Raw genomic sequence first — 72,089 nt, 5'->3', positions numbered from 1 at the left:
TACAGCTAATTTTGGTTTTGTTTTGTTTTAACTGGGATGTTTAATAATAGCTAACATTGATATAGAACCTAAAGGTTCACAAAACAGTTTATATCCATTGAATGATTTGATCCCCAGAACAACTCTGAGAGATAAATAGCATGAATATTTTTATCCCCATTTTATAGATAAGAAACCTGAGGCTTAGAAATACCTCAGGATTTAAACCCTACACTCCTTAGTCCCCTATGCTCTTCTATCTCCAAGTCCAGCAATCAATCCACTACATGAGTGATTCCCATTTAGTGCTATGAGAATCCTTTGGAGGTTCACAACATGGTTTAAGGAGTTTGTGTTGAAAATTCTCTAATGATACCTTCAGTAGTAAATAATTGTCCAATTATGTTATAAATGTTTTTCTTCTGTGACAATAAGAATGTGCATACATGAACCATTGTAGTATATTATATTATACATTATATTATTATGTTACATATTATAGTATATGTATATATATATATATATCATAATATATATATATATTGTTTCTGAGGTGATTCAAAACCATCATGGACTTTTGGAGGAAAAAGTTGTTATTATAGTTATTGTAAGCACATAATTAATGAATCTAACAGAATTTTATGAATGGTATATTAAATTTCCCTAGAAATTTACAACATATTTATTATTGTTGTTGAAAGGGGTTCACGGAACAAAAAAAAGTTGGAAACCACTACACTACACTATTTATTCCTGCTAAATTTCAGCTGGTTTGTTTCACAACCTTGCCTTTTTTTTTGAAATCTTGTTTTTGTCATCTAATACACTAACTCTCCAACATATTCACTCTCCCTGTGAGTGTGGTGTCACCTTCAGATTTAATAAATGTTCCTTACCTGTCTTCACCCAAGCTATTGATAAAAATGATCAAAGGTGCATGCCACAGACAGATCCTGCTGTTGAACAGCTAAAAATATTTAAAAGTTTAAGGACCATTCTTCTAACTCATCCATCATCATCATCATCACTAAAAACAGATTTGTCAAGTTCTTACCCATACATGGTACTCTACAAGGTGGTCCAAGGCCCTCTGGGAGTTCACAATATTTCAAACAGATAACACTGATGAAGCCACATACAAAGGACACACAATCAGTCAGCCAATAAGCATTTACTAAATACCTACTATGCACTAGGCCCTATGGACACAAATATTAAAAAATTAAATAACCCCAACTCTCAAAGAGCTTACATTCAACCAAAAGTGACATGTACATATAAAAGTAAGTATATGCAGAATATTTATAGATAAAACTAAATACAAGGTAGTTTATATGCCAGGTAGTTAGGAATGAACCCCAAGGTATGGGAATCAGGAGAAGCTTCATGTAGAAGAAAATGCATGAACGTCATTGCCAAATCATGCCACTTGCAATCCAACCTTCTTCCACCTCCCACCTAAACTCCAGCCTCTGAACCTGGGCTCCGACAGATGAGTTTTTACCTTATTTTGCCCAGGCAAGGTCAGAACACAACTTACTTCTTGGCTGTGTCTAGCCCTCCAGCCCTTCCCCTTTTCAACCCTATATGTGCTCCCACACAACTTAGCACAATGCTTGGAGTATAGAAGGCATTTAAATACATGCTTTTACATCCTTCTATTGATTATAAGAGGCTGAGGGTGAGGAGATAGAACATTCCAGGAATAGATGATATAGCCAGTACAACCACATAAAGATGAGAGATAAAGTGTCATGTGAGAGGAATAGAGAGGAGTCTAATTTGGAGGAACCATAGAGTACAGAAAGGAGCTTAAGGTGAAATGTTACTGGAAATACAGTTAAAGAAATCTGGTTATAAAAGGCTTTAAAATCCAAGCAGAAAAGGTTAGAAGGGAGGAACTTTTTGTTTGTTTGTTTGTTTGGTTGGTTGGTTGGTTGGCTGGTTGGTTGGTTGCTTGGTTTCATCCTAGAAACAATAAAGGATCTTTGGAGTTTGAGCTAGGGAGTAACATACTCATATGTGAACTTAAGAAAAATAACTTTAGTAGCTATAGAGGATGAATTGGAGTGGAGAGAGGTTTGAAACAAGAACACCAATTAGGACGCACTATCCTGTCTCCTAACAATACACAACAGTGTAAGTGAAAGGTGATGAGGACCTAAAGAAAGATAGTGGTTTGTGAATACAGAAGAGATTGAATGTGAGAGATGTTTCAAGGATAGAAATGAAAAAATTTGGCAAATGAATGAATGGAATGAAAGGGGAAGTGAGGAGTGAAAGATAACATTCAAGTTACAAGATAGGAGCCTGGAAAAATGGTAGGGCCTTTAACTGAAACAGAGAAGTTTGAAAGAAGGGTAAGTTTAGGAGAAACATGAGTTCTATTTTGGATATGATAAGTTTGAGATGCCTCTGCAGTATCTAGTTTGAAATGGCCAGTAGGCAGCTAGTGATGTGGCATTAAAGGTAATGGGAGAGATGGGGCATAAAAATATAGATCTGTGCAGCATCTGCATAGAGATAATTAAAGGAACTGGTACAGTCACCAAAAGAGTGTAGATAGAGAAGACAAAAGGATCCAAGGCAAAGCCTTGGGGGGCACCATAGTTAGGAGAAATGATATAGCTAATGAATTGGCAAAGGACACTGAGAAAGAATCAACAATACAGATAGAAAGAAATTCCTCTACACTTCCTGGAATGGGGATTAGACCCCTACCAAATACTTTCTAATGTGTAGCGATAACCAGAAGTTTGCTATACATACATATGAATAAATACATATCAAATATTATACAGTGTCACATAGAATATGATATTACTCACACTTACTTTGGTCAGAAAACAGTATTGGGAAAAATTTAGTGACACTTATTATATTCCATAAGCTTTACCAAAAATCTCTGAACATTCATTGTCTGTAGTGGATAGGGTGTTGGACCTTGAGTCAGGAAGATCAGAGTTCATATCTGACCTCAGACACCAACTAGCTATGTAACCCTGTGAAAGTCACTTGACTGCTCTCTGCCTCAGTTTCCTCAACTGCAAACCAGGAATAATAATAGCCCCAACCTTCCAGGGTATTGTGAGGATCAAATGGCATAGTATTTGTAAAGTGCTTAGCACAGTGCCTGGCACTTGATAAATGTTTGTTCATTTCGCTCTTCTTTGTCTTTATATTATACAAAACTGTGGGGGCAGCTAAGTGGCACAGTGGATAGAACACTGGCCCTGAATTTGGGAAGATCTGAGTTCAAATCTCACCTCAGACACATACTAGCTATGTGACCCTGGGCAAGTCACTTAACCCCAACTGCCTTAAAACATCTGGGGCCATCTCCAGTTAAGCTTATGTATATCTTGCCACTGGACCCAGATGGCTCTGGAAGAGAGAGTGAGGTTGGTGATTTTGCACAGCCCTTCATCATTTAAATCCAATTCACTTCAAGTCATGACATCACCTCAATGTCATGGTCCTCTTCAAGAACAAATGACAAACAACAACAATAACAGCAACAACAAAACCATGCCTGGTATTTCACCACAATGTATCACTAGAGATGCATCATGGGTCAGTGGCATGAACACCCAACTTAGAGTCCAAAGACCCATCTTTCCCTCCCAGCTCTGTCACTTTTTAAGGGCAAGACACTGGACAAGTCACTATATTTCTCTGTGCCACAGTTTGATCACATGTGAATGCTGATCAAATGAGGATAAACCAATATTTGCACTACCCACCTCACAAGTTGCTGCAAAGAACAAATTAAGTAATGAAAAGGAGATCCTTTGTTTTTTCTTTGTTTTTCATACATACATACATACATACATACATATATATATATACATATATATATATATTACTGATGGCCCTTGTCTTTATATTGCAATCATTCAATACCCTTCCCCTGAAACAAAGAAAAATAATTCTATTGCATTACAAAAAAAAATAACCACATTGGATAATGTCTACCATATTTCACCCTAGCAATCCTGACTTCTCTGATATGAGGATGGAGTTATAGTTGATTACCTGTTCTCCAGGACCTCCCCTGGTTTGTCAAGTTTCTCAGAATTCAACTTCTCTCTAGTGATCATTTCACTCACCTTGTTTTAGTGATTGTGTATATGTTTCTCTTGGCTCTGTTTAGTTTGCTCTGCATCGATTCATAGAAACCGTCTTGTGCTTCTCTGAATTTGGAAAGCTCTTTGTAAGCCTGAAGTTTTATGTGAATATCAGCCATATCATCAGACCAAATAGGAAAAAGATATGTGTCCTCAATGAAGTTCAAGCCCACCCTAAAACGAAGCCCATACCAATGCACTCCTGATGAGAAAGTGCCCCCTTTTCCTAAAAGTTTTCAAGCAAATTGATGGAAATCCACTTTAAAAACTGATGTTTGAGTGAAGAAACACAAGCCCTGAAATCTCTCCCTCCAGAAGCTGGAATTACCATTCTTTCTCATTGTTGGCACCCTGTGCTCTTCCTGCTTTCCAGCCAGGAACAGGAAATACCGGAAGCCTTTCCAGGAAGCCTGTTCTGGGGAGATTTGCAACTGTGTTTGGCAGCACCAAGGAGTATGGACAACATAAGTACATCACCCTTATTTATAATTGGCTGGTTTTTTAAAAGACCCTTTGCTCCAAAGGCTGGCACAGAAGCTGGAATTTTGACCATAGGAAATCACGGATGAGTAGGAGCTGAATTTGTATGGAGAACAGCCAAGCCTTTGCAACTTCATGTAGGGGTGCCATTTGTTTTGAGAACAAAGGACTTAACAGCTTCAATCAACCCTAAGGCCTGGCTCTCTGCTCATTTAAAAAGTAGCAATACTGCAGAGGGAGAATCTTGCCTTGGCAAAGAACAGCGTTTGTGATCTAATTGAGCTTTTCCAGCTCTTTCTCTCTGTAACTTTTTGAAACTTCCATTTGGAATGCTAAGCCCCGGTGAGTGATTGGAATAAATGAATGTGTCAAAAAACACTAGGGTCTAGTGCTTTACTTATCTAATTTTTTTCTGCTGCCATTTGACTTGAAGCACCTTCCTGATTTTATTATTTCAAATGTTTCTAACGGATATTTTAATTCAAAAATGATTTTGTCTTGATAGAAACCCAAGTGTGAAATTAACCAATCGTTATCAGTGTGAGAAATATGAGTAAGAGAGAAAGAGAAAATGACCACAAAATATATACTTTCCATACTACTTCTACAACTCTGTGTATTATATTGGTAAATATACCAATATGTCTAGCAATATTACCCAATAGCAGAATATGATCAAATCATAAAGCCATTGGAAGACGAAATGAGAGAAATAAAATGAGTTCATCTGTTTCTATATTATTACACAACGATTCCAGATGGTGCTGTATCACATCTATTCTAGTGCCTTCTCAGTTCAATGTAATAACAAATTTCAAGAATAGCACTCTCATCTTTTCCCTCAGTAAATCAACAGGTATTATCAAGTGCCTATATAGAATACCGCAGCAGGCACATCAGTGGGGAAACCTGGAGAAAAAAAAAAGTTTTCTGGGCCATCCCTGTAAACTTTTTTCTCCATTGCTTCCCAATTGGAAAAAGAATAATCCTGGAAGTAGTAGAATAATAGGGGAATTTGAGTACCCCTGCCAATTTGAATTTTAAGTGTTGTTCTACCCCTTATCACTCTATGACCCTGTGAACCCCCTCCTGTATTGGAGCCAGCTCCTGACTCTACGAATTAGGATAAGATGCTCCATTTCCTGACTTCTTGCATTTTCATTGGCTGTAACCTATGTCTGAAATTCTCTCCTTCTTTAATCTCCTGACTTCCTTTAAGTCTCAGCTGAAGTTCTACCTTCTGAAAGAAGCCTTTCCTGGTCCTTAATCTTCCTGCCTTCCCTTTGTTGAGCATCTCCAATTTATCCTCTATACCTTTTGTTTATGTATAGCTGTTTTCATGTCACCCTTTCCATTAGACTGAGCTCCTGGAGGGCAGAAACTGTCTTTCTTTCTTTTTAATCCCCAGTGCTTAGCCCTGTACCTGGCATATAGTAGGCACTTAATAAATGTTTATTGACTGCATTATTTTGTTCAGAAGTCCATAAATTATTAAAACTGGAAGAAACTTTAGAGGTCTTCCAATCCAACCCCCTCATTTGATATAGAAGAAAGCTGAGACCCATGGAATAAAATTTTGACCAAGTAATATCAGAACAAGGACTCAAAGCTAAATCTCCTTGATTCCTACTATAGTGCTATAATTACCATACCACACTGCCCATTATATCTCCGACATCATTGTTTATGCTGGTCCTGAAGCCCAGAAAGCCTTCTCCTCTCTGATTTCTCTGTGCAAATCCTATTCATCCCTTAAGGTCTATTTCCTCAAAGGAATCCTACATGATTTCTCTTGGCCTATATGATTCTCCTTTATTTTTAAACTCCCAAAGCCTCATAGTCCATAGAACACAATTTTTGTTTAGTTTTGGTTTTATAGCTAACATTTATGTAGAGCTTACTATGTGCCTGGCACTGTGCTAAGCACTTTACAAATATTATCTCATTTGCTGTTCACAAAACCCTGGGAGGTAGGTGCTTTTATTATCCTCATTTTACAGATGAGGAAACTGAGGCAAACAGAGTGTTAAGTGGCTTGCCTAGGGTCGCAGAGCCAGCATGTGTCAGAAATAAGATTTGTACCCAAATCTTGCAGGCTCTCTCCACACAACAGCTGGCTGACTCTCACACCATACAATGCACACAGATGCATTTCACCGTACAGGTCTCGATTGAAAGTCATACTCACCAGAGTGATTCATAGGCACAGAAATTAGGCCTGGATTATTATTACTCATGAGATGCAACACCCAAAATATCACGGTCACACTGATGTGTTCCAGAGCAGCAGACCTTATTACACATGTGGCTTGGGACCTCAGGAGGCTGCCTGCCCTCTAGTCTATATTTATTTTATTCAGAAGTCTCTCTCCAGTCTTAGCCTTGAGCACATTGTCACTTCTGGAGCAACTCCAGCTGTTTCCTCCTAGGCATTCATGGTCTTCTCCCCCCCCATAGGCTTAACCCAAAGGATACTTTAAATAAATAAAATTAAATCATCTATGATTGGTTAGTTTTGTGCTATTTAATTACAGAATCACAGAATTTCAGAGTTGGAAGGAAGCTCAGAGGCCACCAGCTCTCCTCCTTCTTGAACCTCTGGCCAACTTCAAGGCTTAGCTCCACTGCCCTCTCCTTCCTACACTATCTTCCCAGCCAATCAGTGTGTATTTGTTTTGCATAGATCCTTATTTGCATGTCTATCAACATGTTTCCTCTCCCTTGGGAGTAGGCGAAGGGTATCCTCTTTTTGTATTTGTATGCCTGTCACAGAGCACATTGCTTGACACTTAAAGAAAGAGATAGACTGATTTCACTGATATTGTATAAGAAGCTCCCAATGCTAGTTGGCACCCTCTGCAACTTAAAATCCTAGAGAGTTGTTTAGAGCTCAGAAAAGTCAAGCCACTTGCCCAGGGTCACATTGCAATTGTGCGTCAGAGAGGGGGCAGCTAGGTGGTGTAGCAGATAAAGCAATGGCCTTGGATTTAGGAGGACCTGAGTTCAAATCCAGCCTCAGACACTTGACACTTACTAGCTGTGTGACCCTGGGCAAGTCACTTAACCCTCATTGCCCCATCAAAAAAAAATTATGTGCTGGACTTCAACTTGCATCATCCTTCCAAGCCCAGCTCTTTTATCCGCACTCCATGCTTCCTCTGAGATGGGGTAGCTAGGTGGTATCATGACTAGAGCAGTGGACATTGAATTATGGAGACTAAAGTTCAAATCCAGCCTCAGATGCATACTTGTTGAGTGACCCTGGGCAAGTCACTTAACCTCTGTCTGCCTCAGTTTCCCCAGCTATAAAACTGTAAAACTTGCCTCACAGGGTTGTTATAAGAATCAAGTGAGATATTAATAAAGCACTTAGCACAGTGCCTAGTACATAGTAGACATTTAATAAATGCTTATTTCCTCCTTCTAGATGCTTAATGAATGCTTATTGATTAGCTAATTGATTATATCCCATACCTGAAAAATAATCACCTCAGCAACATGCTTAGTTGTTGCTTGAAGATATTCAATAAAGTGAAGCCCACCATCTTCCATATAAGACCTCTGCAATTTCCTGACCACAAATGTAAACCCTTTCTCTCTGAAGGGTTCTCCCTGACTTGGGAACTATTGTTAGGAAGTTCCTTCCCCTAAAATAAGCCTAAATCTTGTTCTTTGCATCTTCTATCCACTGGTCCTAGTCCTGGCCTCAGGTCAAGAAGGACAAGGCTAATTTCTTTTAAGGGATGGTCCTTTACGTACTTGAAAAGAGTTGTCATGTCCCTTCCTAAGTCTTCCAGTCTTCCTTGAACCAGTCATCAGATGACACAAGCTCAGAGCTCTTCATTATACAGACTGTCTGCCTCTGAACTCTAATTGTCTTGCATGGATTTTTGGAGAATTTTATATTCTCTCCCGGAAGTTCGATTAATAATCATTTATTAAGCACTTACTGTGCACCAGGCACTCAGAACACAAAGACCAAAACAAAAGAGTCCCTGCCCTCAAGGAGCTCATGCTCTTCTATAATGTATACACATATAAATACATAGGGTGATTTTTAAGTTGGGAGAGGAATGAAGAGACATCAGAGAAAAGGGTTAGGAAAAGCATCCTATCTATATCTGTGGTCAGCTCTATAAAAAGTTGTGTCCCTGCTCAGCAACATAATTCTCACAATGGTTGCTTCAAGAAAATCCTATTCAATTTACATGGTTTTCTGGGTGCAAAGTGAAGTGAGCAGAACCAGGAGAACATTTTACATAGTAACAAGAATATTAAAATAAAAATCAGTTGTGAAAGACTTAGCTTCTCTGATCAAGACAAGGATCCAAGACAATTACAAAGGATCCATGAGTAAAAATGCTATCTACCTCCAGAGAGAGAGTGGATAAACTCTGAGTGAAGATTGAAGCATACTTTTTTAACTTTATTTTTCTTGTTTTTGTGTGTATGTTTTCTTTTTGCAACATAGCAAATATGGAAATATCTTTTGTATGACTTCATATAATTGATTATATAATCAATCATACTGCTTGCTTTCTCAAAGGAGGGAGCAAGAGGGAGGGAGAGAATTTGGAACTCAAAATTTTTAAAAATTAATGTTAAAAAATGTTTACATGTAATTGGGAAATATTTAACAGGATAAATAAAATATTTTTAAAAGTCAATTCACATGGTTTTAATTTATAGCTCCTATTCTAGGACTGTAACAGGAAATAGGTGTCTAAAGTAGTCTGTACTTGCTTAAAGAGGGGAATCTAGCACAGGACCTGACAAATAGTAGGCCTTAATAAGTGCTTGTTGATCAATTGAGGAAGCTAGGTGGTGCAGTGGATAGGAACCAGACCAGGAAGGAAGGAAGGAAGAAAGGAAGGGAGGAAGGAAGGAAAGAAGGAAGGAAGGAAGGAAGGAAGGAAGGAAGGAAGGAAGGAAGGAAGGAAGGAAGGAAGGAAGGAAGGAAGGAAGGCCTGAGTACAAATACTGCTTCAGACAGTACCTGTGTAACCATGAGTCAATTAACCTCTTTCAGTCTGGGTTTCTTGATCTGCAGAATGAAAATAATAATAGTATCTACCTCAAAGGGTTGTGGTAAGAATCAGATGAGATAATATAGGTGAGGAGTTTTTCAAACATTAAAGTACTTTATAAATGTTAGCTATTATTATTACAAATGGTGCTATCAAGTATTGATCACAAACTGTTCCCATATGTGTTTGTCATATCTGCTTGGTCAAGTGATAATCTTTTTGAAGACATAGACTTTTTCTTATAATTCTATTGTATCCCCTCCCTTCCCTCTCCTCCAAACAGTGCTAGGTACATATAAAAAGATGAGAATGAAGGGGCAGCTAGGTGGCGCAGTGGATAGAGCACTGGCTCTGGAGTCAGGAGTACCTGAGTTCAAATCCAGCCTCAGACACATAACACTTACTAGCTGTGTGACCCTGGGCAAGTCACTTAACCCCAATTGCCTCACTAAAAAAACAAACAAACAAAAAAAAGATGAGAATGAGAAAAACTGTAGTATAGAGCTATGAGCAATAAAAACCATTCTTTTACTTTTCCTCTCTCTCTCTTTCTCTCTCTCTCTCTCTCTTTCTCTCTCTCCCTTCCTTACTCTCTCTTGCTTCTTCTTTCTTTCTCTTTCCCTTCTTTCATCTCATTCTTTCTTCTCTTCTTTATCTCTACCTTTTTCTGTCCATCTTTTCCCCTTTCCCTCTTCCTTCTTTTCTTCCCCTCTCTCCTCCTTCTTTCCTTTTTTTCTTTCTCTTCCTCCACGGCACAGCTACTCATGGTCCTTTCACATTCTGATCAGCAGAGATTTGACCTGTTCTGTTTCTCATCTGGGCTGGTTCTCCCTTCTTTAAGCAATCTGAAGGCCCTGTTCCCAGGGGCTCACCATATTAATTCCAAACTTAGTGCAGACACCTGATTGGCTTAGCCCACTGCAACTTAGATCATGAGGTCCCCTAGTCTCACCCTCCATGGTAGCGTGGATTACAAGCATGTGCCACCATGCCTGGCTCACTCACTTTCAGCTGCCTGGAGAATTAGCTATTTTCAACAACCTTTTTCCACTGCTCCTATATCAAGCTTTCAGGATAGAGAAAAAGAAAAGAAAAAAAGACTTTTCCTTGGAGGGAAAGAGTGTGAAATCATGGAATAATGGAATTTATGATCTGGGAAGGGTCTGTGGAGATCATCAGAAGAAAGCAGAAATTGGAAATTCATGAGCAAATGCGGCAAATATGTATGGTTAAGTATAACTGTAAGAATGTATAAAGGGCAAGGGGAGGTCAGGAACTATGCTTTAAAAAAAAAGAAAAGAAAAAACAACTATGTGTTGAACCTGAACCTTTCACAATTCACGAGCTTCCCTGAGATACAGGCTAGATTTGTTCTTTTTTATTCCATGTCACCATTTCAACTACAAGGCTAAACAACAATCTTTCCCTCTAGGGTATTAACAATCTCTGCATAATTATAGATAGTTATCACATTCTTACAGTTTCTTGTTGATCTAAGTTCTACATGTTTTGTTATGTACATCTTTTTTCATAAATCAGTCTTTCCTGCCTTTTAATCATTTTTGTTGCTTTTCTCTGAACTCTCTCCAGTTTGTCTTCACCTCATTGGTAATGAGGTTCCCAGATCATGGTGCATCATTCCAAGTGTGGTCTCACTGGTTGTACAGAGAAAGACCATTGCCTTTCTGCTTCCTGACCCACTGTTTCCATCCACACAGCTCTTATGTTGCCAAATCATATTGTAAATCCATCCTGAATTTTTGGCCCCCTGCTGCAAGCTTCTGGTGTTATCCTAGTACTCCCTTAAATTGGATTCCTACACTCTCTCCATGGCATCCAAAAAAATTGAAATATTGGGGTGAGGGAAAAACCAATGGAAGTTTGGTCTGATTTTTTTCAATGAATTAGCTAGACTGGCCATTTAATGATAATGGTAGTGGTGGTGATAAGAATAGGAAGAGAAACAGCAACATGCATTTGTGTAGCTCTTTGTGGCTGACCAGATGCTTTAAATATGTTATATGTGTGTGTCATTTTGTACTGGCCCAAGTGTGTCTCCTTCTCATTTAGCAAAGGGTGACATAAAACAGTGAGTCACTGAGGTATTTATTCCAGCATAAAGAGAATACTGAATGGCTAAGCAGTGGTTGAAAATAAAGCAGGTATCCAGAACTCCAGAACCCATCTGAAAACTGGTGAAGCCCAACTAACTTTGGTAATGGCTAACTCTTCATAACCCTATTTGGGATCTTCTTGGTAAGGATAATAGAGTGGTTTGCCGTTTCCTTCTCCAGCTCATTTTACAGATGAAAAAACGGAGACAAGCAGGGTTAAATGACTTGCCCAGGATCACAGAGCTAGTAAGTATCTGTGCCATATTTGAAACCAGGAAGATGAGTCTTCCTGAATGCAGGCCTGACATTCTAGCCACTGTGCTACCTACCTGCACTATGCCCTGAGCAGAAACCCAATAGATTAACAGTCCAGCATAAAATCTACACAAAGCCTGGGTTTTTAACACAGGTTGGAAAGAGGAGAATGTCTCTAGCTAGCCCTGATGCTATCCTTATTGGCTCTCCAGTCTCTCACTTTTGATATCAGTCAGCTAGCTCTACTAACTAGACTTTGAAATTGGTACAATCACTACCATCATTACAACTATGCTAATGGGGCATTCTTTTCTCCTCACCCATCCAAGGCTGAGGAAGGGAAGGGGAAAAACTTATTTTTGGTTTGAGACAAGTTTGACATTTTCAATAGGAACTTAATAAAAAATTCTAATTCTGTAACCTTGGGAAAGTTGCTTATTATGCTTATGCAGGACATAGTTCATCATTAATATATCCCTTTATATCTTTCAAAGATCTTTTAATACAAATATTAACTCATTCAAGCCTTATAATAATCCTGTGAATTATTATAAATATTATATATTATAATATTATAAATATTATTATTCCCATTTTATAGATAAAGAAATGAGTTTGGAGACAATAAGTGATTTGTCCATAGTCACACAGCTAGGAAGTGTCTGAGGTGAGATGCAAACTCCAATTTCTGACTCCAAGGCTGTGGGCCTCAGTTTTCTAAGCAGAATTGGACTGGGTAAGCTCTGAGATCCTCTCCATTGTTGAATTCTCTGATCCTTTGAAAATAATGGAAAGGGTGGGGGACAACACAGATTCTCAGAGCCAGAAAGAACATCAAAAGTCATCTTTTCCAACCTACATCCCAATAGTAATTCACTCTACAACATCCCAGACAAGGGGTCATCCAGCCTGGATTCAAAAACTTAAAATGAGAAGGTGATTTGGAGGCCCTACCCAGACGTGCCTTCCTCCATTTTCCACAATTCCTTTCCCATCCTTTCTCCTCTCCACCTTAATCAAAACTTATTTCTTCAATGGGTTTGCTCTCTGCTAAATGCTTATGTTCCCAGGCACCCTTTCCTCCCACTTGCTGAGTTCCTGGAAGCCAAATGTCCAGTCCCACTCCCTTGACCAGCCCCAGGCTGTAAACCTTCAGGGTCCTGGGGCTTTCACATCTCATTCCTGGGACTGCCTGTTGTTGCCCTGTTGGTACCTGTGTCATAGTGGGACACCCAAGGAACCATGTACGACCAAGGTGGAAAGGGAGAATCTGCATGGAAACATCAGTGAGAAGTTAGGAACAGGGATAACCATGAAGCTACTTCATTCATTCTCCCATGGTGAATTCATTCTTATGTGTAAAAGGGTGACAATAAAACTTACATTACCTATTTTGAAAGGTGGTTGGGAGGAAAGTGCTTTACAACTATAGAAAATTAAATAAATAAGGGCTTAATATGCTGTACCTTTAACAGCTACCTAATGTCCCAATGAAAAAGTACAGGTAGAAAGTGTTTTACTAGAAAGTCCATTTTCACAAGTGACAGTAAATATCCTTGTGATTTGGAAATGGGCCATGGGGATTATCTAATCTAATCTAAGCCATATTCTTAAGAGATGAAGAAAATGAGGTTTAGAGTGATTACTGGACTTGGCCGACACCAATACAGCTATTTAGAGCATTGTACACTGAGTTCTAACCCTAACTCTACTACTCTTAATGTTTTAGGCCTAAACTGATATCCTTGTGAGGTACCTAAAGAAAGAGGCTTTATCTCTTGGTTGTTTTGTTCCTGAATTATACTCAGGAGTAAGGTTTTGCACATAGTAGATACTTGATAAACATTTGTTTGATGAATGAAAATAGATGAGCAATAAAATGTTGCACAGGTGGATAGTTATTTCTTGGAATATTTTGAAAAAACGTCTGAAATAAATCATCTCATCACACTATTTCCAAAAGAGAAAGTGAAATTGATAGAGAAATTACTAGAACTGATAGCCCACTATGATAGGGGAGGGAATAGATTCACATCTTGTTCAAAATATCATAAAGCAATCTCATTTAAAGAGACATGCAATTGTTTCATGGGTTAGGATTAAGAGCAAGAGGGCACATAAATATATGTGTATGTATATATATATATATATGTATATATATATATGTATATACACACATATATAGGTATAGAGATGTTCTGAGTCTCCTTTTTCGATATTTTGACTTTACGATGACTCCATGTTTCCTGTCCTCCTTAACTCCTATACCCAATCAGTTGTCATGTCTTGCCAATCACCACAAAATATCAAAAATTAATGTATAAAAATTGCAAAGAACAATCATAGCCCTGGAAAAGAGGAAAGAAAAGAAACCTTCTCCCAACCCTTCATGGAGGTGGAAGATCCACAGATATAGGACATTGCATATAATGCCAGATTTTTTTTCAATGAATTGGTTAGTTTTGCTGATTTTTTTCTCTTCATCTTATTTCTTTTTTAAAAATTAATAGTAATGAAAGGGATGGAAAGGGAGGGAGGGAAAGGGATTAAGGGGGCAATTAAGGCAATGTAAAAATAAAATATATCACTAAAATTTTATTTTTAAAAATCATCACTAAGACCACAGAGTATGAGAATAGAAAGCTGTATCTATGTCAAAGAATAATAGGAAATGCAGATTTATTAGAAGAAATAATTACTTTGATACTTGATGCATCTACAAATTCATTAATGAGGATATTCCTTCTACTAACTCCAATTGAAACCTCTCTACAACTTACTATATGATGACTGAGAGTCATTGTGGACAAAAAAAATTCTTTACTTCACAGTCAAGATGGTGATGTATTTCTCTTAATTTAACCAGCTTGGTCTTTTGATTACAGCATTCCCCATGGTAGTGTAAAGGTGAGCTCTCAGAAGCTTTGTCAGCGGAGGACAAATCTCCTGGGTCCTCCCAATTGGCAAAGCTTCCAACATGGCTTTGATGATGATTATTAGGAATATCTAATTAAAATTTTTGAAATCCATGGGGATTATAGGACCTCTAAAATTCACTAATTTCCTATCACAAAGGACAACTCAGTGGTTTCCCTCTTAACTTGAAAGAATTCCAGGCAAAGAGATTCCACAGACTTCCTTTGCAACCGATTGCCATTGCACCACCAATGACAAAACCAAGGCAGGATGTGTGATAACCATTGTAAGAGTGGTAGAATGTGGAAGGGATATTTGTATGTCTCATTTAGCCAAGGAAAGCATCAAAGTGAGGGAAAGGGGGAAGACTTATGGGGCATCCCATTTCTCTTTCACCAACCCTACCCATTCAATTTGCGTGAAGTATATACACCAACCATTTATTATTTACTCTTCAGTAAAGTTATGATTCTTCCTCCATGATTATAAACTAAATTCCATCCCTAAATTTATAATCTTCTGATCTCTATTTGATAAGAGGCCACTATGGCATTTTGGAGTAACCTCAGTTTCTTCATCTGTAAAAGGAGAGAGAAGGTTTGAAGAAGCGGGTTTTGAGGAATAGGAGAAGTATCTTCTGATGCCTCCTCCAGCATCCTTTCCAAAGCACCATCCTCTTGATCACATGATATTTGAGAACATTTAGAATTGACCAAATCTTTTGCTTCTTATCCATCTGTTTGGTGACACAAAAGTACAGTATTAGATAAGGCCCATAGAATAGCTAACAGATGTTAGCTCTCCTCAGCTTCTCCTCAAAAAGAGAAGGTTTGACTTGATGGCCTCTGAGCTCATTTCTTGCTCTAGATTCTTACTCCTAAGCATGGTATTTGCCTCCTTGTCCAGGCAGAAATAGACCTCTTCCTTCACACACACATCTCTTCATTTCCTGTTTCAAATGAATGCTCCCCTCCCCACCCACCCTACTTCCCACTGGGGCCCAACCACTAAGTTCCTGTTTCCTGTCTGAAGAATGCTCCGCCTATTTCCCCAGGTTTTCTTTGGTGACTCATCACTGAGATTCTTCCAACCTGGTGAACTTCCAACATCTTTTCATTAAAGTTTTAGAATACTAAAATACATTAGAAATAATAAACAATTCCCACCAAGGAAAGACCTCCCCTATAGCCTTCCTCCCAAGACCCCAAAAGGCTTTTTAAATACAAGAAATGATATATGAATATAGTCCTGTGTGGTGGTCACATCATCTCAGTTTTATTCAGTGCTATTGCCCATAGGATATCATTTTGTTCATCATTTTTATGCCCAGATAGCCTTTACAGACAAATCTAAACACAACATTTTTTAATATTATAGAACTTGCCATTTGGAAACAAACCTTTGGATAAAATTCCTGGGTAAGGCAAATCTGGTTCTACTTTTACTTGTGATCTAGCAAAAAAAAAAAAAAAACACGACTATTTAAAAGTTGATCCCTTCTTCTAGAAACATCTGTTAGCTATTTTATAGGTATTATCTAATGTTATAGTTCCATGCTACCAAACAGATGGTTGAAAACCAAAAGATTTGTTCAAAAGTCCCAATGTTCTCAAATATCATGTGACCAATAGGATGGTATGGTGGAAAGGATACTAGAGGGGGTATTAAAAGACCTATTCCAAGTCTGCCACTTACTAGGACCTTCAGCTTCTTCGTTTGCAAAATGAGGCTAATAATACCTATCTTGCCTCTCTCTCAAAGGGTTGTCGGAAGGGCTCAAATGAGATACTATGCATGGAAGCACGTTGAAAATGAAAAATACAATTCAAATGTAAAATATTGCCTTAGTCAATTTGGACAGGTGACTGAATTTTTAAGTTTTCATCCACATCTTGGACACAACAAAATATGCAAATGACCCTTCTCTCTAGGCAAACATGAAGTTAGGACATTGCTACAGGTGGTGATTTGGGGCTTTTTCTAGATGATATTGAGAATTCTTCTCTCTTAAGGGAATACCCAGCTATGACCCTTGGGGCTCAAATGGGGAAGCAAAACACAAGATCAACTACCATATAATTATATTGTAATACTAAGGTTAATGAACCTGTGTAAGGGTTGAGCCTTTTGTCTTTGCCCTAGAGCATAAGACCTTCACAACTTTCACTTTAACCTGAGTCATTCTATAGTCATCAAATAAAGCCAGAAAACTGCACTTCCAAATATTTTTAAAGCTCTTACTAAGCCATTTTTGTCCTGTTTTCATTTCCATGTGAGCTTTTCCCTCCCACAGTGCACAATTAAAAAGACACCTTATAGTGTTTGATAAACCCAAAGACTCCAGCTTCTGGGATAGGAACTCAGTATTTGACAAAAACTGCTGGGAAAACTGGAAGATAGTATGGCAGAAATTAGGTTTAGACCAACATCTTACACCTTATACTAAAATAAGGTCAAAATGGATACATGATTTAGACATAAGAGGTGATACCATAGGTAAATTAGGAGAGAAAGGAATAGTGTACCTATCAGATCTTTGGAAAGGAGAACAGTTTTTGACCAAACATGAGATAGAGTATATTATAAAATGCAAAGTGGATGATTTTGATTATATTAAATTAAAAAATTTTTGTACAAACAGAAGCAATGCATCCAAAATTGGAAGGGAGGCAGAAAGCTGGGAAACAATTTTTGAGGCCAGTGCTTCTGATAAAGGCCTCATCTCTAAAATATATAGGGAATTAAATCAAATTTATAAGAATACAAGTCATTCCCCAATTGAGAAATGGTCAAAGGATATGAACAGGCAGTTTTCTGATGAAGAAACCAAAGCTATCTATTCCCATATGAAAAAATGCTCTAAATCAATAATGATTAGAGAGATGCAAATTAAAACAACTCTGAGGTACCACCTGACACCTATCAGATTGGCTAAAATGACAAAAAAGGAAGATAATAAATGTTGGAGACGCTGTGGGAAAATTGGAACACTAATGCACTGTTGGTGGAGCTGTGAGCTGATCCAACCATTCTGGAGAGCAATTTGGAATTATGCCCAAAGGGCGATAAAGCTGTGCATACCCTTTGACCCAGCAATCCCACTTTTAGGTCTTTTGCCCAAAGAAATCATCGAAGGGGGAAAGGGACCCACATGTACAAAAATATTTATAGCTGCTCTTTACGTGGTAGCAAGGAATTGGAAGTTGAGGGGGTGCCCATCAATTGGGGAATGGCTGGACAAGTTGTGGTATATGAATACAATGGAATACTATTGTGCTGTAAGAAATGATGAGCAGGAAGAGTTCAGAGAAACCTGGAGGGTCTTACGTGAGCTGATGATGAGTGAGATGAGCAGAACCAGGAGAACATTGTACACAGTATCATCAACATTGAGTGTTGACCTACTGTGATGGACTATATTCTTCTCACCAATGCAATGGTACAGAAGAGTTCCAGGGAACTCATGATAGAAGAGGATCTCCAAATCCAAGAAAAAAAAGAAAGAAAGAACTGTGGAGTATAGATGCTGATTGAACCATATTATTTCTTTTGTTTTGGGTGCTGTTGTTTTTTTTTTCTATTTTGAGGTTTTGCATCACTGCTCTGATTCTTTCTCTTGTAACAGGATTAATGCAGAAATAGGATTAATGTTATTATGTGTATATATATGTGTGTGTATATATATATATCTATATCTATATGTATATGTATAGAGATATATAGATATAACCTATATCAGATTACCTGCTGTCTAGGGGAGGGGGGAGGGAGGGGAGGGAGGGAGAAAAATCTGAAATTGTAAAGCATGTATAAACAAAAGTTGAGAACTATCTTTACATGTAACGGAAAAAATAAAATATCTCATAAAAAAAAGATAAAAAGACACCTTAAAAAGGCTATTAAAAACATTGACTGGCTTAACTGTGCTATTGTCATGGCCCTAAAATATAATTCTATTAAGTTCTTAAAATATTGCAGACTAGTAGTGATTTGATGAAGAAATCCCAACCAACTCTCTTGAGGCTAATATTATCCATGGATGCCTAGTTTGTTGGTAATGACATAGCTCATCCTTCTCACCTTTTGCTTTTGTTTTAATCTTCCAACGATTCTCATCAAAGAATTACCTTGAGGAACAGAGAAAACCTGCCTACCAGCCCCAGAGAGCTGCCGTGACCAAAACACGACTCCTTCGTGCTGGTATTTATTTCATTCCCATTGACAATGAAAGGGATCATCGTATTATTTACTTAGGCTTGATTTGCACAAGACAATACCACACCTTTCTGCTGCATTTGAACTTTTCAATGTACTTTGACATCGATTTTATTAGATTTCCTCCAAAGACACACGCCCTCTCCCCCTATATTTGTAAATCTTGAGTGATTGATTACCAACTTCTACATGCACATGCACACACAAGGAAACATGAGATAGACAGATATACAAGCAGACACACAGACCAAGGCTGAATGAGGTAGCAGAGCTAGACCTGGAGTCCAGAAGACCTGACTTCAAATACTACCTGGGACAATTTGCTGGGTAAACATGAGAAAGTCATAAGATCCCAGATGTGGAATGGAAAGTGACCTCAATGCTCCTCTAATCTAGCCCCCTCATTTTACAGATAAGGAAGCTGAGACACAAGGAAGGCAAGGTCAAACTCACAGCAAGCAACAGAAATGGGATTTCAGCCTAGGTCCTCTGACAAGAGCTAGTGCTTTTTCCATCTATTATGAAGATTGTCTCTTAATCGAAGTCTCAATTTCCTCATCTGTAAAGCAAAAATCACAAAACCTATAGTGTATGAGTCACTGAGCTGTAGTATAAATTAAATGAGACAATAAAGAGTTTAGCGAACTGTGACGCTTTCTGTAAAAGGGAAGTTGTATGGGATATAATGGGGACTAGACTTAAACAATAGAAGTCAAAGGTCATCCAAAACACAATGGAGAGACCCATGGTGGGCTAGAGAGGGATGAAGCACATTATAAACAAAGAATTACAAATAAGTGGCATAAAGGAGGTTATTAAAGACAGTTATGATAGAAAAAGATGGGTTGGTCATGCAGTGAGAGTCAGGAATCTCTGACAGCCTGCTGATATGTTCCAGAGAAATCCTATAGATATTAAGAGAACCCAAAGAAAGTCCAAAGCACAAAGGGCAGGTCCCCACCCCCTGGCAAAATGATAAAAGGACATGGACAAAGAAAGGTCACAGAGAATGGACAATCGTGAGCAGGTTCTGATCTATATCACTGAACAGAGAACCCAGAACATTGAGATCCCAGAACCACTGAGGACCTGGTGTAGAAATGTCAATTATTATTACCTGAGGGATGGTGGGACATACTCTGAGCCACAATCTTTTATCACACTTTTATTTCTTCTTCCCTTTTTCCCCCCAACCTCACCTAAATGTACTTCTTTAGATTTCTCTCAAAGGAGCAGAAATAAGAAAGAAAAAAAATAGAAATGTTGCTATTCAGTCCGTTTAGTCATGTCCAACTCTTTGTGACCCCATTTGGAGTTTTCTTGGCAAAGATACTGGGATAGTTTGACATTTCCTTCTCCAGCTCATTTTATAGTTGAGGAAACTGAGAAAAACAGGGTTACATGATTTGCCAGGATCACAGTGTCTGAGACCAGATTTGAACACAGGTCTTCCTGACTCCAGGGTCCAGCACTCTGAGCCACCCAGGTTGCCTCTACCTGTCACTTAAATTGTTTCTGTTCCTTTTCCCTTTTCCCACTGTACCACAACTGCCCCCAGCCCTGGTCTTGGTGAAAAGAAACCTCTGTTTAAACTGCCTGCCATAAGAAAATCCAAGGTGAATTGGGACTCTTTGGAATATGATCACATTTCCTGGCTTCCCACTCCGACAAGGGCTACAGATAAAAGAAGATGAAGGGAAGGCTTTCACAGACACCCAAGAAGGCTCATGTGACCCTCCAGCCAATCGCTTTCCATAGGCAAACCTGACTGTCAAGGAGTTCAGGTGCAGAGGGAAAGTGGTAACGTTAAGAAACCAGTAGAAAAAGTTGGAATAATGAATCAATCAATCAACATTTATGAACCACCTACTATGTGCCAGGCACCGTGCTAGGTCAGAAAGCCAAGCCCTGGGGCTTGCTGGTGGAAGAAGATTAGTATTTGAGTCAGAGTTAGAGTGGGAGGGTTTGGGGAGGACCGCAGGCCCATAGGACTACAACATAGAACTGGAAAACCTTTTTTTGGTTTTTGGATCCCACCACTAAGGAAGATCAACAACTTCTCTGTAATTTATAACCCTACAGAGTTGCCTAGGAGCACTGAGAGATTAAATAACTTACTCACAGTTACACAGCTAGTATTTATTAAGGGGCAAGGCTTGTACCCAGACCTTCCAGTCTATGAGCCCAGTCCTCTATCAATAATGCCTTTCTTTTGGGGGGGCAAACAGGGTTAAGTGACTTGCCCAGGGTCACACAGCTATTAAGTACCTGAGGCCAGATTTCAACTCAGGAAGATGAGTCTTCCTGACTTTGGCCTGGTACTCCATCCAATACCAGGGCTTCTTAAACTTTTTCGATCCCTTTTTGCACAAGAAACATGAACCCAGGTATATAGGTATATAAAATAGGTATACATAACCTTTTACTGTTGTCAAATTTTTCCAACCCCCACATTCAGTTACATAGCACCAGCCCTGTGGTGCAATGGGAAAAGGGGAAAGGAACAGAAACAATCTAGGTGACACGTATATATATTATGTATGTATGTGTGTATGCATGTATGTATGTATGTATGTATGTAGTATGTGTGCATACACATACCTGGCACCTAGATACCATAGATAGATAGATAGATTAGATAGATCTGGTATATACAGATATACATAGATATAGATATATATACACATACCAGGTATATGTGTGTGTGTGTGTGTATACACACACACATACCATATAGAGGTGTATCTATATATACCATATATGGGTGTGTGTATATATATATATATATTTATATATATCATATGTGTATATATCCCATATTTGATTATCTGCATACACATTGTACCTCACATGCATCCCTCGGAATATAAGCTCCTTGAAGATAGACACAGAGTCTTACTTCTGTCTTTCTATTCCTAGTGCCTTGACATGGAACATGGCACATAGTCAGTGCTTAATAAACACTTGACTGATTGATTAATGTTAAAAATCAATTCAAGTAGAAACATAAAGTAATTCTTGGTACAGCAGTTAGCAAGGAAATTTTTCCTATCTATGCTCAGCTCTTATTTGTTGGAGAATTTCTATTTGTAGCAGTAACAGCACTGCTTCTGTGACATCATAGGGTTTAATAAATTCTAGTAGAGTGATTGATCGATTCCTTAGGTAAATTCAAGGAGAAGAATTCTATTGCTGCTTCCTCCCAAGCAACCTATTCTGTAGACAACCATCAGATCCCTGGAATAAAATGCATTGGAGGTCAGTGACAAATAATTTGTATGTGTCCTATCTTCTAGCCAAATTGGGGAGCTGATCCTTGGGTGATTAGCTGGGGATGCAGCTCTCAGGGTATGAAACTTAATTACAAAGGATGTTAAGGGCCATTAAGAAAGGCTACTGGGGCTTAGGTGCCTTAATGCAAGTCGCTTATATAGGGCACTAGAGGTTTAACACTCTTAGCATCTGATTATTCCTATTTACATGGAAAAGAAACAGAACTCAGATTCTATTGATCAGTTTGAATAGGGAATTGGAAACATTAGTAAAGCATTCATTTGGCCTTTACAGACTCTTCCTACCCATTTTTTCTTATTTATAGAAACTAGTTTTCTTCACAAAAATCAAAGGATCACTGTCCTGTCTGCTCAGTGGAGGAGAGTTCATTGACTTGGCATCCCTTCTGGGCTTCACTGATAAGAACCCACTGCCCTGGAAATTGGTACTGCCAGCTAGTGATATTCTGGACCTGTGATTGTCAGTATCCACAGTGTTTTTTGTTCCTGGTCAGAAACAATTATATTGAAAATGATATATCATTTTCTACTTCTAGGAATCTCTAGGCAATCCATTTCAGTGGAATTCAATCCTTTATGTGCCCTATATGTTCCTTTTGCTCTCCTTGTTTCCCTCTTTATAGCTACCCCTCCCACTCTCCCAACTCTGCTTCCTATCTCTCACCCCCCACATACACACAGCTTACAGGAATTGTTCATTAAAAGCTTTGCTCATGGCAAGAAATAATGTAGAGTTACTAGAAAATAATGAAGCTTAGAAAAGTAGAATTGGTAAACTTAGTCCTGATTCTCCCAAATAGTAACTAACTCACTATGTGATTTTAGACATATTATTGAGCCTCAGTTTCCCCATCAGGAATATAGCTTGCAAGTCTTCTCATTCTCCAGAAATACTGTAAAGATTAATCACAATGTTATATCTGTCAGATATTATAATATGTATTGTAGGTTTTTTTTAAGAATCAAGGCAGATTTAAACCAAGTAAAAGCTTAGTCCAAATATAAACAAAATTCATATCTGAATTAACAGAGAGCCTCTTCTCTGGATAAATCAGGAGAGCCAGTTTAAAAAAAAAAAAGAATCATAGCTTCATTGGTAGGACTTTGAGCTAAAAAGAGAGCTAGGTGGGGCTATGGATAGAGCACTGAGCCTGGAGTCAGAAAGACCTAGGTTCAAATCCAACCTCAGACATTTAGTAGCTATGTGATACTGGGTAAAGATTACTTACCCTCTGTCTGCCTCGGTTTCCTCACCTGTAAAATGGAGATAATAATATTACCTACCTCCCAGGATTGTTGTGAGGATCAAATGAGGCAATATTTGTAAAGCACTTTGTAAAATCATAAAATGACATATAAATGTTATTAGAAAGGACCCCAGGAATTACCTAGTCCAAAACCCCTGATTTTACATGTGGGAGAATTTGAGACCCAAAGACATTAAGTGGTTTGCTCATGGTCGTGTAATTCACAGCAAAGCCAGGATTTGAATTCATGTTCTCTGACTCCAGTAAAACAAAGGAAAAAAACAGCTAAAGAGCACACAGATGGGGAAATATTTACCTTTCTATACCATTCAAATAATACATCATTGATACATATTGCCATGCAACAAGCAAATCACCTAAAATCTGCAACAAAAACACACAAAGCCCACTGAATTTAATCATTAGAATATGTGAATAATTTTGGAAATGTACTTAGCCTGCTCCCTCTTGGGCTACATTGTGTAATTTCATCCTATTGATACCATACATCAATAGATCTGCTTTCTTTACAATCCACATTCTTTCTCAAGGCAAACTGTACTAAGATTTTTTTAGGGTTTTTTTGTTGTTGTCTTGAGTCTCTAATTCCTCTTTTAAAATATCCTCTGGACCAAAACACACACACACACACGTGATCACACACACATGCATGCAAACATGCACACGAGCACATGCACACACACTCACACACACCCTCCCCTCACACTTCATTTTTTCCACTGCTCCCCCTCTATCTGTGTTTGTATGTGCCAGTCTGGCGTAATATATTGGCTATTTGTGGCCTAGTGTAGCAACAGGAGCCCTTAATGAGATTTTATATTTCAAGCAGGGGACTTCCAGATTCCAAAGCTCAATATAAAGCTGCCAATACTGAGCTGGCATTAATTAGTATATCACCCATGGCCTGAGAGGTTGTGGTATTATATGGATATAATTTATCACAGCAGAAAGCTGAGGGCATTTCATTTGAAATTAGACCATGTTCACGGTTTGTAAGAATGAGAAACCTTCAGTCTTCAGAGTCACCGCCCCTCCCCCACTCCCCTTATCACACAACTGGGAAACAAAATCAGCCTATTAAGATTAATGTATGACTCTCGCTGTCTGTCCTGCATTTATTCACAAATAGGAAACTGCAGATACAGTTGTTTCCAAAAAAAGATGGCATCAATACATTTTCTCCGGCCCTTATATTGACTGCCCTAAATGATCAACTTGGTTTAATAGGGGGAAAAAATAGATGAGAAAAATGTATATATATATATATATATATATATATATATATACATTTTTAAAAAATAAAGGGGGTGGGGAGAAAAAGATAGAATGCAAGTAGCCAGAACAAATAGCAATTAAAATGCATGACACTGTGAGGGGAGAGGATGGAAAGGAAAGAGAAGAGAAACCATCAGGCTTGGATTAATGTGATTTCTGCCTCCCTTGGGCAGGGTCTTCTGTTGCCTCAAGGTGCCGTGTTGATTGCCCACCTAACTGTGAGGGGCATTGAAAGAAATAGCCTTTACAGTTGTGAACCAATGTGATAGAGTGGGAAAAGGAGGGAGGGGCAGGTTCATTTATTAAGCGCCTACTATGTGCCAGGCACTGTGCAAAGTGCTTTACAAATATTTGATCCTCACAACAATCTACCTGGGAGGCAGGTGCTATCAATCTTCCCCTTTTAATTATCTCCATTTTACAGTTTTGGAAACTGAGGCAGACAAAAGTTAAGTGATTTGCCCAGGGTCACAGAACTAGTAAGTGTCTGAGGTCAGATCTGAATCAAGACATTCAAGCCTCACCTCTGACACCACCTGTTTGACCTTGCACAAGTATTTCACTTCTCTGGGACTTAATTTCTTCATCTGTGAAAGGGAGAAAAATAATCCCTTTATTACTTAACTCACAGGGCTTTTGTGAGGATCAATCATATAGGATAATGCATGTAAAGTACTTTGCAAACTTTAAGCTTCATGTAGAAATCATCTATCCCCTACATTGTTAACTCTCTTCTTTACGAGATTAAAAAAATAAATAGCTTAGATGAGAACTGTAGAGGAGTACTGTTTGTGGTAGCAAGGAAAAGAGAATTAAATAAATGCCCATCAGCAGAGGAATGGATCAACAAATTCTGGTATATGAATGGAATAGAAGATGACTGTCCTATAAGAAATGATGAAAATGTCCAATATACAGAAGCATGGATAGCACACTGTCTGGCATATAGTAGGTGCTTAATAAATGTGTATTGATCAATTGAAAGACATGAAGTGATGAAAAAAGAAGGAAGCAGAGCTGGGAAAATTATTTATAACAATGACTATAATTATATAGTTGGAAAGAATAATAATCACAAAACAATTTAAAATTAATGTTAAAATTGGGGGGGGAACAAGCATAGCTCCAAAGAAGAGATATGAGAAGGCACTTCCTCAACACCTCTGCAGAAGGGAGGGAAGGTCCACAGGTGTGAAACATTGCATATGTCAGGGATTTGGGGATGTATTGATTGGTTTTGCTGATTTTTCCCCCTCTTCTTGCTCTTTTTTCTTTGCTCTTTTTTTAAAAAAAAATGAAATCCTTTGTTATAAAAGATGGCTTGTGGTGGGGGATGGACATATATAGGGATAAAATGAGGCAATGCAAAAAATAATAGATCAATAAAAATCTTTTTAAAAACAGGACTATAGGGACTGATGGTTGCCAGGGCCATTGGGCTTTCTCCAAAAATGTGGGTTCCAAAATCTCACTATATATAATTCTGCTCAGTTTCCTATTATTCTGATGAAAAATATTAAGGATCCTATGTATGCCGATCTCTGAGGTTTATGCCTACTGAGTGACCATTAGATTTTGACTTCTCAAAACCATGATTAGGCACCATCCTAAAACAAGTAAATTGTATTTTATACCTAGATTAAACTTGCTGCATCTTTCTCTTCCCAGCAAGGGCATCTTTGCCCCAGCTTCAGAATTCTCTAGGTCCCTTGTAACTCTCTGCTAACTCCCCTCACCCTGATCTTATTCCTTCCTGCTCTCATTGTTGTTATTCAGCTGTTCCAGTCCTGTCTGACTCTCTGTGACCCCATTTGGGGTTTTCTTGACAAAGATACTGGAGTGGTCTGCCATTTTCTTCTCCAGCTCATTTTATAGATGAGGAAACTGAGGCAAATACGACTAAGTGATTCACCTAGGATCACACAGCTAGTAAGTATCTGAGGCTAGATTTGAACTCAGAAAGATTAGTCTTCCTGACTCCAGGCCTGGTGCTCTATTCACTATGCCACCTAGTTGAACCTTTCTGCTCTTAGGAAGAATCTAATTTCAGTTATTCACACCTTGGTGTAAATTAATTTGAGAAGCAATGAAGTTGTAGCAATAGTCATAAGAGGCATTACAATAAAGCAAGCAATATAAAAAGCATCCAAAATTTTTTTTTAAATAGATACATTTATGTTGAGGGGAAACCTCAGAGAGATCTGGTACTATGAGTCTTAAGGTCTATGGAAGGAGAAACCCTGGGGACCCTAGCCCTGATGGGCAGAGACCACAGAACATCTTAATGCCACTTCAGCAATAACACCACTATGGGAAGGGAGCAAATTGGAAGCAGGCCAGTGAAGATCTCACCAGAAGTGGTACCACAGAGTGTCGGTGTTGGGAGGATGAGGTGGGTAGCACAAACCATCTCATAGCTCCCAATCTGAACTGGTTATTCTTGATAAATCATTGCTAAACTCAGCTGTTTCTGCCTCCTAAAGGGGTACAAAGGCTGTCAGTGTCCTCTAAATTTCAGCATGCTGGGACAAAGACCAGATCCCCTTATCCTAGTAATGGCTATGGGTGGCAAGAACACTGGAGGGGAAGACAAGAGACCCAGGCCAAAGTCCTGACCCTTTCACCCAACAGCCCTGTGATCTGGACAAATCACTTTACCGTTCAAAGGAATTTAAAGCATCGTGGAGCAAGAAGAGAAAATGTTTTTCCCTGGAGGTGGAGAGGGCAAGCAGAGATTCTCTATACTCATGCCATATGGACCATCACCTGCTCTGCTATTCTTGAAGCTGGACTCGGGACTTTGCCAGTATCAGTTTATGATATTCATTTACACATTCTGTATCATGGTATTTTTCTTCACTCAACTATTCAAGGGATCCATTGATGTTTAATTCAGTCCTTTAAAACAAACCTGGTAAAGATGCTGTTTCTTATTATAGTCGTGATTTCACATTTTGACTATATATGGAATGAATGCAAACAACTTTTAGTAACTAGAGAGTAGCCTAGGAGACACAATGTTGTACATTTGTAGGCTGGCCTGGCATGCTGCATGTTTATTTCATTTCATGATTATATTTTTCTATATGCTATAGAAGAGGCTTGGTAGTTTAAAAAGACCAGAATTTAAGAATACCTTGAAGGACCAAGCTGGGGTGAATCAACCCAGTGCATTTTTTTACCCATATGACAAAGACAATAGAAATCAGATGAAAATTGTTATTTTAAAGTAAAATAATAACAAATATTTTGCATTTTTTGATATGCCTGGTCCTTTTAGTGTAAACTGGTGCCTGAGAGGAAAAAAGTGAACTTTCATCATATAAAACCATTTACTGACCCCCTGCTGTATCTCTAGACCCTGATCCTAACCCTGGTTCAAGCAGTATCTTTGTTGACATTGAGCTCTGAGCATCTTCCAGATATATTTTCTTCATTAATGAAATAAAAATTACTTTCCTTGCCCATACCCCTCTAGGGTATCCTGAAGCTTCATTGATTACTGTAAAAGCCCTGAGCTAACTTAATAGCAAGAGAGAGGGGGGGGGAGAGAGAGAGAGAGGAAGGAAGGAAGGAAGGAAGGAAGGAAGGAAGGAAGGAAGGAAGGAAGGAAGGAAGGAAGGAAGGAAGGAAGGAAGGAAGGAAGGAAGGAAGGAAGGAAGGAAGGAAGGAAGAAACATGGATGGACAGACAGATGGACAGATGGATGGATGGAAAGAAGTGAATGAGAAAATGAATGAATGAATGAACAAATAAATAAATGGAAATTCTTACCAACCTTAGGTGTCATTTGTAATAATATATATTTTACTTTATACATTTAAGATCATCATTCCAACAATGGTCTCACCAACTACTAAAGAGTTTATGACACAAACAGCTTAAGAACACCTGAAGTAGAGAATAGTTTTATATGAATATGTACTGCTTACATCCTGGAGTTTGCTTGTTGTATCCATAACATTATATTTCTACCATTTACATAATTTGAAGTGTACACTAACTCCCTAGGTATTCTCCTATTCTGCTGTCACTGAAGGAAATACTGCCCTCGCCATACCCTGCTACAATTTTAAATGTATTGTACCTAAGGCCCAGTAGATGGAGCACTTGACCTCAAGTCGGGAAGAAATGAGTTCAAATCCAGCCTTAGACACTTTTTTTGTCCCTATCCCTCTAAGGTATCCTAAGTATTCATTGATTTCTATAATGGCCCTGAATCCTTAATAGCAAGTAATTCATAGACTCCTGGATACAGAAGGACTCTTGAAAAGCCTGTGTCATCTACCTAGCTATGTGACACTGGACAAATCACTTAATTTTTGCCTGCCTCAGTTTCTTCATCTGTAAAATAGTAAAAAAACAATAGAACCTACTTCCCAGGACTGTTGTGAGGATAAAATGAGGTAATATTTGTAAAATACTCTGTAAACCTTAAAATGTTATATAAGTTTCATCTGTGTCTGACTCTTGGTGGTCCCATTTGGAGTTTTCTTGGCAAAGATACTGGAGTGGTTTGCTATTTCCTTCTCCAGCTCATTTTACAGATAAGGAAACTGAGGCAAGCAGGGTTAAGTGACTTGCCTGGGGTCACAACAGTCAGTTAGCGTCTGAGAATGGATTTAAACTTAGTTTTTCCTGACTCCAGGCCTGACGCTCCATCCCCTGTACCACCTAGGTATTATTGTCCAGGAATATTTCCTTGTGAATTCGTTTTTGTTTATAAAAACCTCTTTTTTCAGTTTTTCAGCCTTTGAACCTCAAAGGAGGCCTCAAAAGAAAAAGCTACCCCACCCAGTTTGTTGTCACTGGCACATGTAATAAGCAGACTCTTATTCCATCATCTAGGTCATTAATGAAATGTTAAATAGTCCTGGACCAAGGAGTGACCGAGGTGGAAATCCACTTAATCTGCCTCTAGGCTGACACTGAACCAATGTTATAATATTAAGCTACAACACAGAACTCCAAAAATTGGCTTCCCTGTCATCCAGAAATGATGAACCTCCAAAGCCACACAGCTGTTTTAATTATGTGGAAAGAGGCAGCCTGGTATTGTAGAAAGAACTATGGACTTAGAATCACAAGGGCTGGATTTGAGTCTGGCCTCCAATAACTTACAAGCTATGTGTCCATAGACAAGTCATTTAAAATCTCTAAACCATGGCTTAGAACCCATTTGTAAAATAGAGAAATTAATAAGAGCTCACATTCACACTTTTGAGCAGCTCAGTGGATAGAATTCTAGGCCTGGAGTCAGGAAGACCTAAATTTAATCTAGTCTCAGATACTTACTAGCTGTGTGACCTTGGGCAAGTCACTTAAACCCATTTGCCTTAATCCCCTAGAGAAGGAAATGGCAAACCACACCAGTATCTCTGCCAAGAAAATCCCATGGACAATATGGTCCAAGGGTCATAGAAAGGTAGACATGACTAAACAACAACACATTCATAACATATTTTAAAACGTTTTTCTTTACAACCAATCTGTGAAGTAGGTAAAGCAACTATTATCCCAATCTTACAGAGGACTTTGAATCTCAGAGAGGAGGAATGACTTTCCCCAATGCCACATATCATCTCCTTAATCAACAAACTCCATTGTCTCCATATTACTTCCAAATTTAAATAAAATCCTGTTTAGGATTTAAAACCCTACACAACCTCACCCTTTCCTACCTTTCCAATCTTCTCACACCTTGCTGTCCTCCACATACTCGACAATCTAGCACACTAGCTTCCTTCCTCTTCTTCTTCCTCTTCCTCTTCCTCACACACAAGACCCCAGTTCCCTGCTTCATGTTTTTTCCTGGTTGTTCTCCAACCATCTTCATCTCTGCCACATGATCTTTCTGGTTCTCTTCAATTAACAGCTAAAATTCCACCTCCTATAAGAAGCCTTTCCCAATCCCCCTCACTGCAGGTGTCTTCCCACCAAGGGTGTGTTGGTAAATGGTTTAAGAACTGGTTCTCCAGGTATGGGAATTTGCACATAACACATTTTTAAGTTAAATCTGTGTTATTATTATTATTATATCCATCATTTCCTTAAGTTGAGGCAATCAACAAAACAACAGATCCTTCCCTGACTTGAAGCAGTTGGTGGATTCTGAGGTATAAATACTCACAATGAAATTTTAACAGTTGACTCTCATGAGCAGAATTCAAGCTGATGCCAGGCATCACTGCTTCCTTCCCATCCAACCTCCCATTTACATTGTACATATCTCATATGCACACAGTTGTTTACACATAGGCTCCTCCATTGGACTGTCAGATCCTTGAGTGTAATGATGAGTTCTTGCCTTTCTTTGTATCCCTAGACATTAGCACAGTGAGTTGTTGCTGTTGAGTTGTTTTAGTCATGTTCAACTCTCTGTGACCCCATTTGGGGTTTTCTCGGAAAAGATTTTGGAATTGTTTGCCATATCCTTCTCCAACTCATTTTACAAGATATGGAACACTGAAGTAAACTGAAAAGAATTCAATAAATTAATTATTATTAATAGTGGATAAAAGGCCAGCCATAGAGATGGAAATACCTAGTTTCAGCATCCATGTACCCAGAGATAGAGGGCTGGGCCTGGAGTTAAAATTTGACCTCAGACACTAGATATGTGACTCTAGGTAAGTCACTTAACCTCTGTTTGCCTCAGTTTTCTCATCTGAAAAATGGAGACGATAGCATGCCAGCATTGTTTTGAAGATAAGATGAGATCATATTTGTGAGGTGCTTTGCAAATGTTACAGTCCCATGTAAATACTAGCTATAATGATGATGGTGATAATGATGATAAAATGAGATATTTGTAAAGTTATTTGCCAACCTTAACACACTCTATAAATGCTAGGTCACCTAGGTGGTACAGAAGATAGAGTACCAGGCCTGGCATCAGGAAAACTCATCTTCTCGAGTTCAAATCTGGCCTTTGACACTTACTAACTGTGTGACCCTGGGAAAGTGACTTAACGTTATTTACCTCAGTTTCCTTGTCTGTAAAATGAGCTGGAGAAGGAAACAGCAAACCACTCCAGTATTTTTGCCAAGAAAACCCCAAATGTGGTAACAAAGAGTCAGATGTGATTGAAAAACAACCGAACAAAAATGTAAATGCCAGTTGTTATCATCATCATCATCATCATCATCATCATTATTATTATTATTTCCATTCAAGATCCCCTTTCAACAACACTAGCTGTGTGACTATGGACAAGTCACCTGAACTCTCATTGCCCTAAGCCATTCCCTCTCTAAGACCCGAGTTTCAGAAACACTGCTGATCTGTATTGGCAGGAGTTCCCACCTTGGGGAGTTCTCTGCCCTGATGAAATCACAAGTCGGAGCAAAAAACCAAAGCATTATTAATAGCTACCAAGTGAATGGCTATAGCCCAAAGTGCGTATTTATTATAGCCCCTGAATAATGAGAGCTGTTTTGCACCCTACAAAAGTCACTCTGCTGAATGAAGATATTAAGTGCAAATTTAGGCCAAACTTAACTGGCGTACCTTCTGCTCGGTGCATCCCCAGCTGCGTTCTCCAGCAGCCTCAACCCACCAGGGAATTGTCTAGAAGCTTACAGTTTTTCCCATTTGTCAGCCCAGTCAGAGTTCTAAATGCACAATCTAGGTTTCCAGAATGCATTGTGCTGTGTACCCCTCCCCAGGGGATGAAGGGCACCAAATTTAATGAATAGATTATAATGAGAAATAAATATTCTGAAATGTTTTTCAAGTGGGGTAGATAGCCTTTTGTTCTGCCATTGTTTGTGTTTCATGAAGGAAAACGATGTATTCTTTTCAGCCTGGAAACAAGAAGCTGGCGATCTGACAATTGTGCATGAAGGGGAGACGGTCGATGGTCCCTTTCCCATTACATCATTGCTGAATTCTGTAGTGTGGCCCCTCCTCATTCCTGCACCACTTCATGCAGAAATGAATATATGTAGACCTGAGTGCCATTGCTGTCGGGGATAAGAAAGTCTACAGAACACATCTCCAGCATATCTGATAGCTGGTAGTGAGCCCAGCTAGGTGGCACAGAGCATGGGGCTTGGGCCTGCAATCAAGCAAGTCCAATTCTCATCTGTTATCAGTCAATCAATCAAGAAACATTTGTTAAGTGCCTACTATGTGCCAGGCACAAAAAGAGGCAGAAAGTCACTGAACTCAAGAAGCTTACACTCTAATCTCGTGGGAAGGACAGCATGCAAACAAATATAGACAAAGCAAGCTCTATAGAGGATAAATAAAAAAGAATTAACAGAGGGAAGACACTTGAATTGAGGGGTTGGGAACGGCTTCCTGTAAAAGATGGGATTTATATATTTATTCCTCTTTGACAATTCCTCAATCTGAAGTTTTTGGGTTTTTTGACTGTTTTGTCTCACAACCTAGCTAATGTGGAAATGTTTTCCATGACTACTCATATATAACTTATTTTGAAATGCTTGAGTTCTAGTGGGTGGGGGGGTGGGAATGGAGGAGGAAGAGAAGTTGGAACACAATTTTTTTTTAAATTGATGTTAAAATTTGTTTTTACATATATTTTGGAAAATAAAATTCTATTCAATAAAAAAAAAGATGGGATTTAGACTTAAAGGAAGCCAAGGAAATCAATAGGCAGAGAAGAGGAGGAAGAGCTTTCTGTAAAATGAGGGGATCAGAATCAATGATTTCCGAGGTCCCTTCCAGCTCTAAGTCAAGGAGCCTGAGATTCCTTCCATCAAAGTGAGGGACATCCACAGTAACAGAGTGCCAGGCAAGATGGTATCATGTGCCACCTTCTGTTACTCAGAATAAAAATTGCTTGTGTCAGCCACAGAGCAAGCTGAGTGCTGCTGGACTTGGAGTCAAGACCCGTGTTTGATTTCCACTTCCAACTACTGTGTGGCCTTGAGCATATTGCCTAATCATTCTGTTCCCAGACTTTGTCATGTCTAAAATGTGAATAATAATACTTTCCATATGGGTCCTAATGAGGATCAAATGAGGAACTAGCTAAATGGATAAAACCAATTATAGGAAAGATGAGAGATAATTATGAGGGAAAAGAATAAAAATATGAGTTTATTGTTTATAAGATGTGATTATAGGTTTGTGAAATTAGAAAGTGTTTTCTATGTTGTAGGGGAAAGAGTTATGTATATGTATATGGTGGATGAATAGATGCCAGTTTAATTTTTAAAACTCTTGAGAATCAAGAGAAATAATGTAATATTAAAGCACTTTAAATAGTACAAAGTCCTATGTAATTGTAAGACATTGTTGAAAGCAAAAGGAAAGGAACAAGCATTTATTAAGCACCTGCTTAATTCCAGGCACCCACTATTTATTAAGCAGCTACTTTGTTCCAGGCACTATGCTAAACACTTTAGAAATATTATCTCATTTGATTAGCACCAGAATCTTCTCATCACATGGCTGAAATTGTTCTCAAGAGCCTGTGATGTTTACCCATGTTGATTTCTACACTCTATATCACATTCTCATCCATAAACCATCCCTCTGACATAGGTAACCTTCTCCAGCCTGCAGCTACACCCCCTGATCAGTCCTTGGGAAGCATTCTGCCTCTCGGTTGTTAAATATGCCCCCATGTTTGTTAAACCTTTGCACTCCTTTCTGTAGCCTGCACTGCAAACCCTCCAGTTCTCTACTGTGATAAGCAGCCTTCTCATTACATACTGTTGGCCCACCATGGTGACATGTGACATTTTTTCCCCAACACTGTCAGGGATAATCCATCATAGATCACCCCTTAGTACTGAGTATCTATAGGGACCACGTTCTTTCAACACCATTGAAAATGTGCTTTCATTAATGCCATTTCCCACTATGGGATAGATTAAGTAAGACAAAGACTAGGCCGGCCAGAAGAGAAAGCACATTTTTTGTCTTTAAAAAAAAATAGGGGGTCAGCTAGATGGTGCAGTGGATAGAACACCCACCCTGGAGTCAGGAGTACCTGAGTTCAAATCCGACGTCAGATACTTAACACTTACTAGCTGTGTGACCCTGGGTAAGTCACTTAACCCCAATTGCCTCACTAAAAAAAAAAAAAATAGGGGGCAGCTAGGTGGTGCAGTATATAAAGCACTGGCCCTGGATTCAGGGCCTCAGATAATTGACACTTTTTAGCTGTGTGACCCTGGGCAAGTCACTTAACCCCACCAAATTAAAAATAAATAAATGAATAAATAAACAAATAAATAGATTAATTAATTAATTAATTAATGGATGAATGAATGAATGAGTAAATTAATAAATAAATAAATGAAGAAAGAAAGAAAGAAAAAAGAAAGAAAGAAAGAAAAAAGAAAGAAAGAAAGAGAGAGAGAGAGAGAGAGAGAGAGAGAGAAAGAAAGAAAGAAAGAAAGAAAGAAAGAAAGAAAGAAAGAAAGAAAGAAAGGGCCTGCTCAGGCCAGGTAGATAACCAGCTAGCGTCTCCACACTGCTAGTATGTGCTTGGAATATAAGGGATAAGAAGAATTTAGAGCTGTCTGAGACCTTGAAGACCACTTAGTACAAGGCTCTCACCTTATAGAAGGAGGAGGAAGCTGAGGCCAGAAAGCTTAAATAAATGGTCACCTAAGTATGACATAGAAGAGATGAGATTTAAACCTAGGTCTAACTCTTTCTACTATATCTTTGGAGGATCCTGAAAATCACCCCGCAGGATAAGGTATGAGACACTGAAGTCCTTTCTTGAACGAAACTGACAAGCATTCAAACTCTACTACAGACAGCTCAACTCCAATGGGCTGGCCATGTTGTTGGAATACCAAAAGTACATTGGCCTAAAAGACCATTTTATGGAGAACACAAGGCAAGCGCTCACATGGAAGTCAAAAGAAATGATACAAGGGAACTCTCAAAGTCTCTCTGCAGAACTTTGGGATCTATTGTGAGACATGGGAAGGCATTTTGCTCTATGAGAGAAGCAGGATTGCAGTAGCTCAAAAGAAATGTGAGATATGCAAATTCAGAGATTATCTCCACTCCAAATGTTCATATGGATTATTTGTACTCAACCTGTGGTAGAGCCTTCCAAGCTCCTATTGGTCTGAACAGCCACAGCCAAATACATTGTACCTTAACCCCAACAGTGGTGTCTTTTTTTGAAATTTTTTTTGATGAGGCAATTGGGGCTAAGTTACTTGCCCAGGGTCACACAGCTAGTAAATTGTCAAGTGTCTGAAGCTAGATTTGAACTCAGGTCCTCCTGACTCCAGGGCCGGTGCTCTATACACTGTGCCACCTAGCTGCCCCTACAGTGGTGTCTTTTTGATTCTCTTTGAGAACAAAGGAAAACAACCAACCAACTATAAAATCATGGATTTCAGACTTGGAAAGGACCCCAGAAACCTTTTATTGATGAGTCGTTGGTTTGAGATTAGAATGGATGTATGTTCAACTCATTTTACAGTTGACAAAGCTAAAAACATAGAGATGAAATTACTTGTCCAAGACCCCACAGGCAGAAAGTGGAAAAGGCGATATTTGAAGCCAGGCCTTCAGACTTTAAATTCCACATTCTTTCCACTCTCCAACTCACATCTGAAAAAGAATCCCCACTACAATATACAAAGCAAGTGGTCATCTAGGCTTTCCTTGAAGAGGTCCAATGAGGGGTTACCACCTGGACAAAACCCATTTTACTTTGGGATAGCTCTAGTTGTTTGTTTGTTTGGGTTTTTTTTGAAGGGCAATGAGGGTTAAAGTGACTTGCCCAGGGTCACACAGCTAGTTAAGTGTCAAGTGTCTGAGGCTGGATTTGAACTCAGGTCCTCCGGAATCCAAGGCCAGTGCTTTATCCACTGCGCCACCTAGCTGCCCTAGCTCTAGTTGTTAAGAAGTTGGGTTGTTGTTTTTTTCTTTCATCTGACATAAAATTGTCTTTTTATACCTTCTAACCATTTCTCCTTGTTCTGCCCTCTAGGATCAAAAAGAATAAATCTAAGTCGTCTTCCATATGCCAGACCTTCAACCACTTGAAGACAAGGTCCTCCTCCCTGAGTCTTTTCTTCTCCAAGTTGAGCATCCCTAGTTCCCTCAACCAGTCCTCATATAATATGAGTTCAAGGCCCTTCATCACTGTGCTCGACCTCTTCTGGATGACCGCCAGTTTGTGAATGTCCTTTCCGAGACCCTGGTACTCAGGACTGAACATGGTACCTGGATTTCTCATGACACATTCTGAAAAAACATCTACACTGGATCAGCTTTGAAGTGATGATTTTAAATAGGTATGATGGTCTCAACAGAAATTAATTCCTTCTGCCTGGAGCTGTGTTCTTTGTTGAAGGAGTTATAATTTCTGTCAGAGGATATGTAAATGAACTATCATATGGCAGCCAAAGACCACATGAGTAGAGGCTGAGGGAGCAGAGTTGCTGGGTGTGGTTTGTTCGACCAAGGGGCCCAGTGTGAAGATTCTACATCAAGGCACTGAAAATGACATTAGGGAATGCGAATGGGACATTGTGGGACTTTGGCTAGTCTACTGTTAAATATTTGATGTTTATTGGTTATTCTTTTATTTTCTTCCTGCTTGGATTTTGTGGCTAGTATGCTCATTCACTTGGGTAGCTGGTACCACCAGCCTTCTGAAGCTATCAATGCTGGTCACAAAGGAAGTCAAAATATTTGGTTTATGGAATGGTCCATTTTTAGTTGTATATAGACATGGTTAATAAAATGGGACTCACACAGCTGATGGAAATTAGCACTATAAAAGCTGTCTAGGAAGCAGCACAATGCTGTACATATGGGTCACATTTTCCTATTTAAGTCATTGCATCCTGGTTTCTTTAAGCTTTGACCTAATTTTCACTAGCTGTCCTCCATGCCTGGAATGCTCTCCTTCTCATCTCTGCCTCCTGACTTCCTTTAAGTCCCAGACAAAACCCCACCTTCTACAGGAAGCCTTTCCCAATCCTTAGTTCTAGTGCCTTCCCTCTGCTGATTATTTCCTGTTTATCCTGTACATAGCTTGTTTGTATACAGATGTTTGCACATGGCTGCCTCTATTAGACTGTGAGCTCCTGGAGGGCAGGAACTGTCTTTTGCCTTTTATTTCTGTCCTGGGCGCTTAGCCTAGTGTCTGTCACATAAGAGGTGCTTCATAAATGTTTCCAATTCCATTTAGCCCCAGGTCGTGTGGGCCTCTATGGTATGGCTCCATAAAGGTGTGCTGTGGTTTTGTTGTTATTCAGTCATGTCTAATACTTTGTGACTCCATGGACCCCAGCACGCCAGGCCCTTCTGCCCTCCACAATCTCCTGAAATCTGTCCAAGCTCGGGTTCAGTGCTTCCATCACATGATCCATCCATCTCATCCTCTGCCATCCTCTTCTCCTTTTGCCTTCAAACTTCCCCAACATCTGGGTATTTTCTAAGGAGTCCCTCTTCTCATTATATGGCCAAAGTCTTTAAGCTTCAACTTCTGTATTTGACCTTCCAATGAATAGCCTTAATCAATTTCTCTAAGTGTTGACTGATTTGACCTCCTTGCTATCCAAGGGACTCTCAAAAGTCTTCTCCAGCACCATAATTAGAAAGTGTCCATTCCATAGCACTCAGCTTTCTAGAACCAGACATTCTAGAAAATGAAGCTAAGTGGGCCTTAGGAAGCCCTGCTAACAATAAGGCTAGTGGAGGTGATGGAATTCCAGCTGAGCTATTTAAAACCTCAAAAGATGATGTTGTTAAAGTGCTGTGAAAGTGCTGTTGCTATGCCAGCAAATTTGGAAAACATGACAGTGGCCACTGGGTTAGAAAAGATCAGCTTATGTCTCGACTCTAAAGAAGGGCAATGCTAAGAAATGTTCAAATTACTGAACAATTGTGCTCATTTCACACACCAGCAAAGTTATGCTTAAGATTCTGCAAGCTAGGCTTCAGCAATATGTGAATCAAGATTTACCAGAAGAGCAGGATGGTTTTTGAAGGTGATGTTTCCTAACTGCAAAAAAAAAAAAAGTTAGAAATAAAAACAAATCATAAAACATCATGAGCTCGAATCAGATAACAACCCACAGGCAATGGAAAAATGTATGATAAGTATAAACAGATTGCCACATATTACTAAAGACATACATCCAAGAAGTAATATAAAATACCTGTCCATGGCTATGCATGAACCATGGAAGAGGGAGTGACAGCAGACAGACCACCTAGGAATTACATGGGCAATCCTAAGATACTAAATGAATGAAAGGAAAGCCTTTATGATATTGGGCAGGGTTTCTGTAGAAGACAGAGCATGGGAAAGAGTATGTCAAGATAATAAGGCATAAACAAGAGCTATGATCTCTCAGTTAAGGGGATATTCATGCTAATGAAATCATGGACCTTTCAAAGTTAAACATACCAGTACTTCCTATAAAATTCCACTAATATGTAAGTGTTAAATAATATTATCTGATTGATTAGGTGGTCCTAATTTTCCATTTCTTGTGTAAAATTCATTAAGGCCAATCCATTTGTACTTTATGATCATGTCTTATGGGCAGATAAAAGAATTTCATTTAGAAAATTACTCATTTAACAAGAAGAAAGAAAAAGAAGAAGGGAAGAGGGAAGACTTTTTCCAATCTCTGACTTCTGTTCACTATCAACTGAAAAACTAAAAATAAATCAATGAGTATATTTCCATTTCTTCGACCTACAATGGAAACAAAGTGCAAAGATATTGTAAAGCTCCCTTTCCTTCTGTATATCTTCTCTCTTTGTTTCGGTGACACTGTTTTCTTATGGTTCTCCTCCTATTCCTCTAACCATTCGGTCTCTTTTCCTAATTCCTCCTCTTCCTCCCACTCTTTAAACTTAGAAGTCACCCAAGATTCTATCAATGGTCTACTCCTTTTCTTTTTTGAGAATCCCTTGATTTAATCCTCTCCCATGGCATCACTTAACAGCCTGATAAAGATAAATCCCAAGTCTATGTCTCTACTTTCCCCACAAACCTATGCCCAGAGTTAGCCTAAATAACTCCTCCTGGTTTGCCCTTTAAATTTATGGGTCCAAAATCAGGCTTATATTCTTCGTTTTGGGTTTTGTTTTGTTTTTGCAGGCAATGGGGGTTAAGTGACTTGCCCAGGGTCACACGGCTAGTAAGTGTCAAGTGTCTGAGGCCGGATTTGAGCTCAGGTACTCCTGAATCCAGGGCCGGTACTTTAACCACTGAGCCATCTAGCTGCCCCAGACTTATATTCTTCATAAAAAACCTATCATCTTCCATTTCTGCTTATGGAATAATGAATGGAACCACCATCTTCTCAGTGACCCAGGCTCACAACCTTGAATTCACTTCTGTCTCATTTAATTCCTCCTTCATCCAACTGATGCAATCAGTTAGCAAGTCCTTTATAGTCTACCTTGACAATACCCTTCTGTTCATCCATTTCTTTCCATTGCCATTCCTTCAGGTCCTCATCTCTTCCCACCTTGACTTCTGTCATGGTCTTTTAACTGTCTTGGGGGTTTTTTTTTGCCTCTAATCTAGCCACTTTCTAATCCATTCTTCATGTTGCTACTGGAATAATCTTCCTAATACACTACTCTGATCATAAAAAACCTCTTTTGAAAAAATCATTGGTGATTCCATATTGCCAAGAAGTCTACACTCTTTATTCTAGAGTAAGAGTGGAGTTCCATGATTACTGAACCCACTTGAAAGTAATTACCTTTATTAGGTAAGAACACTTCTTGATTGAATCCAACAGAGACAGGTGTGTACAAAGCCTTGAATCAAGCTCAGGCATTGGATGAAAAAATTTGGCCACTCTTAGAAGAACTTTATAAATAATAAGAAGCTCTCTCGGAATCAGAGATTCTAAGGTTCTGGCTATGGAAAGAAAGGGTTGGAGATATCCAGAGCTGAGCTGAAAAGAATAGACAGCATAAGGGCATCTTGAAAAATAAATAGAAAGTAGGACTGATATGTGGCACAGAAGAGAGATAGCAATTAGCATCATGCTCTCCAGGCAGCCCAGAACAAAAAGCCAGACTAATGCTATTTGTGCCCATCTACTCAAATTCCAAGAAAAGAATTGTTTTTTCCCCAACTGCCTCTCCTGGATCTAATGAATAGACATTGTATGGTAACTAAATACTGGGAATTTTCCTAACCAAAGACTCAGAGTGATTTTGATTATACTTTAAATTATTTTCTTTAAAATAAATTCCCTAAAGCAACAGACAAGGGAGCCAGAGGAAGCTGAAGGGCCATTATATTACTCAAGGCTGAAAATGAGCTATTATAAGTTGTTACACTAGCACTCACAGCCCTCAATAGTCTGATTCCAACCTACCTGTCAAAGTTTCTCTCACATTTTCACACTTCATAAATACTATGTTTCAGCCAAACTGGACTCCTTTTCACCCATTATTCTTACCCTCCCATCTCCCAGTCTTTGCTTACATCATTCTCTACATCTGGAATGGACTCCCTCCCCATATTGATCTGTTGAAATCCAATCAATTAATCAACATTAAACTCCTACTATGTGTCAGGAATTGTGATAAGCACTTGGGGATACAAAAAGGAGCAAAAGACAGTCCCCTTCCCTCAAGGAGTTTACAATCTCATGGGGGAGACAAGAAGCAAACAAATGTAGACAAAGCAAGTTATATAAGGAAAAATAGGAAATAATTAACAGAGGGAAGATACTAGAATTAAGAGGTATTGGGAAAGGCTTCCAGTGAAATATTGGAGTTTAGCTGGGACTTAAAGAAAGCCAGTGAAAGCCATAGGTAGAGTTGAGAATGGAGAGAATTCCAACTATGTGGGACAGCCAGAGAAAATGCCTAGAGGCAAGAGATGGAGTATCTTGTTTGTGGGACAGCCAGGAGGCCAATGTCACTGGATTGAAGATTATGAGGCACTGAGTAGGTATAAGAAGACTGGAAAGATAGGAGGGAACTAGATTATTTATGAAGGGTTTTGAATGCCAAACAGAGCATTCCGTATTTGATCTGGAGGCAATAAGAAAACATTGGAATTTGTTGAATGGAGCAGGTTGGAGTGAAATAATTGGACTCTAGTTTTAAGAAAATCACGTGAGTGGATGAATAGAGGATGAGCTGGAGTGGGGAGAGGCTTGAGGCAGGCAGACTCATCAGCAGACTATTGCAATAATTCAGACATGAGGTGATGAGTCCCTGCACCAAAATGGTGGCTGTGTCAGAGAAAAGGGCATATTCAAGAGATGTTGCAAAGGTGAAATGATAGATTTTAGCAATAGATTGGAAATGGGGGCAGGGAAGGGGATTGAGAGATAGTAAAGAGTATAGGATGACTCTTAGATTGCAAGCCTGAGGGACTAAATGAGGTACATGAATTATTCCCTTAACTCCTGAATTGAAAATGTTATCTCCCTCCTATAATTTCCCTTAGCACTTTCTTTCTTGATCACAATTGAGACCACAGTGTTTATTTACTTAAGCTTCTTGTTGTTGCTTTGGTTTTTTTTGTTGTTGTTTTATTAAAAAGCCAAGATCTGTATTTCCACCTTGTTTTTAATAACTCAGTGCTTAACCAAAAATAAACGTTTCCAAATCAACCCCTCCTCAAACCCACAAAAAAAAAAATAAACTCCAAAAAAAAAAAATTTCCCACATGTAACTTTTCTGAATCTGGGTCAGCAATCTGGTCCCCCTCTGCTGAGGTTCTTCATGTCTCTTGGGTCAACATATTCCTGGTTGTATAGCTTATCTCATTTTCCAAGAAAAATACTATTTATGAAGAGTCACAGCCTTTTTTCCCCCCCTTTTTTTTGTCTGGGATGGAAATGCTGCCCTCAAGCTGCCACTGCAACCTGAAACAGGGATGCTTCATTGCCTCAGAAAAGACCCTGGGGACTCTTACACACACACACATATTTATCTTCTCCCCCCACCCTTGTACACAAGGAATTTCATTGTGAAAAAAAAAAAAAAAGCTGATGAGATTCCAAACCCTGGGTTTTTCACAGCACCAGATTTTCCCAGGATTAAGATAATGTTGCCACATCTAAGGGGCATCCCCCCCTCCCAGTACCTCTGATCCACTGGGCCATTGGACAGAATCATAGAAAAGCTGTGACTGGATTTCATCCTTTGCCCTCCAGCCCTTCTTCTTCAATCTTTCTCTTGACCCACAGGAATAATCCAGAGCTTTTTCTGTGAGCTCTCCAGGACACGAACCTCCATCCGCCTTTTTAATAGCATTGTTAATGATTTGAGGGGAGTAAATCACAGTCAAGATAATGGCTGCAAAAAATTAATAGACATGATTTTTATGATATAATATACTAGTGTACTAATCGTGAGAACAGTTAATTGAAAAGCAATAAATATTTTATTATCCATTCAGCATTCCTTGTCCTTTCCCCATTCAGCATTCTGTTTATTCTTCTCCCTCTTCTGAACTTTCTACCTATTATTCTCTCATAATTCCCCATAAAGGAAAACTGCCGAGTAGGATAAAGAGAATTCCAATCGCTATATCTAATTACAGAAAGGAGTGAATCACTTTTTAAAAAAAATGTTATAAGTGTAAGGGAATAAATACTGCACTCATTAAGAAGGGAAGAGGGATTTATCAGGTGTCTGCTATGTTCCAGGCACTAGACTAAGTTCTTTACAAATATTTGATCCTTATGACAACCCTGGGAGGTAAGTGGTTCTATGAGCTCCATTTTATAATTGAGAAAACCGAGTCAGGTGGAGGTTGAATGACTTGCCAAGGGTCAAATAGCTAGGAAGTAACTGAAGTCAAATTTGAACTCAAGTCTTCCTGAATCCAAGGCCACCATAGTATCCATTGCATTACCTAGCTGCCATCTTACCCAAGTTCTGAAGAACCAACAGAGCTGAGGGATTGCCCAAATTCCTAAGAAAATAACCCCCTTAAATCAACGGAATCCCCATCATTTGGGGAATAGATAAACAAATTGTGGTATATGATGGTGATGGAATAATATTGTGCTATAAGAAATGACAAGGAGGATGACTTCAGAAAGGCCTGGAAAGACATGTATGAAACGAGGTATTGTGAAGTGAACAGAACCAAGAAAACATTGTACACACAGACAGCAATATTGTTTGATGAAGAACTGTGAATAACTTGACTATTTTCAACAATACAATGATCCGAGACAATCCCAAAGGACTATTGATGAAACATACTATCCACCTCCAAAGAAAGAACTGATATTGATGGAACACAGACTGAAGCATGCTATTTTTCACTTTCCTTCATTTTTTTCTTTTAATCAAGTTTTCTTACACAAAATAACAACTATGGTAATGCTTTTCATAATCATACATGTATAACCCATATACGATTGTTTGCCATCTCAGGGAAGGGGGAGGGGAAAGGGGAAAGAGGGATAAAAATTGGAACCCAAAACTATCAATAAAAATGTTTTTTTTTTTAAAAAGGGGGGAAAAAAAGAAAACAACCACCTTTAAAAGGTACTAAACCAAGATCAGTTGTGTTTGTTCTGAGATGACAGTGCATTTCAGTTATCAAAATGCTTCTTATACACTTACCTGTTAAATAGCAGGTACTTAATAAATGCTTATTAACTTGACTTAATCCTAAACCTTTTATGTAAGTAAATAAACAACTATGTCCATGTTTAGATGTATCAGGACTATAGTAGTGTGGCATGATAGAAAGAAACTCTGAACTTGAAATTAAAAGAGGCCAGGATTCAAATAATGCCTCTGACACTAACTGTGTGACCACAAGCAAGTCTCTTAGCCTCAGTTTCCTCATCTATAAAATGGGAATGACAATAAATAGAACCTGCCTCGCAGGGTTACTGTGAGGATCCCATGAAATAATCTATAGGAATGATTATGTAAATGCCCTCTATGGCTGCAAAGAAAAAGTAATGAGTCCACTCTTTTTAGCTCACTTGATTTGTTTTTTTGCCTTTTTTTTCTTCATGAAGAATTTTAGTAATGAATCAGTGGGAGTCCCAGAGTATACCTCTTTACACAGGGGCTCAATGTTACATTTTCCCACCAGAGCCTATTAAGAGACTTAGATAGTTGAAATAGATGACCTTGATGCTCCCTTCCAATTCTGAAGTTCTTTGAATCCTAAGGGAGAGAATATTGCCTAATGGACACTGTCTAAGATTAAATCCAGATTCCTGAAAGGTCATATAATGCCTTTCAGTGGCCAAAGACCTTGCTAATAAATTCTCAAAGTTAAATGACCACTCAAATCCCTCCCTTGTGGAGCACTTCTGGCTTGTTTGAAATGGCAAGCAATGAGGAGAAATTCCCCCAAACAAGAAACAGTGCAGACACAGGCAAGATCCAGGGTAGTGTCACCAAAAATCAAATCTCAAATCTACTTAATCAATATCATTAATAATAGGGCCTATGAAACACAGCACCATTCTGAGAGTTAGGAAAGGACTGGGAGGTGGGAGGTAGGAAGTGGGGGGTGGGGAGAGGAGTTGTCTGTTCTTAAGTCATCTTTGAATTGAGACAGAAGATGGCTTATTTGACCTCCTAAGGTCTTACCTGGCACACAGTGGGCGCCTGATAAATGCCTCTTCTCTTCTTAAGGAGTGCAGTATTTATTCCCTTACACTCTACATTTGGGGGTATTAAAACATACAATATTGTCTGGTAAACTTGACTTTAAATTGTGACCTAATTCTAGAATGTTTTGTTGTTGTTATTATTGTTGTTATGTCATTTCAGTTGTGTCTGATTCTTTGTAACCCCATTTGGGGTTTTCTTTTTTTTTTTTTTTTGGTGAGGCAGTTGGGGCCAAGTGACTTGCCCAGGGTCATACAGCTAGTAAGTGTCTGAGGCCGGATTCGAACCCAGGTCCTCCTGAATTCAGGACTGGTGCTCTATCCACTGCGCCACCTAGCTGCCCCATTTGGGGTTTTCTTAACAAAGATATTGTAATGGTTTGCCATTTCCTTCTCCAGCTCATTTTATACATGAGGAACTAAGGCAAACAGGGTTAAGTGATTTGCCCCGAGTTACATGGCTAGGAAGTATCTGAAGCCGAATTTGAACTCAGGTCTTCCTGACTCCAGGCCTAGAGCTGTATCCACTGAGTCATTGTGAAATACACACATGAAAAGTAAATAACTGAATATATCAATAGGGCTATGAGCTATACATATATATACATACATGTGATAAAGACTGAATTGAATAGTACAGAATCTGATGTAGCTAGAGGGAATGATCCTGTAAATATAGCAAGTTTGGAGCAGTAGGGATGAATATCACCTGTATACAGTCAAACTATTGACTTGTTAGAGCAAACGGCCAATAGCATGTACTTAAAACAGCTAGGTGATGCAGTGGATAAAGTCGCCAGGCCTGGATCAGGAAGACTCATCTTCCTGAGTTCAAATCTGACCTCAGACACTAAGTAGCTGTGTAAACTTGGGCAAATAATTTAACCCTGTTTGCCTCAGTTTCCTTGTCTGTAAAATAAGCTGGAGAAAAAAATGGCAAACCATTCCAGTATCTTTGTCAAGAAAACCACAAATGGGGTCATAGAGTCAAACACAACTGAAACGGCAGAATAACAACCACCTAAATGAACTAAATAATTGATGCTAAAATAAGAAATATTGAAAAAAGATATTAACATTGATTGCAACTGTGGGGACCAATTTTTAATTGAGGAGTGATAGCTAGGCGGCTCGCCGCAATATTGGGGCAAGGAAGGAGACTGGCAGCCTCCCTCAAAACAGAACAAGATTTATTTTAACAAGAACGAACTTAAAAAAAAAAAAACTACAAACAGGATCAGTAGGATCAAGGGAAATGAAATAAAATGGGGAAAGGGAAATTATAATACCTGAAAAAATACCACCGCCCAGGAATCTGCTGAATATATGCAGCAGAAGGCCTGTCGCTTTCCAGCTTCCACCTAGAATGCCCAATTCTCCTCCCCCAAACCTAGAAACACCCCATACAGCCCCAGCCAATGGGATAGCCGCTCTGACAGTCACATGACTGCCCTCACTAGGCTTCCAATCATTATAATTTTGCCAGGCCCATGTAGGCGTCTGGTGATGACGTGAGGTGCCAGAGCCCTGGCAACGGCTACAACCAGTGGGTGGAGCACTGTGCAGTTTGCGGAGCCCCAGGCCAGTGCATGCTGAGGCATAAAAACCTCAAATAACAATTAATTCTTTACACAACTTGATAAAAAAAAATTGCAAATCAATTATCAAAATGAGGAGACCAAAAGCACTAGAAAACCTACTTAGTCAGGAAATGATTGACTTACCAAGTAGAGGAATAGAGCAGCCAAGGATAACACTGGTTTCAAATATAAACTCATTTCTAAGATAATATAGAAAAGTATCATGAAAAATTATTAATAGTATTAATTACAGTGAGAGGCAATTAGGAGAAAAAAAGCAAATTAAAAAAAAAACACACCTTTGGCATGCAATTCAAGGCATCCCAAGAAAATTTAAGGAAGAAACTGAACAGAAGACACCAAACAGACGAAAAGACAGACAAAATATGTAAAGATTAATTTATAATGAACTATTTTACCATCAAGGAAAATGGAGCTACTATATTTGGACTCTGATATATCAATCGCAGATGTGCTTCAAAAGGAAGTAGAATTGGCCCTAAAGAAAACAAAGTTGGACAAAATGTCTGGTCTAGACTGAGTGATCAGAAGACATCAGTGATGGAATCAAAACAATTTTGATGACACTGAGGAATGCATTCTAAGGGTCTTTGAAGATGGAGAAGATACAAAAGTCATGGGAAAAATTTCAGACCTTATTATTACCTCCCTCCTAAAAATGTGAACATCTATAACTGTTGACTCACCCATATGCCTAATTTTCCATCTAGATAACATTTTTATAAGAATAACTTATATAGATCTCAAGGCCATCTTTGATGAAAGTGTTAGAAGGGAATGGGCCAGCTTTTATAAGAAATAATCCAAGGGCAGCTAAGTGGAGTAGTGGATAAAGCACTGGCCTTGGATTTAGGAGTACCTGAGTTCAAATCTAGCCTCAGACACTTGACACTTAACTAGCTGTGTGACCCTGAGCAAGTCACTTAACCCTCATTTCCCTGCAAAAAAAAAAAAAAAAGAAAAGAAAAGAAAAGAAATAATCTAGATTAGATCAAATCTTTACCATTACACACACACACCAAAAAAAAAAAAAAAGATGTAGAAAATACGAGGTCCCACTGTTTATTGCTTGTTGACTAATTTTAAAAACTGATTTTGGTAGAGAAAAATGCTTCTTTAAAGACTTATCTCCTACAAAGTGTCTCTCGTGTATATATCAAAATCATACAAGGTAGCGCAGTGGATCAAGCACAGGCCCTGGATTCAGGAAGACCTAAATTCAAATCCTACCTCAGACACCTGAAATTTACTAACTGTGTCTTCCTGGGCAAGTCACTTAACCCTCATTGCCCCACAAAAAAACAAAAACAAACAAAAAACAACTTTGGGACAGCTAGGTGGCGCAGTGGATAGAGCACCAGCCCTGGATTCAGGAGGGCCTGAGTTCAAATCTGGCCTCAGATACTTAACACTTACTAGCTGTGTGACCCTGCGTAAGTCACTTAACCCCAATTGCCCCTCAAAAAAAATTCATACAAGACTGCTTGAAAGATAAAACAACAGAAATAACTTTGTTCAATAACCTTTTGTTCAGTAATATCAAGTGAGGAGCAAAATATATACTCACCAAATATACTTTCTGGTGTCACAAAAGATATCCAGTGCCAAGCATAAGTCAAAAAGGGATTGTCCAGAACTTGTAAGGTCCCTCATATGCTCATGTTATGTACAGTATTATGCTTATTGAAGCCTCAGAGTATTACAGAGCCTCTAAATAAGATCCACAGTCACTCTAGAGTTCGATCTAACTATACAAACAGAAAATACAAAGTGGTTAAAGATGACCTATTGTCCAAATTATGATAGACTTTTGCATGGTCAACCTATACAGTTTATCCATCCATGTGTGCATATTCATGTATGCCCAAAGATGTTGCAAATGAACATTGAGTTGGGTCCAGAATTGAATAGGAAGAAAGCAAACTGGACTGCCTTTGAAAAATTGAAATATTTGTAATGTTTATAACATTAAACATTTAGGATTAAATAATTATAAACAATTAGAATTTGTTAATGATCCTAACTTCTCCCTGTATCAAAGGCCCATCTTTTTTAATATCAATATTATTTTTGGTGATATTATATGAATGCAAGTCAAGGAAAGCCACAGTCTCTAAAGAACTGAAATTGAGAATCACTGAAAGAGAGAAATGGAGAGGCTCATATCAGGTATGAGCAAGGAATATAAAGGTGAAATGTTAAAGGAAAATGAGAAATATGACTAAAAAAGAAGATGGGCTCCTGGTCAAGAGATGAGAGCAAGGGCTAGCTAATGGATGGTTAGAAAGGTCCATTAATATCCTCAGAATATCAAGAGGCCAGGAGGAAGGCCTCCCCCTCAAGGATAGAACCTTTGTGGTCAATTTATGGGAGAATATGGACAAAAGTCACCCAGGATGGGCAGACATGGGAGGATTGCAATATGCCTTACTGGAAGGAGTACCCACATCAGTGAAATCACAGATCCCTCTGAGTATAGGACCAAAATCTGTTGCTGATTTCTTTATTTAAGGATCTGTGATTTCAACAGTCTTAGTATGCCATCTACAGAAATCAAACTCAGCACCATAATGACTAGTCACATGGTCTTCCCAAGTTGCTATAGCCTAAAAAATATTATCATAAAACCACCGACCTGATTAAGACCTTCTCTGGCCTTAGCTAGACTGGTCCTCGGATGACATGCCTACAGTCTGTAATTTGAAGCATATCTATGATGATGATGATGACAGAGGCAGTAATAATACTAAGTAAAATGATTAACTATCTGGAACATTATTAATAATACTACTAATGCCTATGTGCCTTGCTTTATACAGAACATGTGCTACCCAAAAGTTGCCTATAAATGAAATCATGCAGCATGTTCATTAGGGCAGCTTGTTATTCACATGAATTCTATATCACTCTCTCATAAGGTAAATTATTGTTTCACATAAGAAACCAGCCCTTGATTTGTCTGTTTTCTAAACGTGGATTTTGGTCTATTGGATTTTTTTTAAGTAGTGCACCCTTGTGATTGATGATTAACTAGATTAAGGGTTTCAGACAACGAAAAATCTGAAAAAGAAGCTGCTTCTTTAGAGAGGTGGAGTAGGAAGAGGAACCCTTTCATGAGGTATGATTCTTCTTCTTTAATAGTCCAAAGTAAGATACTACAGTCTATTTTTATCCCTTGTCACTGTCAAGGATACGTTTCTCAGCTCCCACAAATCCCTGTGTCTATCCCCAAAGTATAGAATCAGTGCTAAATCTGACATTTCACTGGGGTCTGTCAGATTTAAACACCAGGCAGCCATCAGTAATGGTAGACTACAAGTCTACCAAGTAGGTTTAGAATGATTTGACTATTTTCTTAATATAAATTTAATTACTACCATAAATTTAATATGCATGTTTAAATATTTTGTATTTGACAGAAGTTCTTGTTTTCATATGTAAGGGGGGCTGACCGTGAAGCCCAATGGTAGATATATAATGGAAGTACCCTGGAGAAACGTTGGAGCACATGCAGATGTTCTGTAACTGGTCACAGTACACTTGTGACAAGGAGTCTCTTTGGTTGACTGTGGTTGTCTTGTTCTTCTTGTTATTTTGTCTTTCATTCTCAAAGAGGACCATGACATTGGGAGGTGATATCATGACTTGCACTGAATTGGATTTAAGCAAGGTAAGGCTGTACCAACCTTACTTTCTCCTCCAGAGCCATCTGGGTCCAGTAGCAAGATATAGATCAGAACAAGTGGAGATGACCCTTGGATGTTTAAGGCAATTGGGGTTAAGTGACTTGTCCAGAGTCACACAGCTAGTAAGTGTCTAAGATGAGATTTGAACTCAGGTCCTTTCAACTTCAGGGCCAGTGCTCTATCCACTATGCCACCTAGCTTGCATAGTCAGAACTGGGTAGCATTAAAAAAGCATTAGTCAGCCTTCTCTCTTCTCTCTTGGTTTAATATCCTCTTCAGGGACTTCTTTCTAAATTCCAGTGAGAGAAGAAAGACAAATCCTGTTAATGTAGAGGCTGACATGTGGTCCATGAATATGAGACTCAATTCTTTATGTTAGTGTTTGTTCTTTCATTTGGGTGAAGATTAATCTGGTAGCTTTGTCCTTGTGAATTTCAAAGGGGATCTAAATAGTATAGGGGACAGTGTGCCCCTAACGTGTTAGAATGAAAATGTTTATACCTTTGTTCTTCCTATATCTTGGCAGTAGCTTGGAAAAACCTAATATTAACTGATTAAATGGAACAAGGACTGTTAGTCATTCATGTCTTACAACAAAAGGGGGGAAGAGAATTCTACAAAACCTTTCAAGAACAATTAGTACCCATACCACACAAATTATTCTCAAAAAATGAGAAACATCCTACCAGGTTCTCTTTATAAAACAAATAGTCCTAATACCTAAATCAAAGAAAGATAAAAAAAGAACTATCTGCCAATATCATTAATGAATATTAATTCAAAAATTTTAAATAAAACCCTATCAAACAGACTACAATAATTCATCCAAGAAAACATTCATTATGACCAAGTTTAGTTTATACCAGGGATGTAAGTATGACCCAATATTAGGAAAATAACATAATTAGTCATATTTAAAATAAAAATATTCCAAACCATGTGATTATCTTAATAGATGTGGGGGAAAGCTTTGGACAAAATACAACACTCATTTATGCTAAAAATCCTACAAAGCATTGCTATAGAAAGACCTTTTTTAATTTAATGAAAAGTATCTATCTAAAACCAAAAGCAAGCATCATATGCAATGAAAATACACTAGAAGTTTTCTCAATAAAAACAGAAGTAAAACTAAGGTAACCACTCTCCTCACTCTTACTTGATAGAGTCTAGAAACGCTAGTAAGAGAAAGAAATTAAAGGTACAAATATAGATAAAGAAGAAGTTTTAAAATCCTATTTGGCAATGATATGGTCATTTTCTTAGAAAATCCTAGGGAATCAGTAAAGATATTAATTGAGACAAAGACTTTTCTTCAGAAATATTGCAGGCTATAATAGGCAATAATATAAAGGGAAATCCTATTCTAAATAAGTACACAATGCATAAAATATTTGGCAACCAATTACCAAAACACACAAAATGTGTGCTTCATATATTCATAGATTCAATTACAAAGTATTCTTTAAAGAAATTAAGAACAATTAAATAGCTAAAGAAATAATAAAGGTTATGACTGGGCCATATCAATGTCATAAAAATGATAATACCACCAAAGTTAATTTTCACTTTTAATGCTATACCAATCAAATTATCATAGGTATACTTTACAAAACGAAAAAAAAATAATAAAATAAAATTCATTTAGAAAAATAAAAGATACAGAATATGAAGGAAAAAATGAAAAGAGGTAGGGACAAAGGGGTACAAGGATTTCCACACTTCATGAAAGATTCAAGTCAAAACAATTCTGGGTACTACCTCATACTTATTGGATTAGATAATAGGACCACAAAGGAAAATGACAAATGTTGTAGGGGATATGGGGAAAGTGAGACATTAATGCACCGTTGGTGGAGCTGTAAACTGATTTAGTAAAGCAATTTAGAACTATGGCCAAAGGGCTATAAAACTATGCATGCTCTTTGACCTAGCAATACCACTACCTGGTCGGTATACAAAAAGAGATAAAACCCAAAAAGTTAAAGGACGTATATGTACAAAAATATTTGTGGTAGCTCTTTTCTAGTGCAAACAACTCGAAATTGAGAGGATGCCCATCAATTGGGATATGGTTGTGGGATATGATTGTCATGGAACACTGTTTTGCTATAAGAAATAATGAGCAGGATGTTCTCAGAAAAACCTGGAAAGACTTACATGAGCTGATGCAAAGTGAAATGGACTGTATAAAAAAAAAACAGCAAAATTGTAAGATGATCAGCTGTGAATGACTTTGCTATTCTCAGCAATACAATGATCCAAGACAACTCTGAAGGACTTGATGAAAAATATGATCCATCTGCAGAGAAAGAACTGGTGCTGTCTGAGTAGAGATTGAAACATAATTTTTTAGTTTATTTTTCTTAGGGGTTTTTTTGTCTGTTTTATTTTACAACCTGACTAATATGGAAATGTTTGACATGACTATACATGTATAACTTATATTGAATAGCTTGCCTTCTTAAGGGGGGAAGAGAATTTGGAGCACAAAGTTTTTAAAATAGACATTAAAAATAGTTACATGTAATTGGGGAAAATAAAATTCCAAATAAATGAAAAAAATGTAAAAGATTTTTTATATAAAATTACTTTCTGGGGAGAGGGGAAGGAATACTGGAAAAAAATTTGATATGAAAAAGATATCAGTAAAATTTTATTTTTAAAAAGTTTGGAGAACATAGCCAAAAAGGGAACTCAAATTAATCCCATTAGAAAAGAGACAGACAACCTATCTCCTCTGCAGTTCCCCTAAAACGTGAGAGGGAGAAGTAATTAATCTCATTCAGGGAGAATGAAGTCAGAGTGATACTCACTAGACATATAATATCCTATTTTCCATTCTTCTTTGTATTGAAATATTCTTGTGTATTGAAGACTATTAAATTTATAAGAAAAACAAAAATTAAAAACAAAGAAATCCAGCAGTGTAATCTTCTTCCAATTTCTCTCAGAGAAATATATAACAATTTTTAAAACATGTACATATGGACATATATGCATAAATCAACATATTATGCATACCTTAGTGATCACGCATGTCCAAAATTGGGTTGATTCTCATAATGCAAATAGTTTAGCCAACTTGGTATCATAAAGGCCTAGACATTGAGGGCCCAATCCCTCAAACATTTGTGATTTGATATTCCTGATACCAACCCATGTGGATCTGCCTCCACGCTCCATTATACACCATAACATATTTCTAGAAGTAGGTATCCACTGGGGTTAGAAACAGACAAAATAAATTTTGCATGCTTGTAAGACTGGTCCCCTGTTGTCTAGTCTCCTCTTCACATGAATAAGATGCATAGGTTAAAGGTTTAATACAGGAACTTCCAACTAGCTAACTAGGACCTCCTAGTAGAACTTGAAGCCCTCCCTGGTACCAGAAATAACTATTAGAGCTTAGGTAGCACCAAAAAAAGGCCAAATAAGAAGTTTAGGTAGACCCTCAGCTTTGGGTAAAGACTGGAAGTATAAATGTGGAAAAGCCAGGCCTAGGGTTGTATAGTCTACAGATGGTTATGCAAGGATATGTTTCATGGGCAACAAGCCAAAGGCAATTCCAAAATTAGAATATAAATCTCATTAGCAGGTGAAGAAATAGTCCAATGTTTGAGTATCTCTTTGAGTAATAGCAGGGTAGTGTACCAGTCAGGAAATCTAGATACTATGTAAAATGTAGCATAAACCAGGAAATTTCAGTGAACTTCCTGCAACCCTGTCCTGGCATCCTTCTGATCTCTTCAACTAGAAGCACTTTAAGATCCACCAGAAAACTTGGTATTATCCCAGGCCCTGAAACCCTAGACGCAAGAAATATATTAACCCATAAATCCATAGCTCAAGCATCTCTGAGCCTCTGTTTCTCTATCCATAAAAAGAGGGATTGGTGTTGATCATCTCTAAATCCTCATCTTTAAATCTATGATCCTATATATCATCCTTTGATATCAAATTCCTCTGACCTTGTGTTTTAGTTTCAGTACCTGAGCTTTTCCCTCCTTGTTCTTCACTCCTGAACCCCTGAATAACACCCCAATTCTAGCAAATGTGAGGGGTTTTTTTTGTTCTTTTGCCCCTAATATGGTGAGATATTGGGGAAGTTGAGAAGTATTTATCTACACAAATAAATAGACCGGAGCCAGCCCTTCGTGGTAATACATATAGTAGTAGTAGGAACTATTTCAGGAACTTAAGGCCACAATGTTATCTTATTTCCAAAAGGAAAGTAGATGTACACATTTAAAGCCTTTTAAATGATTGCTTCTTTGTATTGTAATCAGAATCTAGCCCCTTGGGACATGAAATCCAAAATTATTCTAATTTCTTCATCCAGGATACATGTGATATAATTGATATTTTGAGGCTCCAGTGAAGGCTAAGAATAGGAGCTGGGCAAAGTGCCTCATTAATAGTATCTTTCAGTCTAGTTTAATGCCAGGCAAAGAGTAAATTTAATAAAAAATACTTGTTGGGTAACTTCATTAAGGAAGAGAGAGGGCCCACTTAAATCAATACATTTTTGCTGAGCTAGACCTAAAAGTGGGTTCCTTAGTTCCCTATGTATCCAAGCTGACATGATCCATGCATAAAAATAACATCTTGATACAGGTAGTTACAGAGACTTGGAACCATAAACAGGGTGAAAGTAAGCCAGGCATTTGTCCCAGGGTGGTTATATTCTGTTAGCTGGTAGAAGGTGAGCCTAGCATCCAGTTAGCAAGAATCATTGGATAAAGTAAAGAGCTACCAGGTGGCACACTTCTTTCCCCCTGCTCTTTCCTTATCCAACCCCAACCCTATTCCCTCAGAATCTTGTGACCTGAGATCCAGATCTTCCCTAGCTATTTAACTGCATTAAAAAGTTCATTTGAGGGAGCCTTTCATTCTTCTTGCCCTTTTGTAGTATATATGCTTCTTGCAGGGAGAGACTCATTTTTGTATTTCTATCCCCAGTGCTTAGCACAGGGCCTGGAACAAGGCAGACTTTTATCATACGCTTAAAAGATTGATCAATTAGTTGATTATGATATTTGCTCTGGCTGCCAGAATGACTAGTTAGGCTTCTGCAAAGATTTCATGAATACTTATAAATATTTTCTACCCACTAACAACTCAGCAGCCTACCTCCCAATTACAAGTCTATGGTTCCCTCTCTTCTAATAGGTATGAATTCAGTCTGCTCTTTGACAAAACCATGAAGTAGACTGACCCCTCAATAAGGAATACTCCTGCATCTATGACCTCTGCATTTGGGGGAGTCTTTTGATTTAAACTCAGGGATAAACAAAGCAAAAAGCCTCATGGAAGAAGCAGATCAATATTCACCAGTGATTTTTTTTCTAGGAGCCAGAAAAAGGTAACCCTCCATTGTTTAAAATAATGATTGCATTTTACCCTTGAAGATGAGGTTACCTCTCTCCTGAAATGGTCTCATCTACCTACTCTTGTGCAATTTACCTGCACAACAATGTTGGGCACAGCAAAGGCTGACTCCAACAAGAAGTGCTGAGATTTCGCTTTCCTGAAGGATTTGCAAAACACTCTAAATCACCACATTTTTTTATCCCTAAAGAATGTACAAGTTGTACCAATACAATCACCCAGCAGACTGCAGTGCATACAGACAAACGAATGCATCCTTTAAGAAGTAGCAAAAATATACTTTCTATCTTAGAGAAAGTCGATCACACAGAGCTGAGTATAAAATAATTCATATCTGTTTCTGTGGCTTATCACATAGCACTGAAGAAAAGAAACATTGACTACCTAACGAACAAGATATTAAAGTACTCATGAGCCTTGAATTTAGTCTACAAATAAACTTCCACTTAGAGTGCAAATTATATGTGTGTATATAGGGTGCATATCTACATGTGTTGCCTAAATGTGGCTCATGGAGAGATGTGAATAGATAGCTGTGACATTTTACATACCCCTTTCCAAAGGAGATTTTGATTCCTACCTGCAGGGGAGAAGAAGGATCCATGAGACTAGTTATGCTGTTTTCCTCAGAGAGAAATTAGACTAGAATGATATCTATCTTCTTCTCTAAATGTTGTTGGTGTAGGGAATGATATTTTTAGATTTAAGACATTTTCCTGATCACTATGCCCTTAAAAGGAAAGTGGTTACACTCCTTCTCATCAAATGCTAGTTACACAAAAGACCATCACAAATAATGAAATGATGAGTAAAATCCAAGTAGATAGCAAACAGAAATGAGAAAAGTTACACATACAGATTAGAATATATCAGAAAATCACAAAGTGAATGACCTCTTATATGGGGAATTAGTTATCTCAACTCACCAAAAGATAATGGTTCCTGACCCCAACCAAAGGTAAATTTTCCTAAAGACCCTAAGGAGGCAAGCTAGAAATCAAGGATATATATGGGAGCTGGCTTTCTTCTACATGTCTGACTTCCAAAATTTATTCTCTCTTTCCACTGTTGACTTCCTAAAGAGAGTCTGGAACTGTGTGTGTGTGTGTGTGTGTGTGTGTGTGTGTGCGCGGGCGTGCGTGCGCGCGCACACGTGTGCACATGCTCTTGAAGCAGAAATGAAGAATAATGTTTTTCCTCTCTAAAGCTCTCATTCCAACTCTACCCTTCATGTAGGCACTCAATATCAAGTTAACATTTTCTCCACCAATGAGGAGTCTTATGTAAATTCTCTAGGTCTGAAGACTGGGCTAAATATACATATAAATAAATTTTAATGTGTATCTCTACATATATAAAAAATATACATACTTGTATGAAATGCGACTATAAAGTAATGTCACTGATTTTTAAACTTATATATATAAGCTTAAACTCTGATATATAGATATACATATGTCTATATATCAGAGTTCATACATCCAAATAGTGGCACCTCTTCAAAGTAATCACCTACAAAAAGCTTAAACACATTTTTTCGGATGATGCTGTTGTTGTGTCCAAGGTTCCATTTTGGGGAAGTACTAGGGAAAAATTGTTTTCAGGATCTATAGCACATTATTCTGAGTTTCCTCAGTGATAACAATTCATCATACTCTAAGGGTGAATATGATTTTCTTTTTTAAATCTTCAAGAGTCATTTAGAGCCAAGTATAGTATAGCATAGTCAGATATGTTATAATGAATATTCCTTTCATGTATGACTCAGTCAGTCAATAAGCATTTAATAAGCATTTACTATGTCCCAACCAATGTTTTATGCACAAGGGATACAAAGAAAAGCAAAATCAGGGTCCCTGCCCTTCTGGGGATCACTTTCTAATGGGAGACAAAAATAAAAATAATTATATACACAATCTATAAATGCAGTGGAAATAAAAGGTAATTTTAGAGGGGAAGGGGGCTAGCAGTGTAGGGTGGGACAGAGAATCAGAGAAGACCTCCTAGAGAGAATAAAGTTTTAGCTGAATTTTGAAGGAAGTCAGGAAATCTAGGAGTCACTGGTAAAGAGGGAGAGCAAGCCAGGCATGAGAGAGAACTAACTTGAATGCATTCATATCCTCAGCTGGGCAGGAATGACATAGGAGTTTGAAGGGGGATGAAAAGGTTTAGAATAGCTGCTTTGGTGATTAGGACAGTGAATTGATTAGGAACAGTAGCAAAGGATTGCCTTGTTTCAATGAAGTCTAGTTGAAATTGTTTCATATGAATTTGTAATGGACTCAATGAGCATAGTTCCATGATTTGGATTGGATTAGATAGATCATAGCTGGATTAGATGGATTGGACTAGATCTTTCCAATTCTGATTCTTTGTAATTGTAATAAATAAGGTGTTTAGTGGGGCAGCTGGGTGGTGCAGTGGATAGAGCACTGGCCCTGGAGTCAGGAGTACCTGAGTTCAAATCTGGCCTCAGACACTTAACACTTACTAGCTGTGTGACCCTGGGCAAGTCACTTAACCCCAATTGCCTCACTAAAAAAATAATAATAATAAATAAATAAGGTGTTTGGTCAAGCTAAATAATGAGGTTTTAAGTTTAGAAGAGAGGCAATATGGTGACTATAAGATTGATTTTTTCCCCAAGGTTTTTAAACTGGCTCTGAGGTTGATTCCTTTAAAATTGGTCCCAAAATACTTTGAACAATAGAATTGTGTTAGAATACAGGTTTAACTTCCCAAAGTGGCTGTCTTGAAAGACAACACCAAATGCAATATGTAAGTTCTAGTATGTAGGTTTAGGAATTAGTCTCATCACTTTGTAATCAAACCTCAGATGCATGCATATATTATAAATACAAATGTGTGTATATAAACATATGTATTCACATAAGGCACTGTTTCAAGGATCCATGTGATTACTTTCTCTTCCAATTAAAATCATGCCCCATTCTTGGTGTGTAAAAAAATGCCTTAATGTGTTGTTCCTAAAAAATACCATCCATTGGTGCTCAATCCTTTGGAAATGAGCCTCTTCAAATTTAGATACTTTGGTCCTCCAATGGTAGATACTGAACCTGCTTTGGAAACCTTTCCAAATTGATGAGACAGGCCTGAACGTGTGATCCACTATTATGACCTTCAAAACCCCAAAGTCAACTCTACTCTATGATAAGGGTAAGAATATAATTTCAATGAAGTCATATATCATAGTAATAATAGCAACAGTTGACATTTATATAGCACTTTAAAGTTTGCAAATGGACTTTTGAAATAGGTATATAAAATAGATACACATATATAAAAACAGGGTGGCACTGACCACTGGAGAGATAGGAGACCATGGGGACTCTTTTTAGGGAAGGGAGATAAGTCTTCTGAACCCAAATTTCTCATCTCACACTTTCATGAGTTTGTGTTTATTTGCTGTTGAACAGTTCAGATAATTCATTATTATCTCCTGCACTCCTTAGCTGAACTCCTTTTATATCCTAAATGCCCTTGTCTGCCAATTAGCTAGGTACTTTAGTCTGCTGCAAGCAATATGAACCAGAGGAGCAATCCAGCCTATTGGCCTGGGATCTAGAGCTTAAGGAAACAATTTAGAATGTCTGGGGTGAGGGCATTGCAGACTTTTTTGCCTGAATAACCCAATAGCTGTTGGTTAATTGCTCATTCCAAGCACACAGACTGTTCTTAGCCCTGAGTTGTTACTGACACTGTAGAGTTAAGGCACAAACCATAGCAAGCCATCAAGTAATTCTCCCCTTGAAACCTGGGTTCCTGCAGGAACATTGAAAGAAGGGCATTATCAGCTGGCTGGTGGGAGAGCTCATCACAGGCTCCCTCCAGATACAAAGAAGACATTTCTCAGACACTTCTTATGCTCAAGAAAAATGTTGCTGTTCAGACCTTTCAGTTGTGTCTGTCTCTTTGTGACACTGTTTGGGGTTTTCTTGGGAAGGATACTGGAGTGGTTTGTCATTTTCTTCTCCAGTTTGTTTTACAGATGAGAAAACTGAGGCAAGTAGGGTTAGGTGACCTGCCCAGGGTCACACAGCTACAGTAAGTATCTGAGGTCAGAAGTGGGGAGAATATCATAGTCCTATGATGATAATAATGGTAGTTCATTTTCTCATTTTTAAGAAAAACTTTTTTTTTTTTTTAGTGAGGCAATTGGGGTTAAGTGACTTGCCCAGGGTCACACAGCTAGTAAGTGTTAAGTGTCTGAGGCCGGATTTGAACTCAGGTACTCCTGACTCCAGGGCCAGTTCTCTATCCTCTTCACCACCTAGCTTCCCCAAGAAAAACTTTTAATATAATTTTAACCATGAAAGATACTCAAATGCACAAAATAAGGAATAAATCTTATCCAAAACCCATAGAATTTTTTTAAAAAGCAGAACAGGGATTTAGAGACAACTTACTATTTTTATCTCAAGTTGGAGACAATGTTTATCCAGTCATCATTTTCATGATCTCTTTGTGTTGTTAAAGAATTTAAAGAATCATTTTTTTACAAAAGGATGGAGCCAGTTGCTGGTGGAGGAAAACTCCAGAGAACAACTTCAGGGTGCCTAGTCTGAGCCAGCCTCTCTTCCCCACCTGATTATCCTGCTCTGGGAGTCCATGTCCCTAACTGGGACTGGGCCTCGGTGAGTGTACCCTAAAGCCTACCCTAGAGTCTGATGTGGAGACAAAACTGGAGCCTCCCATAGCCTCCTGTAGCCTCCAGGAGCCCCCTATTTCCAATACAGACAGTGACACAAGGGACAAGGGCATTTACGGCACCTGTGATGACGCCTCCCTATGTAAAAGGTTTGCTCTAAGTGTTGGCTACTGGCATGGCCCTCATAGTCAATATTTTGTGAGGCTGTCAACAGAAGGGTGGGTTCCTGAAATTAACAGAGGGTACTTTGCTCGGGTTCGTGGAGTCAATCAGCTGTTAAAAGCCTTTCTAAGAAAGACAGAGGGGCAGCTAGGTGGCACAGTGGATAAAGCACGGGCCCTGGTTTCAGGAGGACCTGAGTTCAAATATGACCTAAGACACTTGACACTTACTAGCTGTGTGACCCTGGGCAAATAACTTAACCCTCATTGCCCCGCAAAAAACCAAAACAAAACAAAACAAAAAAAGACAGAATGCAATTGTCAAGTTATAAATCTTGGTGCTGGTATGGATACTACTTCTGGGAATTAAAGAATGAAAATCTTTCTACCAAAAAATATTTTGAAATTGACTTTCCAATGATAGTCCAATAATAGAAAACTATATAATATCAAATAGCCATGTCTTGGATTCAAATAGATTTGCCATTGTGGGAGCAGATCTCAGAGACTTAAACCACATGGAAGAGAAACTAAAGAAATGTAACATGAAGATGAAGATGAGTCTTCCTGACTCCAAGCCAATACTCTAGCCACTATGTCAACTAAAAATTAAAATGCACTGCTTCTGAGATTGCATAGGATGGGATAGTAAGCTAGTCAGAGAGGAACAAAACCTGGCTGTTAGTCCCAACTTTGCTGCATAATGACTGCATGACCTTGCACTAGTCAGGTAACCTCTATGGGCCACAGGTTCCTCATCTGCAAAAGGAAAGCATGTCAACAAAAGAAAGCTATTTGTAATATCCCTTACAGTTCTAAAATGTTATGATTCTGAGTCTTGATGATTGCAACCTAGGAAAAATGGAAGTAATTTTTGGAAATAAACACCTTGAGAATTAACATGATATAGTGGCTAGAGAGCTGACCTTGGGGTCAAGAAGACCTCAGTTTGAAGTCCTGCCTCTGATGCATGCTGGTTGTCTGGCCATAATTAAGTCACTTAATCTCTCACTGCCTTAGTCAGCTCTCTAAGACTATCAATTACAGGTGAGCTGTTGATCTTCATCAGTGGTAAGAGTCTCCATATAGCATTCCCCAAGACTAGACCAAAAAAAAAATTGACATATGAGACCATGTACTAAAAAATAGTGACAAGAACACTGAGGAAACCTGAACCCAGATCATATAAGGATGGAAGAAAATAGGGGCAAAGAAGCCTAGAAGAGAGAAGACTTAGGGGGACATGATCATCGATTTCATATAGGTGAAGGGCTATCATACGGACGACTGATGAGGCTCATCATCTCACAGGGGAGAGCTAAGACCATTGTGTGAAAGGCTTAAGGAGGAAGATTTTGGCTCAACACAAGAAAGAACTTCATTCCACTCACATCTGTCCAGAAATAGAATGGGCAGCCTCACAAGATAGTGGGTCAACAAGATGACCTCTGAAGTCTTTCCTTTCTATTCTTCTATGATTTTATAGAAGGTCATTTTGGACAGAACTGGAAAAAAAAGTCAGTGCAACCACATCAGCCTAGATCATTTTCCTGTAAAGGAGCAGAACAACAATGACACTCTAAAATCTTGAAGATTCCCAGTAATAGAGTGGGAATGTCAGCAAACTAGCATCATCTATTTCCAAGTGAGCCTCAGGAGCTGGGAGCCATGTGTATTTCCCATATCCACCAAGGATGGCTGCTTTCCAGGGGCTCTTTGCCTCATGCTTCTCAGTGACTCATTAGCTCTAGTTCTCCAGACTGAACACATGCCCCACCCCCCCACCCTCGTGACACTGAACATATGGTGTAATCCTAAAAGGAGCACTGTGTAGGCGAGCCTGCAAAGAGAAATGATATCTGTCACAAGGGGAGAAAAATCTGGTTGCAACCAGAGTTTGCAAAGAGTATTATCTTCATCCTTGAAATATATGAGCTAAGGTACTATTAAACCATGGGACAAACAGGCAAATGGTAACTAGAGTCTATCTATTCACCTGAATGCCCTTTTATTCTTCTCCCACTCAGCTTTGTTCCTTGGTTGTGTGAGATTTCAAATTGCTTACAACTCATACTGAATAATGAATATGCCAACACCAGCCTATCACTGAGCCTTCAGCGGGGAGCTGGGAGGCAGACAGGGGAGTAGGAAAGGAAGAACAGGAAGAGATATGAGGGTTTTCAGACCAGATGGAAAATGGAAGACAAGCTCAATAATTTGCTTCTCTCCATACATATACTTCAAAATAAAATCTTGAAAACTGAATCAGGCGATAATGAAGCTAAAAAAAATAAAACCTTGAGCATACAACTGGCATGTCCATTTCATTCTCCTTGAATTCCCTAGTTATGACTTCATAAAAGCATTCTCTCTATATCATTATTTAGAAATGTATTCAGCAAGACCCCCCCCAAAAAAAAAAACAACCACCAGGAACTAATTCTACACTAGCTATGTGACCCTGGACATATCACTTCATCTTTTTGAAGGGGGCTGTTTCCTTATCTGTAAAATGAGAATAATAATAGCATTTAATTGACAGGGTTGTTTTGAGGATAAAATGAGATAACATTTTTTAAATGCTTTGAAAATCTTAAAGTATTATGATTACTACTTATTATTACAATACAATTAAATCTTCTAAAGTTTTCAGGTATTCCTATTATTATTCTTAGTCATTTTTCTTAAAAGTGGAAGTTCTGGCCAAATCCCTGATGTCATCTGTTCTAGGAGGCTACACGCTTTCCCCATGCAACTTGGCTCCTGTTAGCATTCATGGGCACGACATTTGCACCTGGAGGTAACCATAGGCCCTGCGAGTCATGCCTCTAACTGCTATCTTCAGAGCACAGGAGAAGAGCTTCACGATTCGGGATGATAAGATGCCAATGACAGAATCAGGGTGCATGATGTTTTCATTCTTCTGGACGTGCAAGAATGCTGGAATCTGATAGAATCAGACAGAGGGGAACACGTTTAACAATACACTGAAAAAGGTGTATGTATTTCTATATACAGGAGGCAAGTCTCTTGCTAGAATCTCATATAACTGTTATTGTAGATAATTCAAGGATTCTGGCAAACACAATAGATACCATCCTGCAGAGGTCAGTTAGGATGTCAAGACAGCAAATTCCCCCTGGAGATAACTGGAACGGTCAGCAGGGATTAAAAATAGAAGGGGGGAAATATCAGGGCAAGGAAAGGGTATAGTTCCCAGAACTGGTAATGGGATAAAGTGTCCCTGTGCTTTCAATTCCTGGTTTGCAACTGAACTTGGTTGATAAATCACAAGAGCTGAACCCAATAAATGGTTTGTTTGGTGGTATCTCTTTGTACTGCCTTCAGAACATGGCATGCAAACCTTGGGGAAATAGAAAATCACCACTGTCCACCTCATTTAGCAAACTCCACCAACAAATCAGGGCCAGATTGGCCCTAGAGACTGAACAGTCATTTTTCTCCTCCTTAAGGTGTACATCATTATTAATTATTATCAATTAATATTCATTGTAGAGCCTCTTTGCTCATGGCACTGTGTTAAGCATCAGCAGTATGGAAGAATACTATGGAATATAGAGAAGGTAATAAAAATCATATTAATAACAACAAATACAGAGCTTTGAGTTTTATTCATTCATTCAACAAACTTTACTTAAGCACCAACAATATAAAAGACTCCAGACAGTGAGACTGCAAAGACAAAAACAAAACTACCCCTGCCTTGGAATAGCTTATATCCTACTGGAAGGGTTATAACCTACACAGAGACAATACAAAATCCACACACAATAAATATAAAGTAATTTCTGGGTGGTAGGAACAGGGGATGAAGAAAGGCCTAATGTAATAGGAACATGAGCTGGGTCTCAAAGGGAGATAGAGATTTCAGGAGGTATAAATAAGGAGGAAGAGCATTTTAGAAATGGAAGACAACCCAGGTAAAGTCATAGAAGAGGGAGGAAGATGGAATGTCAAGAACAGGGAACAGCTAAAAGGATAATTTCATAGATAGATAGATCAATGGATCGATGGATCAATCGATGGATGATGAATGGATGCAGGAATAAAGCAATATGAAATACACCTGTAAGGGAAAAGCTATAGCTAGCATTTGTACAACACTTTAAGGTTTACAAAGCATTTTACAAATGTTATTTGAACTCTGTTCTTCCTGACTCCTAGTTCAACACCTGTATACACTGTGCAACCTAGCCGCCTCTAGACTGGAACAGCTTATAATGGGCAATAAATGCCAGAGGAGTTTGTTACCTGCCAAGGAGCTAATAAAAATTCTTGAGCATAAGAGTCACATGGTCAAATGTAGAAAGCACTTTTTAATGTAATCTGACTTCCACTTAAGCCTGGGGTGGTTTTGCATCCTTGGAGATGTGACTCCTGACTGCCTATGAGAACATGGAGTACAGTGCCAGAATACCTGGGCAAGGGACTTATTGAGTTCATTCTATATAATCTTGTGAGAGACCCATACAAGAAAGGACTTCCTGGGAGATAATGGAGAAAGACTTTAAATGAGGAACCTCAGCCCTCCTAGCTGCAGACATGAGGCAAATGGAAGGTACAATGGTCCTTAGAGTTGGCGCAAAGCCAATGGTGATGCCTCTTCTTTAATATCCTTTTTACTGATTAAGTCATATTAGTTTCTGGTATTGAATCATTTGTCATTACCAAGGACTATGGTGGCAAGAACTTTCTCTCTAGCTCTTGAGTAGCTGTGGCTGTAGAACCTTCAGGAGCAGTTGCCAGGCTGCATTTCCCCAGGGGTTGCTTCCCCAAATGATGTCTGAGGGCACTGGACTGGAAGCATTGCTATTTCCAAAGCTCTGGGGTTCAGGGTCCTGGGATGTCTCCATCAGGATCTGAAAGGAGCCAAGGTGATGGGGAAGAGGGTGGTTGGGTTTGCCTGGCACGTGCTTCCTCCAGTCTCTCCTTCAGGGTTCCCTGCTGCTTCAGCTAGTTAGTCTGCCTTGTCTACCCTGTGTGTGGTAACTGGTAGTTGGTGCAAATCATTGGCTCCTTCTTCTAGGATTTGCTTCTGCAGATTATGGTTGTGAGGGATGGGATGGAAGCAGGACCTGTGGCCCAGGGGCTCTTGTGCTCATCTCCCTGTTGGTAGGACTTGGCCAGAAGTTGTTGCTGGTGGTGATGAGGCTCTTCTACACATTGATTTCCCCCCTTCTTTGATGGCTATGAGAACTAGGCTAGAAGCAGACCTTGTGGTTTTTGAGCCACTGGTATTCACAAAGCTCTTGGGTACAGAGTTCCAGGCTATCTCCATGCATTAAGGATTGAATGGAAATGGTGGTCAAGGAGGTATCCGGCACATACTGCCTCTTGTACCTCCCTCACACTGCCTCACTGCCTCAGTTAGGCTGGGTCAATTGCCCTGTGTGTGTCAGGAAGTGGAAGGGAGGCTGATAATACCTGATGGTGGTGATGGTGATGGTGATGGTACTAATATCCACTCTTCTCTCCACTAATAAGTGTTGGAAGGAAATAGGCCTGGTTGAAGCAAGAGATATCATTCAGGATATAAAACCTATGAGCATAAGGAAGGATGCATGCAATCATCTTCATTCACTTACTTGTCTCACAGGGCTACATGCATAAAACAGAAATTAATGGAACTGAGGGCCAGCAACGTTACTCAAGAGCCTTCATGAAATAGGAGAAATAGTACAAAGCCAGTACTTCAAATGGAGCTGTTTTACATAAAAACAGCCTGGTTAAAACTAACATAAAGCAGACAACACAGGATCATAGAGTGGACAGAGTGCTAGATTTGGACTCAGAAAACTTAAATCCTGGCTATGTCATAGAATAATCTAGAAAAAATCACTTAATTCAGTTTTCTCATCTACAAAATGAAGATGTTTGGACATGATAACATCTGAAGTCCCTTCCAGTTCAAAATCTATTATCTGAGCAATGATCTGCCCCAGAAAAGGGTGTGGGAAAGAGAAGACAAATTATCCCCGTTCCCATGTGTACTATATCCAAAAGCTTTTGGAGCCAGGTACACATTAAGAATTTCAGCTGGAGACAGCTAGGTAGTGCAGTGGATAAAGCATTGTCCCTGGATTCAGGAGGACCTGAGTTCAAATGGGGCCTCAGACACTTGACACTTACTTAGCTGTGTGACCCTGGGCAAGTCACTTAGCCACCATTGCCCTGCAAGAAAGAAAGATACAGAGAGAGAGAAAGAGAGAGAAAGCAAGAAAGCAAGCAAGAAAGCAAGCAAGCAAGCAAGAAAGAAAGAAAGAAAGAAAGAAAGAAAGAAAGAAAGAAAGAAAGAAAGAAAGAAAGAAAGAAAGAAAGAAAGAAAGAAAGAAAGAAAGAATTTCAGCTTCTGGGACAACCACTACAAACCATTCCCAGGGCAATAGAAACTTACTCAGCTGAGAGTTAGGGTAAGCCACCTAATGTGAGAATAGACATGGGGGTAGAGACAAGGGAGTCAGAAACATGGGGATGAAGTCAAATGAGTTGGGATGGGGGGTTGGGTGGGACGGGACAAGAGAAGAGGCTCACCTTAGTTATCTGGAATCTTCCTGTTTCAACAAATTACCCTTCCAAACAAGAGACTAATCTCTGTTATATCCTACACTGCTAAAACAGTTCAAGTGCTGTCATTGTTCCCTAAATTCAGTACCCTTGACTAATGCACTGGTACTGGAGCTATAAATTGGTCCAACCATTCTGAAAAGCAATTTGGAATTATACTAAGAAAGTGACTAAATGTCTATATCCTTTGACCCAGAGAATCATCTGCTGGGCATAGAGCCCATAAAGGTCAGTGATAAGAGGGGAAAAAAGGCTCCATATAAACTAAAACATTTATATCAGCACTTTTGGGGGTTGTAAAGAACTTAAAATCTCTCTCTCCTCCTCTCAACCACCTGGTTTCCTTCAAGTCTGAATCAAAATCCTACCTTCTACAAGAAGTCTTTGCCAATAACCCTTAATGCTAATGCCTTCCCTCTGAGAGTACCTCTAATTTATCCTGTATGTCCCTTGTTTAGACATAATTGTTTGCCCAGTAGGCTCCCCTTGAGAGCAGGGACTTTTTTTGGTTCATTGGTTTTTTGCTTTTTTTATATTTCTAGCACTTAGCACAATGGCAGGAACATAATAAATAGTTAAGAAAATGATGTGACTTGATTTGGTTTGGCTGACTTAGGCCTAACCCAGAACAGTAACCCTGGAGAAAAGATATGAGAAGGCACTTTCTTTCCATTCTTTGTGGAAGTAGGGAAATATGGGTGCAGAGCACTATAGATGCTGTCAGATTTTTTGATGTGTTGGTTTGCTGAAATTTTTTTCTTATTAATTGTCCTAAGGAGGATTCTTTGGATGGGATGGGAGATAAATACATTGATAAAGACAGGTGATATAAAATCAAAATCTATAAATTAAAAAAATTATCAAAAAATACATTCAGCACCCTCTAAATTGGATGCCCTTAGACAAAGACTAGAGTGCCCTTAGTTATGAATTACTTATGACTTAGCTACAGAATCTTTTGAATGCTGTTACAAGGAAAGAGGAAAAAATGAAAACAAAAACTCACAATATTGAAGATGACACTCTCTGGGATAATAAAAACGAAAAACTGACCAGAAGGGCAAAACACTCTATAGAATGATGGAGAGAAACATAAGTAAAGAGAAAAGCAATACAATAATATAACAATAAACATTTATTAGGCACCTCCTATGTCCCAGGCACAGTGCTAAGAGCTCGGGGTACAAATGAGAAAAAGAATGCTAGTATCTACCCTCAAAGAGCTTACAGATTCTTATAAATTAGATTACAAAAGCTAAATAAGGAAGATAATACACAAAAGGGAGAGGGAGAAGGGGCAGAGTATACCCAGCATGGGGGCATTATGATGTTGGAGTTGAAACCAAACAGAGCAATTGGTGGGAAATGGGGAGATGCTGGGAATTCTGAGTCTTCTCCAAAGAGAGGCTTAGGCAGGAGGTTGTGGGTGTGCCCTCTGGCCCTCCAAACAGAGGGCTAGAGGGCACTGATAAGGCCTGAGTACCTGAAAGCTAAGGCAGAGTTTCCACGTGATGAGCTTATCCTAGGGGCTGGGGGAGCAGGGTGGAGATGATGTTGTTGGAGTTGAAAGCACAGAGCAGATGTTTGGAAAATGAGACAATGACAACTGGAATATCCAGATTCAGATAAAATTGATAAACAATGTTTCTAGGAATCATGCTGATTTCCTTGGTGGTGGGAAAATTATAAGTATTTATAGTATGTACATTTTTTTTAAATTTTTTAGTGAGGCAATTGGGGTTAAGTGACTTGCCCAGGGTCACACAGCCAGTAAGTGTCAAGTGTCTGAGGCCAGATTTGAACTCAGGTCCTCCTGACTCCAGGGCCAGTGCTCTATCCACTGCACCATCTAGCTGCCCCTTACATTTTTAATATTAATTAAAAATATTAAGAATAAGATGCAGTATAGATTAGGACTCAGAAGAGCTGTGTTTTAATCTTGGTTCTGCAATTTATTGGACATCTAGGTGGTGCAGTGGAATGAATGGCAGGCCTGAGTGTCAGGTAAACTCATCTTCCTGAATTCAAATCCAGCTTTAGACACTTTCTAACCATGTGGTCCTGGGCGAGTCACGTAACCCTGTTTGCCTTAGTTCCTCATCTGTAAAACAAGCTGAAGAAGGAAATGTGAAACTACTACAATATCTTTGCCAAGAAAATCCCAAAGAGTCAGACATGATTGAACAATTGCAACTTACTCATTTTATGACCTTCAACAATAATAATAATAATCAACATTTTTATAGCACTATGCGCCAGGCTCTATGCTAAGCACTTTACAAGCCAATTATAACTACTTATGGAGGTAGATACTCTTATTACCCCCATTTTCTGAATGTGGAAACTGAGGTAAAGAGAGGTTAAATGATTTGCCCTAGGTCATATAGCTGATATCTGAGGCTGGATTTGAACTCGGGTCTTCCCAGCTCCTGCCCTGGTACTCTCTCCATTGCACCATAACATAGGCATAGAACACAAATTCTCTGCATGCACCATTGCTTCCTTGACTATAAAATGAGAGAATTTAACTGTATGTTGCTTAAGGTCCTTTCAATTCTGAATCTTATTATCCCAAATGAGATAATGTAAAAGCTCTTTCTTTCAAAAGTACAAAGAAGGGGCAGCTAGGTGGCACAGTGGATAAAAGCACCGGCCCTGGAGTCAGGAGTACCTGAGTTCAAATCCAGCCTCAGACACTTAACACTTACTAGCTGCATGACCCTGGGCAAGTCACTTAACCCCAATTGCCTCACTAAAAATAAAAGTACAAAGAGCTACCTAAGTTCCAAAGAGCAATGTGAGCATCATTACTCAGTATCCCCTCCTATGATACTCCTCCATACTCTTTTGTTTCTATTAGCTGGGCACCATGTATAAATGACAGCCACTTGGAATTCTGCCATCTCTTACCCCAACAGTTGTAGTGCATTCCTCCCCCAGCCTCATTGTGTCTCCCCTCTCTCCTAGGCTCATGGCATCAGCAGAGATCATTAGGGGCTTCTTGAAAGCTTGTGATAGATCACAACACTGTGTAAACACTGGCTTGGGCATCCTACAGAATCACAGTCCAAAGTCAGTTTTACCAATTACTGGGAAATTTCAGCACTGGCTCCCTGAGTTATTCATCCGCTACCTTTTCTGAAAATAGTATGTTCTTACACTAAAATGCATCCCTTCTACCCCTAAGTTAAGGCAGAATCCATGTATAATGGTTGAGAATAAAACCTATTTGTAACGATCTCTAAAGTGGAAGATTGCATAACACAGCCTGGGTAACTTCATTTTGTCACGTTTCACTCCCTTTCCTCACATTCCAGTATTGAGCATACTTTTTCATTATGCTTTAGAAACGTTATGAGGCTTAGAAACTTTGAAACATTCTACTAAGGGAACATGATGGGTCATCTTCCTTGTAGACAGGTTTACAAACCATAGATAATCATCTTTCTCAAATACACAACTGCCATCCTATGTGAAACCAAGGAGATTAATTCATTTAACAAAAATTTGCAAGTGCTAACTCAGTACAGAGCCCTGTGCGAGGTGCTAAGGAAGATACAAAGATCAATAAAAGGGCGGGGGGGACAGCTGGACGGTGCAGTAGATAAAGCACTGGCCCTGGATTCTGGAGGACCTGAGTTCAAATTCAGCCTCAGACACTTGACACTTGTGTGTCCCTGGGCAAGTCTCATTGTCCTGCCCAAAAATAAAATCAATAAAAAGTAGTCCCTGCCTTTAAGGAGCTTATAAACTACTAGAAAGGAGTTATGATATACATGCAAAGCAATGTGATATGTAGTAAAATATGCTTAGGTGTATAAAAGTAGAAAAGACTGAGAATTAGAGGAGAGAATGATCACTTTGAAGAGAGTGGGAAAGAAATCAGTGAACATTTCATGGAGAAGGAAGAGGAGGAGGAGAAATGGCAAGGGGTCCAATTGGGCCGTATAACCATAAAGGAAGGAGGAATACTGTGAGACAGGCTAAAAATGTACAGGAGGGTTGAGTTGTAGGAGTACTATGCCAAGCTAAGGAATCTGAACTCATTTAAGTAAATGATGAAGAGTCAATGAAGGTTTCTGAGCAGAGCAATAATAACATTAATGAGTCCTCTACAGATTATCCTAGCATCCTAATACGATTAATTGGAGAAGGGAAAAAACTGAGGAAGACTAAGTAGAAGGCCACTGTGGTAGTTCCTATGAGAAACAAAGAGAGCTTGAACCGGTCAGTGGGAATTTAAAAAAAGATGAAAGCATTGGAGAGGACACTCACTATATGGCCCCATCTTGGTAGTTCCAGTCCAATAAGTCTATGAAAGTTATTTCAATAGCATTTGTCGGCTAAATGAAATCACTTTTTTTTTTGGTAGGGCAATGAGGGTTAAGTGACTTGCCCAAGGTCACACAGCTAGTAAGTGTCAAGTTTCTGAGGCCTCATTTGAACTCAGGTCCTCCTAACTCCAGGGCCAGTGCTTTATCCACTGCACCACTTAGC

General features: G+C 38.8%; 1 pseudogene; it reads left to right on the top strand.

The window, feature by feature from the left end:
• Positions 1 to 27,258: 27,258 nt before the first annotated feature.
• LOC122747763 lies at positions 27,259 to 61,597 on the top strand (annotated as a pseudogene).
• Positions 61,598 to 72,089: the final 10,492 nt, after the last annotated feature.

This window comes from Dromiciops gliroides, chromosome 3 (assembly GCF_019393635.1).
Source record: "Dromiciops gliroides isolate mDroGli1 chromosome 3, mDroGli1.pri, whole genome shotgun sequence".
In the NCBI taxonomy this organism is placed as follows: domain Eukaryota; kingdom Metazoa; phylum Chordata; class Mammalia; order Microbiotheria; family Microbiotheriidae; genus Dromiciops; species Dromiciops gliroides.
This window is presented reverse-complemented; position numbering and strand designations above follow the sequence as displayed.